A 72,089-nucleotide genomic window follows, 5' to 3' on the forward strand; every position below is an offset into this window, starting at 1 on the left:
CCAGTCTGAGTATGAAGGCCATATCCCGAAAGAATCCACTCCCATCAGGACCGAAATATTTCACCAACAGATAAAGGTCATCTTTGTACTGATTTACAATTACCCTTCCTTTAACTGACCCAAACCAAGCATTTCTTTAAATGTATCTGCCAATCGTATATTCCTAAAGGTCTAATGTGTATTGGAATTTGTCCAGATCACTTAATGAATCATAATAAATCATTTCAAAGATGCTATAAATGCGGTGAGTCACCCTGTCTTACACAATCTTGCACAGCTACTCTTATTTAAATCAATTCCTTCACTCCGTCATACAACAGTCATTGCTTTTCTGTCACATAATATCATTTCAGCGTGAAATATCAACAATGGGGGGAAAAAACGGATGTATTTGCACAAAACCAGGATTTAGAAAGTTTATTTCTATAGTGTTTCTCACAGGGATGAAATCGATTCACAGTAAAACGCAGCGAAAACATGTTAAAATAGAATAAAATCATAATAGAAACAGTGATATAAATATATATAATAATCTCCGCAGAAGTCCTGCTTAAACAGGAAAGTTTTCAACTACTTTTTGAAGGACTCCACAGAGTCAGCTAAACGTAGATGAAGTGGCGTATGTTCCAGAGTTTTGGTGCCGCAGACTGAAAGGCTGTCAGCCCTGGTCTTTAATCTTGTACGAGGAAGAGCTAATAAATTTAAAACCTGCGAATGAAGACTGCAAGCAGCAGAGAGTTTATACAGCAGTTGAGATAAATAATCTGTCTGTGAAGGGCTCTGTAGGTAATTTAATTATTTAATCTATTATTATTATTTTTTACTTTCATCAGAATCAGAATCAGAATACTTTATTGATCCCTGGGGGAAATTATTTTTTGTTACAGTGCTCCATTTTAAACCAACATTAAGACAAGACAGACAATACGCTAACTAAGAATAGTACAATATATACATATATATATATACATACATACATACATACATACATACATACATACATACATACATACATACATACATACATACATAAGTCACTTATAAATAAATATTTGGAAAAGAAACATGTGTAGCTGTAGCAGCAAACAGTGTGTTAAGTGGATGCGTTGTACAGGGAGATGGCCACAGGCAGGAATGATTTCCTGTGTCGTTCAGTGGTGCTTTTCGGTAATCTCAGTCTCTCACTGAACGAGCTCCTGTGACTGACCAACATGTCATGGAGTGGGTGGTTCATTTAAAGGGAACTGCAGATGTAAAGAGCATAAACCAGGAGTAATGTAATGTTACGTACTGGAACATGGTGGATCTGCTGTGGAGGCCCAGTAGAGAAAGAATTTCAGTTTTTATTGTGAGCACCGGCGTTACTTTGTACAATGAGCTGACCCACGCTGCTTCACTTCTAAAGTTCATGGCTCAGCACACCAACATACCATTCCTGGCTTTGGATTGAAGGAGAAGGAGAAAAAAAATTCATAAATATTAAAGCTTGATTAAAATTTAGGACCTCTGACTCCTGCTGCTGTCTAACAAATGATTAACCCTAAAACACTGACTCAGTTGAGATGACTCAGTTGCACAAAGCAGATTGTATTATCAGCTTCTTATTCCTCTCTTTCTGTCAGCAAAAACTCACAGCTCCGAATGAGTAATGAGGATACAGTTTCTGTGTGTAACTGTGCGCCACCTTCTTCCTTTGGGCACGAGCATGTGGATCCTATGAAGCTGAAGGGAACAGAACCGCAGCTCCTCTTAATGTTTGTTCCACCCAGGAATAGCCAACATTAACCTGAGTGTCACACAGACGGGTGAGACAGGCTTCCTCATGCCGCCGGCAACTCAAGCACATGAAATCACAGAAAACAACCAATGATCAAGAAAAATTAACTTGATTAACATTATTATGTATCAAACTACCCATCAGATTTATTTATCTATAAACTGAAGGTCCCAGGAACGCTACTCTGGATCGTTACAGTTAGCCTGTAGCAACACGATGCTAGAAAAGCAAGCAAAACGATTGGTGTCCAGGACAGCTATTTAGCTCAGACATTTCTCAAACGTAGGGATCAGACGTCCACACTAAAACTTTATTCTGCAGTGCTTAGTATCAAACGCATTACAAGACCAGCTCTAAATCATTTGTATGTTTCTGTGTTCATCTCCCAATGCTAGCTCATTACAGCAAGAAGGAAAAGAGCCACCACGTCGTGGTTATGATCAGTTTACAGGTTAATTAGTGTCAGCATGTTGAATTCTCAGGGTGGCAGACCACTAAGTTAGGAACTGTGAAACAGACAACAATATTATACTGTAGCATATTAGTGCAGTCATCCAAACACATCAGGGCTGCACATCCTTGTAGCTTTATCAGGTAATCTTTTGACCCTTTTACATCCTCCAACCTTTTGGCTCGTGCACAAAACTTTGTGTTCAAAAAGACGTTCAAATGAGACACGGTTCTTTAACTTTTGTCTAAAATGATATATTAACTCAATCTCACATCACATCTAGTCTGCAGGCCTGCAGGTGGAAATGCCCTCAGATGACTGATCAAATGAATGAGATAAAGCCCATCTAAATGGGCCGTTTAAGAGAATTAGGCACGTCATGATCACAAGCACTACATGGAACGGGCAATTAATTCCTCATATGTCAGTGCAAAGTAAAAGAACAAACTAAGTTAATTAGTAAAACATTGAATTAGCTGATCAATTAACAGCTCGTACTGTTTAAAATTTCACTAAAAGTTAATGACACAGCAAGCCCGAAGTCCAATTCTAAGCCACATGGCAGCGCTGCCCTCTGCTGGATCATGCTGCTCATTGCAAGTATAGACAAGCTTCATGTATCAGCGCCACATGATGGTGCATTTTAAAGAGAGGACAGCAGTAATCTAATGAAACCAGGGAGTAGGTGCAGCCTTTGCTAAGTAGAAACAGCCCCGAAGAGCCGTCTTCATAGCTGAGGAGCTCTCCATCGAGCGTAATTGTGTTAATGTGTGAGCTCGTGTTCAGATCAATGGCCACATAGTGGCACTTGTCTTTCCAAAAGAGCGCACGAAGCGAAGCAGACACAAATGTAATATCAGGCCGGTTTAATGGAAGCAGCAGCATCAGATTGCAGCGACACCCCTCTGACGCTGTGGTCCCCTACACACCCGAGGTGCGAAATCTCAGAAGCTCAATAAGAAGACGACAAAGGAAAATCCCAAATTTGACCAAATTTCTAAACGATTTCCTTTACTTTCACAGGGTTAATTTTACTACACAGATCTCATGACCAGTGAACAACTTGCAGATAATTGCTCCAGGGTACTTAGAGATCAATACTGTACCAACATAACCGTCCGTATTGGAAAGCTTGCTGCATCAATCTGCCTATAACAGAGAGCCATTTCCTGCCCCTACTCTTCTTTGTATGGAAAGAGTTCAGGCTAGTAAGGCAGATATTTTCCTCTCATTGTCCTGTCCTGGAAAATTTGAGGCTTTTTTTTTCTGAAAAAACAAAAAAAAGGCTGTACTGGAGCTGTTTATTGAAGTTTTTGTGAAATCGTTTTAGAGCCCAATGGAGCCGTGAGTCTGAGTGGTTTGGGGGGAGTCTATGGATATCCTCTGGGGAAAGAAAGCCAAGCACCTCGCTCTGCATGTAATATCAGGACAAACCGCCTGCGATGGTAGAAGATGGTAAGGGGATGGTGGTCACAGGGTTCTCTTGAGTAGGTGGAGATAATGTAGGAGGGTGGGTAGATGTTTGCTAAATCTGTATGGCTGTATTTTACTGGGTTCTCTGATCAGACGGTGGGCAGAGATTTTGTCGGCTTCTCCTTCAGGATTTGTGATTTTTCAATGTAACTTATTGTCAGTTCTTCAAAAATACAGACTAAGAGACTTGATCCAGAATTCGAAGGTAGGTGTTTGTTGACTTGTTTGCTCCTTTCCTGGGTGTGGACTCGTTTCCAGTGGGCAAAGAAGCTGTTTGTATTTTCTTTAGAATTTCTGATTGCAGCATAAACGTCCTCATTGTACTTTTGTGGATTTGTTGTGACACACAGAGTGTTTTGCTTATTGCAGTATCTTGTAAATGTTCTACAATATCCTTAGTAATGTTCGTGTATAGGAAAAAGACACATCCTCCCTTCCAGATTGATTTTTATTCCACATTGCTTCCATACAGTCAGCCAGGAAGTCATGCCAGGGAGCCCAGAGAACATCCCCCTGGGGGAGTGCACGCTGTCCCAGTCCAGGGACCAGCTCACGCCCCCGAGCCGCACGGAGAGCACCGTGTTCAGCCTGTCCCGCACCGAGTCAGTTTGGACTACGGAGAATTCCCCCAAGAAGTCTGAAGTCTTTTGGTTCCCCATCCACCTCATGTCTACCGGGGGCAGCTTCCTGGCATGTGGCATCATCATCAGTGGCCTTTACTTCGCTGGCCACTGCCGGAAAGTCACCAACATCCTGGGACCAGCCCTGCTGTCCATTGGATTGATGGTTTTTGTGGTGGGCGTGGTCCTGATTCCTATTACCAAAGAGAACAGGAAGCGGTCGAAAATGAAGAAGCCCCTGAGTTATTACAGGCCTCCGGTGTTTAACCTGTGAGGGCTGTGATGTTTTTCAGCACAACTATGTTTGGATGTAATTTCAGGAGAAACGTGGAGAACACTCTGAACTGAGGTTAATATTTTCAGCTCTGTGGAAAATGATTAATAGAAGACTGTTTGACAACAATTATGTTTATCTCTCTGGATTGACGACACTATTGAAGTTTCTAGTGTGCATGATGTAATTTCATTAATAACAGCGGCTGTTGAAAATAGGATGAGAGCGCATGGACAGGAATGCGCTGCAGAAAATGCAATTATTTACACCTGCACAAACAATTTAGCAAGAAGATACAAGGCAGTAAAGTGTCCTTATGAATATTTGCAAAGAATAAAATAAAAATTATGCAAAGACTGACCGTGTCAGTCGAAGTCACGACATCTTCTTATTGTCACTTTGTGTTTTACTGTGTCCAGCTGCGTGTGGCTGTGAGTGTTTGTTGAAAGAACCACAAGGAAGGATGCTTTGAATCTAAATGTATTCATCCTTGAATTATGTAAATAGTGATGATTTGACTGGTGTGACCTGAAAGCACATTTACATACGATTTCAATATTAGGTAGCAGCCAATTTAAAGTAACCCCTTCACAGCCAGATTCCACTGTAATGTGCATTAAATATTAATTCCTTCTATCCACTGAAAATGCACTCTTTGGGCTAGCAGTGCAGATCATATTTAAAGTAACGATAATCAATATTTGTATATTTGCAAAGAATCGTATGACTGCTACAGAAAGGAATCACTCTTTGTAATGAATGAACAACGATTATCACCAAACTCCACGGTTCCCCTCGGCTCCCAGAAGCATTTTAGCCTCTTTAACTCCTTTGTTTGGTTTACTGTGTTGGTTCACCGACTGAGCTCTCATTTGTGATGACGGCAGGCAGCTTCAGAGGAAAAAGCTCCAAAGACCTGTGTGAACCCTTCCAGCGCAGCATTGTTCACCACAGAGAGTCAGACACAAGCTGAGCGAACACAATAAAGTGTTTTGCAGCCATGAGGCAGGTTTCTAATGAGAGCAAAGCCAGAGGTAATGGAAGAGGAAATATTAGATAGAGACACGTGTGCAAATATCTGGTAACTCACTCAAATTTGTTCAGAATTAAAGTATTTAATTTATATGTATCATTACATTAAATTCTAATGCCTGCTCAGCTTAAATATTTTTATTTAATATAACGACCACAGCAGATGTCAAATAATCAGAAGATGAAAATGTTAGAGAAACTCTGAATATTTAATTAGCAAAGACATTTAAGTTTGCAATCTTTGCTTTATTTAATCAGGATTATTTCTATTTCAATACCGATACTTCTACTCTGTGTGTTGAATTTGAAACAATGCAATATCTGTAATTATTGATCCAATGTTTTCATGTGTCAGTCTGCTTGTGAATTAATCTTTGAGCAATTATTTATACATTTTGTCATACAGGTTGCCAGGTAACACACAAGACCAGGAACATATACAACATATGACATCTAAAAATAAATGTTGAACTAAAGAAATACTGATTTACACAAGTTGAAGTTACTGCAGTAGTGATTACTGCACCTTCAGTCATCAACATAAATCAAGTCTAAATGTATAAAATAACAGTGAAGCAGTGAAGTGGTTATTGGTGTGTTGCTACAGGTTTATATTGAGATATATTTAAGATTTATAGACATTTAGAAATGATCCTCTGATGTAATCAGAGTTTTATTTGCAATAAAAAGATTATTACAATAATTTTTTAATCCAAAGTTCATGGTCTTCACATTTGCCTTGGATATAACAATACAAACCTTTTGGTTTTAGACAACAAAATAGCTTTTTGAATATTTCACCCTTTTATAGAAACAAACGGATTAATTCATGCTGAAAATAATCATTATTCACAGGCCAGTAGGATGCATTCATAATGTCAGAAGCACTGTATATGCAAAGTCTTTTCAATTAGTGCCGTTATAACTTGAACTTTAGTCTTTGAAGCTTGTTAAATTTTTTGATTATATTTTATTATTAATGCTTTTGACCTTTGTGTTGAGGAGTTGTTCATCCTTTATTTTTTAAATATAATGCAGAAGACTCCTGCAAGTTAAGTGCAAAGACTCAAATCAAATGTAATAGTTTAGCTGAAAATCAAAGGTGACAGTGTTTTAATCATTATTTCAGTTATGATGCTTTTACATTTTGATTTTTGTGAAGAAGCGGTTTCAGGTTTTTATTTATTTAGCTGTCGTTACTCAGTTACGACCACGTCTGTCAGTGTTCATGTAACTGCAGTGTTTGGGGCGCCACAAGTTCCACTACTCAAGTTCTGATCACAACACTACTTAACTTTAACTTGAATGAAAAAAACACCCGAAGAAGTTCTAATCCAACATCAGCACAACAAATAAATACACCTGCTTCTTCCTGATATTCACAACATACACGATGCATACATCTGTATAATTTGACAGCCAAATATTATGCTAAGGAGTCTTGTGAGTCCTGCATTATTTGCATTGCCCAGACCAGCCTGCGAGATTCTGGACTCTAACTACAATTTTGAATCCTTTATTAAATATCAATAAATATCAAAAACGAAACCTGCCTGCTGTATCTGCTTCCTCTGTCCCCTCACCACGTGGCAGATGTCTGCTCCACCTGGCTGAGCGCTTCCTCATAAGGGGTCTTTCTAATATTTCACAGCGCGCCTACAGTGAAAAGTTCCCTGAAATGACTGTTGTTGTTGTGAACTGGAGAATTCAGGATGTTTGACTTTTCAGTGTGAAAAACGAGCAAAAAGGAAGTGTGCATACGTGTGTGTTTGTTTTGTGTGTACACGGAATGCACCTGCGTGAACACATTGTTTATTTCTACTTTTAAGGCGGGGCGTCTCTCTCCACAGGTGCGCAGCCTCGGCTCAGGTATAAAGGATGAAGCAGCTTGCCGTTATACAAGCTTGAAGCGGCTGTGATCTGTCTAGGATGGATGCGATCAAGTGCATCGGAAACTGCTTTCTTATGTTTCTCATCGCCGTCGTGTTTGACGTGCTCGGCGTGATCCTGCTTTTAATCGGGATCTTCGCCAACTTGCGCATCAACGGACTCTTTTATGGCGACTTCTTGATCTACACCGGCTCCCTGATCATTTTCATCAGCCTGGCCTGCTGGCTCATGTGGTACGTGGGCAACGTCCAGGTGTCGGTGGATGACGGCTGTAAGAAGAGGAACAGCATCGTGCAGCTGGCCAGGAAACTATCCGAGAGGTTAACCATGAAGCTGAAGGGAGGGGAGGAAAGCATGAAGTGCGTGGAGGATGAGGAGAGCAGCCATGGGGGATCCTCTCCACACAAAGCCAGCAGGGTGACGTGGGGCAGATCCACCGCCTACTCCAACGAAGGCTACGATACCTCATCGGACATCCCTGACGTGGAGAGCAAAATGGGCAAAAATGACACGACCTGATGTCATGATGAGTACCTCCATGTTAAAATGCGCATCTGGCCGCTTTATTGTGCCTCTTTCTGGAGCCTTCTGTACAGTATGCAGAGAAAGAGGGATGATACTACTGCAAGTTATATTTTCCAGGCTTCTCAGTCAAACCTAGATGGGCATTATGTCTGGACCTGTTCTGTCAAACATGTTTAAATAGGCTGTAAATCACAATGTTAGAAATACTGAGGCACAAGGCCCTTTATACTCTGTTCTTTCTCACTGAGCTTATACTTTGCTTTTCTGGTCTGCAATTTCATATTAATGACTTTGTACATTTCCTGGAAAGAATTCGCAACCATTTGCAGGGAAATAAGAAAGAGAGTTCACTCGAGGCATTCTCAGCGAATCAATTCAAAATGAATTGTGAGTCCTTTTCAGTCGCAGCACAGCGGGGCACTTTAACTTGAAAATGTGTTAAAGCAGAACTTTCTTTGTTTTTTCCAGAAAACTTTTAAAAGGAATGATTAGGAACGGTGGATCTATAGAAGATAAAACACGACCTGTTGTGCTGTAGCTGCTTCAGGCCCCAGAACCTCACTGGCCCCGGACTCTTTAGAGTCTTCCAACTAATAGTTTGCAGTAACTCTTTTTATGAATCACCTATTGTGACCCACTCTCTCCCATTTTGTTGAGGCTTTTATCTATTGGAGCTTATTTTCTGCTTGTGTTGCAAATTTAATATATAAAATTGTGCAATAAAAAGGAAAGAATTGGGGGAAACAGTGAGGACATCAGGGGCCCTGAGCAGACGGACAGCCTTGCAGCTAGAAATACAATTCTGGATGCTCAATGTTTATTTATTTATTTTTGCTTGTATAAAAAAATGAACATTAACATTCATTTTAACAATTGTTACAGATTTAGAGTCTACGAAAATCAGACTTTATATTATTTGTATTTTTTCTGTACCTGATTGTAGATTTAATATAAGCTGGATAAGCAGAGAATGCGCAGATATACCTCTGAGCCACAGCTACAATTACAAGGTGAAAGGACTGATTATTGATAGCCTTCCATTACTTCATTTTTTCCACTTTTCCACTGATAACTAGACACAGTAAAGATAGGTCATGTTTGCTGTTTGCTTTGCTGTCAGTTCAAAACAAACACTGGTCAGACTGGTTTGACTCAGCAGAACGGTGATGGCAAAGCAAAGCCAGACAAGGCATAACTTTACTTTATAGCATTTTCCATACGCAGATATGATATGGATTTGTTTGGGAGAGTACATTTCTGATTGTACGTTTATATTTATAGATATGTTTGGGAGCAGCAGCCTCTGTTTGATCCGGAGGTTCAAGTTCCACTGACGGCACACCTTATGCAAACGCGGCCTCTGCAGGGTTCAGTTGATCAAGCACTGAAATGGCTTCTGACAAACAGAGTCAGTGTGACTGACAGCTCAGCTCGCTTTAATCAGAGCCGCGGCGTTACAGTAAATAAAGCTGAATCCGTCTCCGCTGTGCACACTTCCTCTAACAGTAGAGAGGACAGCGAGTCAAAGCCGGAGACAAAAAGACAAATAGTGGCAGCATGACTGGTCAAACAAGGTACTCAGAGAAGTTTCCATTACGTGCATTTCCTCTTTGCGGCTGCACTTTATAATACGTGTCACTATTGTCGAGCTGCACGAACCGTGAAATATCAAATAGTTGGAAATGCTTTAATGCAGTGTATCCACCCTGCAGAGCTGCTCCCAAGACAAATACAAAAGGTAACTAGAGTATATCTCCAGGGATAAATCTCTAGTCAGTGAGACTGAAGCGACGAGGAGGCTCTGAGCGATCTGATAAAAGATGCGACGCCTCGAATCGCTTTGGTTTCATTAGCTGAACAGAAAGATCCGGGGTCCCTGAATAATTACTGCAAGCTTATCACCGTGTAAACACAAGCTCGGTGGCAGCTGATTATGAAATATATGTGCATAAATCTGTCACACTGGTTTGAGACAATGGGTTGAGGTGTTGCAGTAATGACACGTGGAAGGTGCAAAACAAGTCAGCCCTTCAGAGGAATGAAGGCGTGCTGTGGGGTTTTAAAGATCTGTTAATGAGCAAAACCTGTTGTTTTGGTTTTTAGACCAGTTTTTCCACAAAGCTCTGCTATGAAAGAAATGTAGAGGTGTGCTGGATAAAAAAAAAAGAATGTTCCCCAAGACAGGAAGCACAGACTTTTCAGTCTCATCAGGCCTTCAGACAACGTCCATCTGCCCGTCTCATCCGGCCCGGCTATGGAGCCAAATAAGTGCAGCAGCACATTCCTGGCGCTGGCTTTGATTTTTGACATCGCCGGCCTGATCCTCTTCTTCATCGGGATCTTCGCCCCGTTGAGCTTCTGGGACTTTTTTGTGATATCTGGACCTTTGCTGATCTTCCTGAGTCTGATCTTCTGGATATTCTGGTACATGGGGGACCTGACTGTGTCTGAGGAGGAGCTCAACTTACCCAAACATGACATCCTGTAACTACAGTGTGAGTGAAACTGGACTGAGTCGTGTCTGGGTGAGCTTCTGATCACTTTCCAGCTGATCGCACGAGCAGGTCAAACTGAGCTGACTCTGTGGTTCTCTGGAACTCACTGAGGTTTTGTGCTTTACATCCAAATCCGGCAAAGACCAGGAGCACATCTGACTACTCCCAGGACAGAAAGAAAACTCCACCATTTGTCTTCAGGCTAAAAACAAGTTTCCGGCGCACTGGACAGCAGCGATCCCCACACTTTGATGGAAATATATTTGACAGCACTTTCATGCATTTGAAAACTTGTGCCAAGTTGATGCATTGTGCCTTATTTATGTCACTGTTATATCTGTCTATATATTGTGAGTTTATATTTATATTTCAACCTGACTTTGCACATTCATGTAAGTCTTTGAAACTAGTAACTAAATATGCTCTGGGATGACTGACGTGTGATCTTTGTGTGGTAGCTCCTCAAACTGGCCAAACTGGAACTGTGGGTTTTGGGTTGGGGTTATTTTTAGTTAGATCCACCCAGTCTAAACGCTCTCACACAAAGAAATGTAAGTAGAGAGGTCAGAAACGTGTTCACTCGCGAAACAGCGGCACACCAGCAGCTCATTTAAAGTAGTTTACCTTAAAAAGAAACAAAAATGCGCAACCTGAATGCTGGATTCAGTTTACGCACCGTAACAGTCACTAAAGGGAGTGAAACGGATACTCTTTCTCCGCACCCAATTCTTCCCAGCCTTAATCAGCACTCAAGGCGCCATTAGCTCCCTCAGACATGCGAACTGTTATTAATGTGTCCATTTGGTTTCTGCCCCTGAGAGAGGAAATGGAGAAGAGGTGTAATGGGTCTCTCTCTCTTTGGAAAGAGATGGAAACCCCTCCTGCTCAGCTGCTCCTCTCCCCCCGAGGACACCACCTTCTCTATTATGCTAAAATACCAAAGTTGCCTACATGGTATATGTTGTTGCAATCTTAATCACAGCCACACGTAACACAATCAATACTTGCACTTCCCATGTGACACGCTGTTTATGAGGGGGTAGAATGAGGCCATGAGACTCAAATTTCAATCCTGGGTGGTTAGCACAATATGGTAAAGCATACACCGCGTCAGAGAAGCGCCTGTGGTTTTAAAGAGCTTTGTCCAATATTTTCTAGCCATTAGTGGACGCCACTCTTCCTGGATTGTAGCGAAAACTGGCCTGACTGTCACTACGGAAAGTATGACGAGCATAAAGATCAGGAAGAATAAATTTGTCTTTCATTTTTCTGCCGTGGTTTCTGCTAGGCGTCAATGAATCATTTTGAGTCCATAAATCATGAATTGTAACCTAATGTTTGAGAACTATCAATTACTGAAAATCTCTGTTGTGTATTAATGTATTATCAGATAAACATCAGCCCATTAGGAAGCTTTTTTTGATAAGCTGCACTCTTTGAATGTTGTTATTAAAAACAGATGAATGTCTGTGTTGGCGGTAGGCAGATAAATCTTTCTTTTGGCAGGCGATGAAGTGATCATAATGTGTTTATTATTTCTACTTCTCCAGCCTAACAGCTTAAAATGGCTGTTGGCTTCATGATGTCATCGTTTCAGCACCAGGGAAGGTGTATGTCTCCCCCCAGTGGTCAGTAAGGTTTATGTCCCTGGTTGGAATATTGTTGACACTACTGCAGAACGGAAAAGGAAGAAGAAATGAAACCACATGACCTCGTTTTTGGAGAGAAAGTGACCCTGTATTTATTTAGATTCTACTTACAGTTGAGTGCAGTGAACTGGCCAAACTATTCTCTCTATTAAATCTGTGGAAATAATATTTGTGTTTATGAGGTGAAATACAGCCTATAAATAAAACTGTTTGAGTTATTACACTTAAAAGGTGGAAATTTACATTAACTATACTGTAAAATTACAGCTGATTATGTCTTTAATCAATATATAGTTAAATAAAAATAAAAATAGTTTGTGTTTGCGTCATTGCATTTGTACAAAATTATCTCAGTAAAACCATTTTATAAAATTAATTTTACATCTGATTTTACTGTTACGTACACCCTGCTAGCTCTGGGTTGGACCCCATTTTTACTTTACTCTCTGGATTGCTTTGATTCTTCGTGGCATAGATTCAACCACCATCACACTGTTCCTGCAGATTTGACAGCTGCAATCTCTGATGTGAGTCTCCCGTTCCATCGCATCCCTACAGCGCTCTGTTTCATCGAGATCTGGTGAGCATGGAGGCTGTTTGAGTACAGTGAACTCATCGTCATGTTCAAGAAACCAGTTTGACTTAAGCTTTGTGACCTGGTGTGTTGTCCTGCTGGAAGGAGCCATCAGCGTGGTTATGAAGTAAGTAAAGGGGCCCAAGATGTACCATGAAAATACCCCCGATGCATCACAACAACAACCACCTGAACAAATGACACAAGGCAGAATGGACCCATGCTGTCATGCTGTTTACGCCAAATTATGAACTTACTATTTAAATCTCACAGCTGAAATTGAGATTTACATTTTCCAGTACGCTTTTCTGTAAACTTTGGTGGTAACTAGTGATTATTTCAGTTACTGTTGAGCTTCATATCAGCTCAAAGCAGACATTTTCCTCAGACATCTGGCATCAGCAAGGCATTTTTCTCAAAGAACTGCCACTCATTGGATATTTCCACAAACCATTAAATATTCAACAGTTTCTAAACTACTCAGACCAGTCTGTCTGACACCATAAACCATGCCACGCCCTAACAAAGTGGCAGGTGCGTATGTATAACGTGTACACTGGAATAAACCAACAGGTGAGCCTTTATTTATTTTTGAGGTTTATTCAAAACGGTTGCTTTTCTTTGTTTTGGACATTTAAAAACAAGAAGGAACTGACCCTGAGTAACTTTCAGTCAAGGCAAATGCATTACCCTTCCAAGTGTACAAAAGCATAGTATTTTATGTGGATATCAATCTCCAACCTGTTGGAAATAACCAGTGAGAACCTCTAAAGTATATGTTTTCAACAAACCTCCCGTTCCTGTTTAAATATCTTTATATCTGTCCTGTACATTTTAGAATTTCACCAGAGCCATTTAGATGTTTCCAGAGGTATCGGTGTTTAAAACCAAATTAAAGCCATCCCCGTTTACTCTTTCATTTGTCTAGTTCCTGCATGGTCTAAATGGTCCTTTTTATTTATTTATTTTTATCTTTTTTATGTCTACTTAATCTTTACTATTATTTCATTTTATTTCTACTCCTTTTACCTCTTTTAAGCAAGCGGCAACAAAAAACTGCAGTTCCTCTTTTGGCCACGTGAGGCTGCTATAGCAGTGAGTCAGACCCCTCAGACTTCCATATTAAAATGTTCAGCTTTACAGCACAAATATGTTTACAGAATGATACAAAATACCTGTCCTTTATGGATAGGTTGCTCTTGATCAACACTATAAGGAAGATTATTTTTTATAACTCAAATGTGGATGATGAAGCTAAGCCTTGATGGTATTTTCCATAAATCTGTTACAAGTCACAATGACTACATCAGTTTTTATTTGGCCATTGTGTCTCTAGCAGTTTCTCTCCATGTCCAAACCTGAGTATAATTAAAGTTTTATATTTTTTTGAAATCTTCGTGAAGTTAGCCATCTGGGCACATGTAGCTGGTGCATCGTAATGTAAGGATGTTTGCACAACTGTGGAGTTCGAATGTGCATATGTGTCAGTTTGGGATAATGTGAGATACGGTAAGGTACTATAGATGTGTAAAGTTCTGTACAGTCTAGCAACTAGCTGTGAAATTAACAGAAATTCTCAGTTTTCTCCAATAGTCCAGAAGACAACACCTTCAAATTCAAATTCAAATTCAAATTTTATTTGTCACGTACACAGTCATACACAGTACGATATGTAGTGAAATGCTTGGACAACTGCTCGTGACCTAAAGAAAACAAAAAAGGAAAAGGCTATGAATAAGATAGGAAATAAATATGAAAAATTAAAAAGGGTAAATTTAACTAGGAAGGAATAGAATATAAATTAAGGTTAAAAATGAAATAACTGTACAACACAAATTAGAATGAAGGGTAAATTTAACTGGGAAGAATAAGATAAAATATATAAATTAAAGTTGAAAATAAAATAACTGTACAACAAAATACACAATACACAATATAGAACTATATAAGAATGTATGAAGAAATCTAAATCTAAATAAATATATACACAATAACAGCAGCTGTACAAGTATTAACCGGAAATGAAGAATATAGTGACCAGTGTTGTGCAAAACCAAAGTCCAGAAAGTCCAGTGTGTGTGTAAGAACCATATGTGTGGGTCAGTACTGTGTGGTGGTGTGATTGAGAGACCGTATCGCCTGCGGGAAGAAGCTCCTCCTCAGTCTCTCTGTGTTGGTCTTCAGGGAGCGGAATCGCTTTCCTGACCTCAACAGAGAGAACAGTCTGTTGTTGGGATGGCTGAGGTCCTTCACGATCTTCCTGGCCTTGGTCCAGCACCGCCTGCTGTAGATTGAGTGCAGGTCAGGGAGCTCGGAGCGGATGGTGCGCTCAGCTGACCGCACAACCCTCTGTAGAGCTCGTCTGTCCTGCATGGTGCTGTTCCCGAACCAGGTTAAGATGTTTCCCGTCAGGATGCTCTCTATGGTGCACGAGTAAAAGTTCCTGAGCACCTTGGAGGGCAGTTGGAAGTCTCTCAAGCGTCTGAGGTGGTAGAGACGCTGTCGGGCCTTTTTCACCACGGTGTTGATGTGACAGGACCATGACAGGTCCTGCGTGATGTGAACTCCGAGGTATTTGAAGCTGTCCACTCTCTCCACTGGGCACTCGTTGATGACGGGGGTCTGGTAGTTCCTCTCCTGCTTAGTGCTGAAGTCCACTATCAGCTCCTTTGTCTTACTGACGTTTAGAAGGAGGTTGTTCCTCTGGCACCAGTTCTCCAGATTCCTAATCTCCTTCAGGTAGGCCGTCTCGTTGTTATCAGAGATCAGGCCCACCACGACGGTGTCGTCAGCAAACTTGATGATGGTGGTGGAGCTGGTAGTGGCCACACAGTCATATGTGTACAAAGAGTACAGCAGGGGGCTCAGAACACACCCTGGGGGGCTCCAGTGCTGAGAGTGGTGGAGGCTGAGACCTTCTTCCTGTTTTTACTTTTGTTACTCCTGTCCCAGACACATCTGGCCAATCAGCAGACTGAATACTCAAATGTGGTCTGCGGTGATGCATGTTGGTTCACTTGGAGTTCAATTCCATTTTTCTCTGTGTGAAAACAAACCACACCACAGGGGGGAAAAAGCTACAAATTAAAAAGAAATCATCGACTGATTTGGACCAGAGTAAACAAACTATAGGTGTGAAAACACCCAAAGGCTCAGTCACAAAAAACAGGAAGGCATGCAAACATCTACACGGGCCCTCTCACTCACAGTCCAGTGATGAAAATGATGTTAAACAGACCCTTGCATACTCACAGGTGTGACAGGTGTCCCCATGCTTGGCCCATTGACAGTCTGAAAGATGGATGTAGCCACTTGGATGTCACCCACTGGTTTGTGGAGGAACCCTGTTGCTGAGCACTTTTGCTGTTGCTGTGTTGGTGTTTTTGAAACTGGAAGTGAGGCGTGACAGCTGGATCTGATTCTGACTGACTGCTACTGATTTTCTTCTACAATTTTCTTTCTGAAAGACAGCGGGTCAGGTTGTAATTGTCTGGGGGCCGGTGCAGGACTTATTTTACGTAGCATTGGTGGCTGCAACTTTAGTGCTGCGATTCATACTGGTTTCAGTGTTGCTTTAGTTTTTTTTTTTCATTGATATATAACAAATCTATCAAACCTCATAAAGGGAGAAATTATGATGAGCATCCAGGCAAGAGGAAAAGATCACAGAGGAGATTCGTGGAGTGAAGGAGAGGGCTGATGTGACAGAGGAGGATGGTGTGAATAGGGTGAGATGGAGGCAGATGATCTGCTGTGAGAACCCCTAAAGAACACAGCCGAAAGAAGAGCAAGAACATAGAAGGTTTTAACGTACAAGTACAGATTACATTGCAAAATAAACAACAACAACAAAGGGAAAAAAAACATAATTGATGCAACTGATGTTGGCATTTGGTGCTATATTTCAATTTTTAAAAAAAATAGACAAAGCATTGGGAGAACGAAGGGTGGACCCAAGCGTACAGCACCACATAAGCCAACAGCTGTAATTTTGTCTCAAGCAACCCTCAAAGTGAGCGACCCAAAGTTTACTTTAGCCTCTTGATGTTCTGTGATATGCCATCCGGGACTAAAGGCTATATTATCAAGTCCACAAAATAAAACTGAATCTTTATTACTGCATAAATGTGGATTTCCAAGCTTTTTCTCCTTCATTCTTGATCATCTGTTTGCTTAAACTGCTGCAGATTCCAGCATTTTCCTTTTGTTAAACTTTCCCAACACTCTGACCAACTGTGTATTCAAACCATTGATATGTTAACTAACCTTGGCTTTACCTCGTGGATGCACCCACAGGCTGTTAACACCTAATTATCACTTTGCACCCGATCAGATGTCTGACAGAGACATTGACTAGTCTCGTGCGAGCCTGTGCCAGCCACTGTTTACAAACAAGTGGCATGCAGATGGAGGGGTCATTCACCTGCAAACCGTTACAGCGCGGGGCTACAAAGCTGCAGCAAACCAAAATGAGGTCTGCCTGTCTGTGATGGCCGCCAGATGTGTGTACTGATTACAAAGCGTAACTATAATCACTTAAAAATATATCTAACCTCATATTACAAAGTAACAAGATGCTGCAAAGGAAGCGTTGCGCAAAACCAGGCGTGGATTCTGTAGTGGAGGAGGAAGAGAAACGGCGCATGGTGGCTTTGCGCTGATACCCCTCGCAGACCGTGCCGAGCTAAATCCTTCAAACTCCCACAATATAAGCGTCAGATTCTCGCCCTGGATCCTCGATTAATCGATTATATCGACGCACACTCGCAGATTATAGATCATCGGTAGAGGGGGTGATTGCTGCGACTGATTGCACGTGTAGACCCATCGATCCGCTCCTTTGCTCGTTTTTCGTCCCCCCGCAGCTTGCAGCTCTCCACCCAGCCATATGGGCCCCTCAACCGACCTTGAATCTGTCCTCGGATTAATTCTCGCGTGTGATTGGTCGGAGACGCGGAACCGCACCAGCTTCCCTGCTCGTGATTGGCTTTTAGCGCTGTCAGTAAAGCCATATCCTCCCCTTGCTCGATTTGGTAGCTAGCCTTTCTCTCGGCGGTGGGTCGGAGCCGCTGTCCCTGGCCTCGCATGTTCCCCTTTAGATTCCTGTTTTGAATTTGATGCCCCTCTTGTAGTTTTGCTTTATTTACACGCGCCTCTGAAGGACCACAGTCGGGCGTCCGTACTCCAGTGCTTTAGTTTCCCCCTGGTATTTTTGGCGTTTAGAGACTTTAACCCGAACATGGCTGTGGTGAGCGGATCGTCTGGGCCGGTTGCCCGGCTCGAGGGCCGTGAATTCGAATACATGATGAAAAAGCGCTCTGTGACCATCGGCCGGAACTCGTCGCAGGGCTCCGTGGACGTGAGCATGGGCCACTCCAGCTTCATCTCGCGGAGGCATCTGGAGATATTCACCGACGACAGCACCGGAGATTTTTACCTGAAATGTCTGGGTAAAAACGGGGTGTTTGTAGACGGAGTGTTCCTCAGACGGGGCGCCCCTCCTCTGCAGCTACCACGAATGTAAGTTACCCCTCTCAGTGAACATGTGGGCTCCCATCTGCAGCAGCCAGGCGGCTAAAGTTAACAACATTGGGTTTATGTAGGCTAGCAGTGGAGTCGACAGCACCACGTGTTTTAGCATGTTAGCAAGAACCCCGCATCCTGTTCCCAATGCCATTTTTCTTTGTTGACATTTTTGTTAGCAGCAGTGTTATTTAGCCGCCTGCCTAACTGCCACATTTCAGCCATAGTTAGCTAGTTAACCTAGTTAGCTAAAAATAATCAACTTAACTCGTAGCTACGGGGACGCTGTTGTTGACATTGAATGGTAGTGGTTTTTTCTCTTTCTGTCACGTGGGCACCCTTAAGCGAGAAATGCATTCTCGTGATACTGTAAACATTCGTCATTTCGGCCATGTCAACACGTTAGTTAGCGGTTAGCTGTAGCCTCCCTGTACTTGTGAATGGAGCTTCTGTTTGACCCCTAAACGTAAACAAACCTGGCGTCCCCGCCCTGTCTGCTCACAGCAGCTCAACCTGCAGGACCTTTGACCTCGGTCCGCACATATGGAGGTCATGACAGCTGTGTGTGCCATCCAACTGTTAAACACGATATTCACGTCTTTTCTGACATACATTGATGTCCTGAGAGGCTGGTTTCCGAGTTGCAGGTTGTAGCCTGCTTCTCGCCATTGTTTAACTATTAGGCTTGATGACGTTGTTTTCTTGTGAAATACTCTATCAGCCAGACCGGGGACAGGTCTGATTGGTACTTCAGTTTGGTTTCTTTGTTCCAGTAAATCCCTGTATGAATGTAGCCCATGTTGTTTATACAGACACACTTACAGGTAATATTTTTTAAGGCATTATTTTTTGGGGGTACTGATTTGGCATTTTCAGAACTGGTGAATTGGCTATGAATTATTAGTAATTATGGAAACTGATAACTGGTATAAGGACTCGATACACATTTCCAGTTAAACCATTCCTCAAAAAAAAATTATATAAAAGTAATATAGCAAGCTTAAAAATAATATTGCCTACAGTCTACTAATATAGAAATGGTAGGATAGGCTAGCCTCCAAATCATAGGTGGAGCCCAGCCTTCACCAAATGTTACTGCAGGAAAGTTCATTATTCTGGATTTCAGTGTAATGGGGAAGCTGTTCAAAAGGAGCGGGGTTGTGGAGCTGCATGGTCACATTGTGATGTTTATTGCAACTTCATTGATAACCGCTACCTTACCTTTAAACACAGCTCTGCTGAATGTGCTATTCTGTGCTCTGGGCTTTTTACCCCTGACATGTACTCATTCTGGCAGATTTGTAGGAGCTACACGGCTGACCAGCCCAGAGTGGGGACAACTGTCTGTTTTTTTGTTTTTGTTTTTTTTTTTCCCTTTCTTTTTTTAAATGCCAAATATTGAAATATATATGCCAAAAACCAGCCCTAGCCAGGAAATAGCCATACCAGTAAATCAATGTTTTAAATGCTCAGTTATGGTTAAAAAAAAAAAAAGTCATTTATTGTTTAATTTAATTGGCCAGTTCCCAAAATGTGCTAGTTTTAACGATCATTCCTTCATTTGTACTGATTCGGTTTTCATAATGGTGTCACTTTATTTTGTCATGTGATTATTTACTTTATTTACATTTTTTTTTCTACTGATGAATGAAATCTAAAATATATATGAATTTTAGAAATGAAGTATTTGAAGACATCACCTCGAAACGTTTCTGATCTGTGAAGAGACCCAACAATTAAAATAAGTAATATTTTAATTACTATCCGAAACTCACCTTCAACATAAATATTTGTTGCTGGACACCCTTTTTAAAATTTCTATACAATAATATATGTAAATCTCTGAAACAATTTGGTAAACTTTGAAAAATATATGTAGAGTATTAATTTTTAATTTTAAAAATTGCAAGTTTGTGAAATGTCTTAAAAATGTGCTGTTTTTAGTGTATTGTATTCAACCCAGATTTTTCCAAACCTTACCTGTGCTGAATACCATCCATACTATAGTCAGTAAAAAACATAATTAGATAAAATTACAACCAAAACTAAAACAAATCAGTTTTAAACAATAAAAACTAGACTGAATTGAGTAAACCCAGTCTGGAAAGCAACTGAAACTAAAGCGAATTTAAAACAAAATGTCAAAATGAAATGATCAGAAAATACAAGACTAAAGAACTTTTAGTGTGATTTTATTTTGGGTGTAATTTCAGCCTTGTAAGAAGAAGAGAGGGAAAACAACGATACATATTTTTCCTTGAACAGAAAGTATTCAGTCAGCCTTTTGCGTGTGATTCGGTTTAAAGAAAGAAAAAAAAACCTCCTGGTTTCCATTTTGCCAAAGCAGTTATCTGGGATTTAAGCGTGCCAGAAAGTGTTTAGTTTATTCACTGCAGTGCCCGGCAATGTCGACAAGCCTGCAAACTTCTGCCAGCTCTGGTCAGACTTTGCACACTGCTCTCAGCTATTGTGCAATATCTCAATATGAAAACACGTTTTACACAACACGGACTTGTTTTGACTTGAAGCAATTTCCAAATTGTCCCTTTGCAGAAAAATCTTTTCTGCAGGCATGTGCTTGAAAGCTGAATACATTTCTGCACTGCTCTTTTTCGGCAGCATACAAATAGGGCTGCCACGATTTGTCGACTATCAAAATCGTCGACGACTAATTTAATAGTCGACGCGTCGTTTGAAACTTTGTACGATCACAAAAGACGCAGGAATAAGTGGCAGGATTTAAGAGTGTAATAACGGACTGAAACAGAAGATGGCAGCATTGCATGTACAAGGATGTCAGCTACCGTTAAACCCCGAAGAAGAAGAAGAAGCAGCTGTGTCCCAGAATTCATAGCGCGGCCCAGCGCAGTTTCCAACAATGGCGGCAGCTAGTTAGTTTTAATGTTACTCTTATTATTCTTTCTGGGTCACAAAATAAACGTTTAACATATTTTCATGGAGAATGTAGCTGTGTAAACCTCAAATATCTGCTCAGTTTATCAGGACACCACATATTTTCAAAAGCGCTCCGACGTTTTCGGAGACATCTGTTACCCACTAGCTCGTTAGCGAGTCGGGGGCTAGGCTCACTAGCGCCGTGAGAACACCGGACTCCCCGCAAATCGTTTTCAAACCCACCGCCGTCTTTCGCTACTCAGGTTAAATATATATGAGTCACTTAGATAACTTAAAATGTTATTGTTTGGCTTTTTTTTTTAGTATTTTATTTGTTCCTGAGTAAATCAGTTTGTCTGAGATTAAAGTTATAGTTTTTACACAGCTGAATAAACGTCAAGCAGACAGCTGATTATCAGAAGTGTGAGATGCTCCAGAATATACTCCGGTGTCCTGTTATATTTTAGATAGCAAGGAGTTTATTAAACTTCACCGAAACAATCTGCAAATTTCATTAAAATGTAATAAACTATCATCTTGTCTTTATTTTTAGTTAGCACAGACCTTAAACACTTAAAGCTGTAAGCTAATGATAGTTATATAAGAGCAGATGCTGCTGGTGCAATAAGCTGTAGTTTTACGTCCAATGGATGATGATCTGATTAGTCGACTAATCGCAAAAATAATCGGTGACTAGTCGACTATCAAAATAATCGTTTGTGGCAGCCCTACATACAAACATCAGTGCATTCCCAAATGTAAAAGGCCTACAAGGATCAAGGAAGGAACAGCAGGGGTGTCAAATTCTCATATTGATCAGGCCAACTGTGAGCTTATAATCGCGGTTAATACGACTTCCATGAATGGAACACCACCCAGCTCGTGCTCACGTGTTTTAAAAGTAACCTTCATGTCACAGAAGACCCTTAAAAGAGCCTCGCTGCCCACGATAAGACGGGTGTAGCTGAGGAAGCAGATTGACAGCATGAGAGAACTCGTAGAGCCGCGGCTCAGGGGACAGGTCGGTTGTATTCCAGGGATTCCTTTTTGGTGATGTAAACGGAGTGAACAAAAAAGCAACAGCCTTCCCTTTCCCATCCTCCCTCCCCCTTCCCTGTCCTCTCCCACACCCCAAAATTCACTCCAAGTTGGTGCTCTTCCTGTCTTCTTTTGTTTACATTCTCTTGTGCAGGCTGGGTGGGGGTGAACATCAAGCGAAAGTCTTCAGCGAAACCAGCTTTGTTTGTTGCCGTCCTCACAGCTTAGCAGCGTAGCAACTGAGCATTTGGAGTTGAAGCCTCATTATTCACACAGAGGAAAATGAGGAAAAAAAGGCTTCTGTGATTGCATGTTAGAAGGGGGGTGTTGGATACCGTAAACAGCTTTCCCCTCTCTGAGCCTCATTCAGACTGTGAAAATGGATATTAGAGTAGCCGAGGTGATTAGCACTTGTTACTTTGTGTCTTGCAAACAATGTCATTTTGTTACCTCTGAAATTAGGCCACCTCTGATCATTTCAAACAACACAGAAATGTTTGATATTTTTCTAATCTGTTTATTTAGTCATGAGCAGAAATGACAGATTGATTCTGATTGGATGTTAACGTTTTTGTTCATTACCTAAAATTCTTCGGAACATATTTGAAACTTACCTGCTGGTCCTTAAAGTTTATGTCACTACTGTGTCTGTGACTGGCAGCAGTTTGTCTGGTAAATGTGACGATGTGTTAAATCCTCTCAGCATAGTGTTTGTGGCCTGCGTTCATCCTTTTTTGAAACTCTGTAATTTTACTTGTGAATCAAGAGTGAAGTAGCCCCTGTCATCACAGTCCATACCTTGTACAGCGTCTGGGTTCATTCAGTGCACTTCAGAATCTTAACTGCACGTCGCTGGAAGCTGATGATAAATGCGTCTGTCGAATGCTAATTGGTTGACATGTGGGCAGGAAGGGAATGGGAGGACTGTGGGGCGGAAGTTTCCGAGATCAAAAAATACAGAATGAAAAGCACAGACAGTGGCTGCAGTGAACATTTGAAATTCAGCTCTTTTATTTTTTTTATACAGTAGCTTCGCTCTTCTCCACGGCTGGCTGATGGACCAACAACAGCACAAGTACGAGAGGCCCACCGACTGGTTGTTCCACATACTTTGCTCGCTGCTTCCATCTCTGCAGGTACACGGCCCATCCCCCGACTGCTAACAGATAGCAAACGCAGTAACCCTGCTGAACTTAAATTCCTCGTAAGCCAACTTTCATCAGATTGGTTACCCTTAGCAAGCAAAAAATATGAACAGCAGGTAGGTGGGGGTTTCGATTCGGGCAGCCAGAGCTGTCATCATATTAGTGATAACCCTCACTAACATCATACAGAGCTAAAAGTAGGACAAAAGTTCATTTTTGGCTCCAACAAATAGTAAGCACATTGACATTGGCGGCAATTTCTGTTAGCATCCACAACTGGAGCAGTCTCAATGTATGACAGGGGGAAAAAAACATTAATGGTTCCATTAATGTATAAATGCTGTTATAGCGCCATGGAAACCTGTTGTTATGTGGTCAATGTTAGTGCTGTGGAACTAGGTCAAAGTTCAGAGTCCGGCTGGATTTACACTTCTGCGGGAAATCTGTCCCAACTTGTTGTTGTTACCAGGTCCTCGTAACCTTACATCACAACTGTTAAGTTATTGTTGCGTGGAAATTACAGCGTAGGGTTAAAAGGAGTTTCGGGCTACAACTTAGATTCCTTGCTGCTGCATAAATTATGTGACTGACAAACTTTCCCGACACGTGCCATGTACGCTAGCTGCGTGTTGCTAGTTTTTCTACTGCTACACTTTTAAAGTTGTGCACCGCGATTATTAACAACAAACACTGGTTGCTTGGTTAGAGGCTTCAAGACCTCCTTAACATGTTTGCTTAACTTCACCCCCCAACTGGTCGCGGGAGATGACCGCCCCTCCCTGAGTCTCGCTGTGCCAGATGATTCTTCCTGTTAAACGGGAGTTTTGCCTTCCCACTGTCGCATAGTGCTTGCTCATAGGGAGTCATTTGATTGTTGGGGTTTTCTCTGTGTTATTGAAGGGTCTTTACCTTACAATATAACCCACTGAGCTGATGTTGTTGGAATTTTGTGCTGTAAATATCATCAAATTGAATTGAACTTTGGTCAAACAGTACCTTAAAAATACTCCCACTGTAAATTAAGACATTTGTTAAATTATCAAAATGGTTTCCTTCTATACTACTGCTACTTTCTGACCGTTGATTAACCAGCTGATTAATGGCCTACCTGTGCAGTATAGAAAGCAGAATAAGTATCATATATATTTCAAAATGCAGCAGTGTTCATTGACAGCAGGATGGTGTGCAGCGAAGACAAAGCAACCAAATTATTTTTAAGATTTTATGATTTACTGATATATTTAGATTTCATTGTTCCCACCCTGTCAGTTGCTACTCGCTGAAAGTGTCTGATGTTTATTTAAGGATCTTCTATATCTTTAACAGATCTACAGGGAAGGCACAACCCTTCCTGGAAAGGGTGCATGAATAATCAAAGCGTCCCCCCTCACCTCACCAGCCAGGCTCCAAAAAGTGTTTCAGTCTCCTCCTGTTAGCGACAAAGCTAATTTGAGATGTAGGTGTCGAGGATAGAGTTCTCTCAGCAGATGCCAGCTCAGTGAGGGCCTGGCAGAAAAAACCCTGCTGTGCCTGGCAGACTTCAGCTAAGTAAAATGTGTCCCTGCACGGTCTCCAGGGCGTCAGGCAGCCATTTAGAAGAGTTCTTTCTAATCAGACTGTGACTGCTGCGAGACCTCCTCCTCGACTCTTTCCCTTCATCTCCTCTCGTGTACGGCAGCCGTGAAGCTGCTGTCAAATCCAGAATCGTTTCATTAAAAACATCCACTTGAAATCTTAGTTTCTAAGATTTTTTTTTTTTTTTTTTTTTTTTTTTTGCACGAACTTGAGCGTCAGTCATAACTTCACGTTCATAGATTGGATTAATAGTAACTGCAAGGTTTTATATTTGTCTGTCTTTTCCTTGCTTAGGTGGTTGCATTGTTTTCAGTCAGAACGCAGCTTAATGGTGTATTTATTTCCTGACCGAGTGTTGGACCGCTTCCCATCCAGTGTGTTCTTAGTCTTACTTCCCTTATTTTCCAATTTCTGTGTCAGTGAAATTGTCTTTTCTTCTTCTTTCGTCCTTCATAGCTGCTACAAATCACAAATGAAAAATTTTCAATGCAGGTGTTAGGCAACAGCCAGCCGGTTGGTGAAACTGAGGTAATCCTGGGCCTCGGTGAGGCCTGCGGTTCATCCGCCGACTGAAACGGCTTGTTTTAGCTCCTCTTTTTAATCACTCGCTTGTGATTAAGCTGCCCCTCGAAAAAAGATTTGAACAGTGGGTGAGTGGGGCTTCTGTGCTCACAGAGCTGTCTGACAGGGAGCCGTTTGGGTCTCATTGGGATTTCTTGTACATATGTTGAGACTTGGTAATGTCCAGTTGGTGCATCTGGTCGCTTGAGTTCAGAACCAACTTTTAAGAATCAATAACAGAGTTGAGCAACACAGTGGCCTTACCTATAGAGATTTCCCTCATGTATCGAAGACGTGCCTATTAGGCGACTGGTGAGGCTGTTGGCCATTGATGTAAGTTAATGTATGGTTTAAATGTGACTTGTAATCTTAAGCACTAAATACATCTGAATACATTACTCTTGTTGCATTAACCAGGCAGGTGTGTGTTTGTGATGGGCTGAAATGAATTGGACAAAATTTAATACGTTATTATAAAAAATGGGATCTACTGCAGGTGCCACTCCTGAACTAGATAAAGACTGAATGAACCAACAGCAAGAGAGCCTAACTGTGATACCACAGTTTCAATAATAAAACTTCAGTCTTTTGTTGAACACTGAACGGTTTCCCAAAACGCCTGATTACTCCTCGGATGATGTTCAGCAGTATAGGGACGGATGTTGAAAAGATTGTATTGATGCCATGTCTTTATCAGTTCTGGATAACTGGTGTAACTGTTTGTATTTTTATTAGTTTTTTGAGGTGCGTAAAAGCCCCGCTGCCACGATCAAAGGAATTGGCAGCCTTTGATTCCCATGGACTGGACCATCAGCAAAAGCAACGTTGTTATTATATATGTATTTTTGTAATAATGAAAAGAGCAGCGACAACCTCGTTCACTAAGAGAAAAACGGAACATGTAGCAGATCTAACCTAGAATCGAAGAGACCACAGTCGATTGAACACTTCCTCATTTGACGATGCACCAACAACAATTTCTGCATTTCCTGCAGCGAGTTGGAAGGCAATCTGGGAAAATAAATGAAGGCTGCAAGGAAGCTGGATAAAACAGATGAGTGAATTAAGTCCCACACTGTTTGCATATTACATGTGGCTGATGTGACGGTCTTAAATAACTTCCTGAGCTATAACTGCTGGGATTTTAATTAATAATTACCCGTCCAATATTTAGTTTTGTTTTATGAAGCAGGCTTTCGTGTGTGCTGTGCAAACTGTGATTTTCATGATAGTCACTGTATGGCTGTATAAGGCGTATCCTCAGAGTTCTCGGAGGATCTCAGCCCATTCATTGTTGTCAACTCTTACACTCACAACTTCTTTTTTTTCCCCCCCAGACAGTTTGAGGGTCAATGACATGCTCATTCCTTTCCTGTTCCAGCAGCACTCTATAACATTAGTCCCTCTTGTTCTTCATATGCAGTTTTGTATACGTTGTGTAACTGTTTATGTAAACCAACACTCAGTATTTCTGTTTATCCTGTAGTTTAAAATAAAAAATCTGAAAATGAGTAAACAGCTGTGAGATCCACAGCTGTTGGGATTTCTTTAGATCTCCTATATCCGCCAGTCTAAAATTCACAACCTCTGGACCACACCTGTCTGAATCTTTGAACTCCTGCTGCTGCATCATGTATACAATCACACACTCAGCTGTGCAGTCTGCCTGTACAAACCTTTGTGAAAGACGGGGTCACGCTAAAGAGTTTGCTGAATTTGAGTGTGGTACTGCAATAGGATGCTGCTGTTGCAACAAGTCTGTTAAATTTCTTCACTCTTAAATTTTTTCTCTTTGCAACAATAAAGCTCAGAGTTGATCGTGGAATGTCTGAGGACCAACGCAACTCCACCAGCACTCTGACTCTATAAGCGCAGAGCTCCAATCCTCCGCCGGCATCGGCACAAAAACTGTGCTGGGAGCTTCATGGCTTCATGGCGTGTGGCTGTTCGTGCTGCATCAAAGTCATTGAGCAACAGATGAATTGTTAAATGACAAAGTTTCTTCTTTTTTTTTCCACTTATTTCTTACAAGTTAAGGAATCGCATTGACAGATTTCTTTCATTTGCTACAGCAACATTTCCCAATCATGTTTGTAAAAGAATTTGAAAATATTGAAGACTTACTGTTGTAATTGTGCTTCTTCTTATGTTGTGATCTCTGCGATTCAATGTGCAGTTAAAACTTCTGTTCATTGACAGACGTTGGCGTGCTTTATGTGTAAATGAGTTTGAGCGCTGAATAATACCTCACAAACCTCTAAACCAAGAATGTCAGAGGTTCATGTCACCTGTGAATTACAGTTTTCATTGACAGCTGCTGAGTTTTTAAAATTCTGTGGGTTCCCTGTTTTGCAGGTGCACGTTCAGGTTCCCCAGCACAAACATCAAGATCGCATTTACAGCCCTGTCCAGCGGGAAGAAAGTGAAGCGAGAGGCGCCCGAGTCCCCCGTGAAGCCAGTGCAGCCCCAGATCTCCCCGCTGACCATCAACATTCCAGAAAACATTGCTCACCTAATGAGTCCTCTGCCATCGCCTACTGGCACCATTAGGTATTCATTACTGGAAATGATGTATTCAGCAGTAGATGTGGGATTGAAGTCTGAATTTATTTTTTTTTAAATGGCTTAAATATGCAAATTCTAATGTGCCTCACAGGTGAATGCTGGGTATTTAACCAGAGTGCATATTGCATAGATTTATGCAGGAGAGAGGCGTGTTAATAAGAGAACCCTGAATTTAAATGTGGGAGAATTCAAAAAAATGTGTTTTTAAAAAAAACTATGAGTTGACCCGACACAGGCAACGATGGAAAAGAGTTAAAACTGGGACAAACTCTCTTACGTGTAAACAAACTTGTATGTTTGTATGTACTAGAATTATTTTAATAAGCAAAAATCAATATTCAGTCAATTTAACTGAAGATTACATTAGTGGCTGATCCTGGATCAGTGCACAGGGTTATAGAACGCTCTCCCACGCTGCCTTAGTTTACCTTAAGGTGTCAGCTGACCTCGACATGTTCACTGTATATTGATCAGCTTAAGCTTAGTCCTCCAGCCACAGGGCTCGGAGAGGAAAGCGGATCCATCTCTCACACTCAGATCCTCTCAGCCAGATGGCTGCTTTCTTCTGACATGTACGCCATCTGTAAAATGTAAACATCAGTGTTCTGCTGTTAAGAAACAAACATTTAGACCGACGCTCGAGGCAGCAGGTGCTGTATATGCAGGGGTCGTGAGGCAGTGCATTTTTGTTTGGTGCACCCGCATCTCCAGAGCCAGACATGAAATATGCAAATCATCCTTTACATTAGGCCTGTTCGCCCCCTGGTTTTTCACACTGTTCACCAGATAATTAGACTTGATTAAGGTTTTAAAGCTGCGCTGCTTTAGGCCTGATTGTGGTGATTGCAGTGTTCCCGTGCGATCTGGGTGGTAGAGCGATTTGCATAGATGTCGTCGGAAAGCGTGTCACTGCAGCAAAGACTGCGGATGAGCAGAGCCAGCGAATGTAGTGACACCATTTCTGAAAAATACCAGGCGCTTATGTTGAGGTTTAATCCAAACATAATGTTGGCTGTTTATGCTTCAGCATAAAATCTCCTGGCAGCTGACTGTCCTCTTTTGTTTTGTTGCTGCAGTGCTGCTAATTCCTGCCCCTCCAGCCCTCGGGGTGCGGGCTCCTCAGGCTACAGGATGGGTGGTCGCATGGTCAGCTCTGCAGAACTGCAGCTCATAAACGACAACTCCCAGCCTGAGAACGATAAAGAGGCCTCTGGAGGGGACAGTCCCAAGGTGAGAATTCCCAGCCCGCTCCAAACTTCAGCCTTGCTCCAACATTTAATCACTTATTTCACTTTCCTGCGTCACACTTCACTTCAGACTATGTAACTCATTCCTTGCTAGATATCTTTTATGGATAACATGCAATAGGGCATGAATATGATTCTTGAAATATAAAATTATAATCCTTTAACTCAAAATGCAAATTATTATTGATGTTCACTGACTTGTGTATGTGTGATGTGTGGTGATTTATAGTGAAACAGCTTGAAACAACCTTTTTATTAACCTGATGGCATCTGAATGCCTCCTGGTTCGACCCTGAATTAGTATGCGAGTGTATAACCTGCGATGCACAGTTCGTGCTGGCCTGCAGGCTCTCTGCGGATGCCCCCACGGGATCAACCGTTAGACTTGAAGCCAACAACCAACTGTTGCATGCCTCTGAAAGCAGATGGTGAGAGTGATAAAGGCAGCTGCTGGCAGCCATTAACAGTCCTTCTACAGGTTCACCTATTAACACCTGATGAGTTTAACTTCTGACCAAAGATTCTCTTTTGGTCATCTCAGCTGCACTAAATGGTGACGAGCTTTTAATTTACAGCTTTTAAAGCCGCTGCTGTAAAAGAAGCAAACATGAATGTAAAGGTGGAAACTAAGATGAAGACGCTGTGACGGTCAGATTAATGAGATTGAAGCATTTGTCTCCTTTTCTCCTCCTCCTTCTTTTTCTTCTCCTCCTCCTCCCTCTCTCTCCTTCTCCTCCTTCTCCTTGTCCTCCTCGGGGCTTTTGTCAAACATTACCAGCAGCTGAGGTTATTTTGCAGCCTGCAGCTGTCTCTAGTCTAGTTTCTTGCATACCTTCAGCATCGGAGCTGAAATCTATCACGACGCTCCGTCGCTGTGGGAAAAGTGACGCATGTCTGAATGACAGTCACTTTAGGAGAACCAGCAGTGTTATGTATTCATGTCTGTTGAAAGCTTGCTTCATGTGCGCTGCACAGGTAATTTGCTCTGGTGTCTAAATCTGCGTCCTGTCCCTTCCCCACAGGACGACTCCAAACCTCCGTACTCCTATGCACAGCTGATAGTCCAGGCCATAACGCTGGCTCCGGACAAGCAGCTCACACTAAATGGAATTTACAATCACATCACAAAGAACTATCCTTACTACAGGACGGCAGATAAGGGCTGGCAGGTGCGTTTCTTTGCCTCAGTGTACAGATTCCTCAGAGACGGTCACACACGTGACCTCAGTCATCAATAAGTAACTCGAGACTGTTCTCTGTTGCAGAACTCGATCCGTCACAATCTGTCTCTGAACCGTTATTTTATCAAAGTGGCACGGTCGCAGGAGGAGCCCGGCAAAGGTTCATTCTGGAGGATAGACCCGTCCTCGGAGGCCAAGCTCATCGAGCAGGCCTTCAGGAAACGAAGGCCGCGGGGCGTCCCCTGCTTCAGGACCCCACATGGACCCCTCTCTTCCAGGTTTGGCTGCATCCTCCCGTGACAAATTTAATGGTACATTTTAGCGGACGTGGTGTGATTTTTCTCATTCCAACAACTCCTTCTGACTCTCAGGAGTGCCCCGGCATCTCCCAATCACTCAGGGGTGCTCTCTGCGCACTCCAGCGGTGTCCAGACCCCTGACAGCCTTTCCCGAGAGGGCTCCCCAGTTCCCCTGGAGCTGGAGACTTCCTCTGCTCCCACCCCAGTGTCCACCACAGCAGTCCAGCCCAAACTGGCAGTGATCAAGGAAGCACGCTTTGCACAAAACACACCAGGTGTGAGACGACGCTTTGCGCCACACATACTGACTGCGCGACTCTTTTCTGTTTCTTGTTCGATGTGTTAAAACTTCTGTGCACCTCGATTTTTTTTGCTGTGCCAGGCTCGCCTGTTAACAACCAGCCGGTACTCATAGCAGTCCAGCGTCAGTTACCTCAAACCATCAAGCCAGTGACTTACACCATGGCCTCCCCAGTGAGCACCAGCACCTCCCAGCCCACTGTCCAGACTGTCCACGTCCTGCAGCAGATCCCCGCAGGGTCGCTCAGCCCCGCCACTGTCATCGCCCAGCCAGCCACCATCATCAAGAGCGAGACGCAGGAGAATGGAGAGCACACAGAGGTCAAAGGTGAGCCAGCAGCTAGGGCATTAAATTCTCTACAAGGAGTGTTTTGGCTTTGAATTTTGTCAGAGTGAAATGTTTGGCTTCTAACCCTGCTTCAATTCTTCACCATATTACCTTAATCCAAGACTTGGGGATGGTTTCCCGAAGAGAGATTTTCCTTCTAACCATGTAAAATAAAGATTTCCTTCATCAGTATTAATAACTGTTGTTAATTTATTACTAATTTAAAGAAGATTTTGGCGAAATATTGACCTATAATGAAAAGATGAGCAGCGAAGGAGGTGCCAGACTTCAAACAAGACATGGGCGCCATTTTTACTAGCTTGTAGCATTCCTACAACAAGGGACACCCCACTGTGCTCTGTGGGCCCGAAGATGCCGAGGGTCACCGTGATTAGCCACATTGAATCTTTTTAACTAATTAATAGGCTGGATAATTTAGTGGCTTTGCTCTTAAACTTTTATTCTTCCACAACTCAGAAACAAAGTCATGATTAAAAATATGATGGACTAATATAAGCGACCAATATTTAGACGGTTCATGAAGTTGTGTTTAATTTGAGACCCTTTAATCTGCAGGGTTATCTCATTATCAACAGCTAAAGGCTCTGATTTCATGTTGATCCAGTTCCAGCAGTTTCTAACACGCGCTTTCATTTTTAGCTCATCCAGTCAAAGGATTGAGCTCATGTCATGGCAAAGTGTCCATCTGTTTGTTCATTTTGGCTAGTTGTGCAACACAGTCAGTCAATGACAAGAGAATCTAAAGTAAAGGAAGATTTGCATTAACCTGCGATGGAAGGAGGTAAAGTTTAAGTCTCTACACAGACTTGTACTGTGCAACAAAATGAGTAATCATAATAAAATGACATGAAATTAAAGGAGTTAGTAGCAGAACCAAGTTTAAAAGACTAACTCTTTCCACAGGAAGACATTTGAGCCCCGCTGTAGCCTTAATAACGAGTTTTGATACCTCAGTAGTTTCTGGGTTTTTCCATGGTTAGCTGCAGAGACCACCATCACTGACCTCTGATGCAAACACACTCGCGTTGTTCTATAAGCACGTCTGATATGTGACAAACTCAACTTCAAGGGTTACTCCCAGTCTGCTTCCAAGAGCTAAAGAGTTTAGCATCTCAACCAGAAGCTTGGAAATTCGACAATCTTGTATTTATTTTCTGTGACAATATTTCTTGAACCAGACTTCACGTCTTCCAAAGTTTCACTTGGTTAAAAGAAGCAGCTTTTAAAACAGTCATTCAGCTGCTGCTGCCATTCATGGTCGCAGTATTTTTGAATGCATCAACTTTGTGATCCAATTAGAAAATTTCTCAAAAATGTGACAGTCTAATCTGAGATTCTGCCTTTTTTTAAACTTTGACAGTTGTTTGAAGTCACATGATCAAACGTGTCATGTTAAGAAAGGTTGGGGGGGGAAGCCCCAGGATTTGGCACAGCTTCATGAAAGTCACCTCGGTGTTGTTCTGAAAACATTTCGCTGTTTGCTGTACCCCAAACACCGAGCGCCTCAGCAGATCTGATCGCTTGCACTCGGTGTTTGTTTGGTGTCACACAACTGACTGAGCCCTGCTCATACCTCATTCTAACACTTGTGATGAGTTTCCACCACTAAAGCCGGTGTTTGTGTTTGTGTTCCTCATCCTCAGTCAAAGTAGAGACGGTTCCTACCATCACCTCTATAGGTCCCTCCAGTCGGATCATCCAGAGCTCCCAAGCAGCCACCCCCCTGCAGACTGTTACCATAGTTCAGCAGGCCCCCATGGGTCAACACCAGCTGCCTGTTAAGGCCATCACACAGAATGGCACCCATAGCATCACCACTGCCATCCAGGGACCCTCCAGCTCAGGTGAGACACAGGAACACTTAGCAGGGACATCAAGGCTGGTTCAAGTCGAGATGTTTTAGATGCTTAGATGGAACTGAGACATTATTGCTTTTACGTCTGGTGGTGTATGGGGTATGAAGCTTAGAAACAAGCATGCTCTCTTGTTGCTTTTGGTGTAATGTGCCAGAATAGCCACTAAACATTTAAGCAACTATTCTTTTCCTTCTGGATTTTGACATCTGGATGTTAGAGGACAAAATAAAAAAATAAACTAACGCTTATTTTACTGAAACCTGTTAAATCATCTTTATAAACACGACCACAGCATCTAGAGGGAGAGATCCCTAGTGAGGCCTCCAATCAGAATAAAGCATGCTACAGGGGAGGGGGAAGTGGGCTGGCTTTCACAAAGGCTAATAAATGAGAACTATTTTGAACAAACCACACAAATTGAAGTTAAACACGAGATCCAGCAGCAGCGTCGCCACAGAGAATTTTTCTGCCTCCTCTGGATCTGAAAAGGTTTTTGGTGTGCTCACTTGCGGCAGCTGATCCAAACCACACATCCCACAGGCCTTCTGCTTCTAGATGTTATTGAACCACAGCTCAACAGTGAAGTGTTTCCTCTTTTAACCCTCGTCTTCCTGCTTGTTTCCCCCAAACAGCCTCAGCTGTGGCAAGCCCCCTCCACTTGCTGGCGGCCCACGCCTCCGCCTCGGCCTCCCTCCCCACCAAGCGGCAGAACGGGGACCAGCCTGCCGAGCAGCCGGAAGCCAAGCGCAGCAAGTCTGAAGAAGAGCCTGCCCCGGCCGGCGCACCAGATTCAGTCTCGTCGGCAGCTAACGACCAAGGCAGCCAACCCAACTAGTTCGTTTCCACACGCAGCGCGCCACCACCACCACTCGCTCCCCCTCCTAATCCACAGTTTCTCTCTCTCTCTCTCGTCCTCGTTGTTAGTTTTGTTTCTCCTCCTCCTCCTACCACAGCCGCCCGAGGTGCCAAACGGAGAAGATTCTGTTCCTTTTCATTTTGGATAATCTTGTTTTACACCATCAAAGATTAACTAAAAAAAATTGTCTGCCCCTTTAAAGACTGGAATGTGGGTTGAGAAGAAAATATAGGAATGGGACAAAGGTGAACTTGTAGGTGTCCCACCCCCCTGAGCCCCTGAAACTGGAGAGTGACTGAAGCGAGACCACAGGAAGCCTTAACAACAATTAACACTTAAGAGCTGACCTTTGACCTCAAGTGATCCCACTAGGAGAGGCCCTGACTCGGCTCAGGCTGGATGCTGCCTTTCTGCCGCGTCTACCTCAGAGCGGATCGGAGACTCCAGCAGCCAACAGAGAACATCTCTCCCCACTGACCCGTCGGGAAGCGTGACGTGACCAACCAAGCGGCGAGCGCGATGAGCATTCAGTGGTTAGATTTAAAAAATGAATTTAAATTAGACTTTCAGAAAGGGATCAACTCGGAGCCAATATTCCTGAAACTCTGGCAGCTAGCCTCTCATGATACTGACCTTCCTTAATTGCAGCTGTACGTAGATATGCAGTATTTTGTTGTTCAAAATGTGGAGCGTAGGGTCTTTGTTTTTGTTTTGTTTTTTTAAACTGTGTTTTCACTTACCTAGAAGAGAAATAATTTAATTAAAGGAAGCGTACAAAACGGTGAGGTCGGTGACATTTCGGTAACCAAGATAGAAATCTCACTTTCGGTTTTGTTCTTTTTTTTTTTAATTTTTAATTTTTTTTTTTTTTTCCTGTTCAGTGAAACAGTAACTTTTTTTCATAAACTTTATTTCCCTCGTTCTGACATATCCGTATGAAATTGCTTCATTACGCCTACATATTTTAATACGTGCACAGATAACCGATATAAGCATATGAAATCTCCTTGTGTAGTTCCAGATGTTGACCTTGCATGTGTCCGACAACAGATGTTGTTAAATGTAAATTGAAGAGGAAAAAAAAAAGACTGCTTTGTCCCAACCAGACCTGCACTTAATTGAATGTTTGTGTTTTATTTTCCCTTTTGTTTTTTGTTTTCTGTTTCTCCTCACACCCGCCGCCGCCTCCTCCTCCTCCTCCTCCTGGTCCTTCCCGGCTGTGTTGACGTTGTGGTGTTGGCTAACCCCGCCCAACCCCCCCTTTTGCTTAATTAACTTTTGCTCTGTTCTGGTGAACCAGCGAGTCTTTTTCCTTTTTATTTTTTATTTTTATTTTTTTTCTTCCTGATTGTACATGTTTCAACCAACAGTAAAAGGAAACAAAAATGTTTGTTCTGCTTCAGTGGAGAAATGCTTTTTTTTTTTTTTTTTTTTTTTTTTTTAAATAAATTAATTTAACGTCCTTTTTTTTTCCCCCCCTTATCTTTTGCTTCCGTGGTGCATCTATATAGTGTGTGTGGTTCTTTTCCCCTTTCAGTAAATGGTAAACAATGTGGTTATAGTTCCACTCCTCCACCAGGGGGCAGCATTGGAACATCTTTAAATATGTCAGCTGGTGAGAAAAGCATGTTTATCATGTTCTCTAACATATTAGTGCTCAGTTGGTGACCTCATAAGTCTTGAGCCACTCCTCCTTTTTTGTTGTTTTTATGTTAAGAAAACGGGGAAATAGGTTCTAACATCCATTGAAAAACAATATAAGACAAAAATCAAGTTGTTCATTTGACCAAATTAATTCTCCACAGCACCACAACTCTTTCAGACAGCTTCCTTGTAATTTAAGTACTCATAAGGAATAGCTCTCCAGGCTTCACTGACATTCAGCCTCTTTGGATGTCGGCTGCCTTTTGTTCCGTTCTAAGGATGATCCCACACTGCTTCAGTAATGGAGGTCCAGGCTCTGGAAGACAATCAATGACTGATGGCGTTCTACTATGCTTTTGTTTTCCTTTTTTCTCTATCCAAGTACACTTTCACTGCATTTTCAGTGGGTTTGGGGTCATTGGGGCAGCTCTATTTTTAAGCCTAAAAATGCGGATGAAAGTCTGACAGATCTCTGGGTTCATAATTCCATCAGTTTTGACAAATCTCCAACACCACTGACTGAAATATAGTCCCAAACCATGACAGAGCCTCCATGTTTTACAGACAGCTGTCAGGAGAGCTAGAACAAACACTGACTTTTGCACCTCTCCTGACTTCATCATCTCTCTAGACCTATTAATTCTTCTTCAGTCTTCCACTTGTCCCGTTTCCTCAATTTTCTATCTTTAAGGACGTGCTATACACAGATGTCAGAGTATGCTGTTTGCTGTGGACTTCAGAAATCACATTGTTGGTGAAAATACTATTTTATGTCTATCAAACCCAAAAGGTTTGGGGGGGATGTTGACTTTTGTCTCAATCCCTTAGTCCTTGAATGATTCATAGATTACTGTTAAGTGGCTTAACAGGACAACTCCTGAAAATGATCAGGTACAAGGACTGGACTGAAGATGAGTGAAAAGTAGCCAAAGAAAATCTTTGAAAGATCTTCAGAAAGCCTGAAGAACTATTACGGAAGACCACTCAAAACAAAAAAATTAAAAGAAATTAGACGTTAGACTTCATTCGAAAACTGTTCCTTGGAAGCAAAATCTACAGAAACGAAAAAATCCATCAGAAAACGTTGGTTCAGGTTACTTTATTTGGGGGTATTTGGTTTACAGTATGTGTCTGAGCCATCCTCATATGCACATTTTCCAAAGGAACAAACTGGTAAGGTTAGTATAACAGTGGAAAACCAAATTATGCACACAACATCGTATTAGAAAAGCTTTTACGTCACCAGAACTCTCTTATAAAGCAGTCTTCTGCACTCTAGGACTGAAATCCTCTGGAAGGAAACAACTGACACTTGTGCCAAAAAAGTGTTCAGGTAACCGCGGCCCAGCTACTGATGTTTTTGCCTCGTGTACAGAGATGTTGGGTCAGGCTGTGGCACACCAATCAAACCCCGATAAGAAACAGAAACTGCAAAACTGAATGCACCGTGACACTAAATGAGGTTCTGAAGGGTACTGTATTACAGAGAGCTAATAATATGATGTTGGTCAGAAATTGATATGCTTCACATGTTTTAGCATGCAACCTTAACCTTATCAAAAAGTATTTGATAAGGTTAAAGTTATTTAAACCACTCCAACTTGAATTATACAGTGCCCAGTCTGGACAGTGGTATCCTTAAAATGCTTCAATAATTAAAGACCAAGTTGGTTCTTTCAGCAAACACATGGCAACAGTGGAGAGGAAGAACATCCTGAACAGAACTATTCTCAGAGAAAGACTGCCAACTACTGAAGACTGAAGGGATAACTCCAACCAGGATTTAAAATCTGGGACTCTTCACCGTTTGGTCTTAGAACTGAAGAAGCTTCTCAGATGAAACATCTTCAAGAAACTTAAAGATGTCCAGTCGCTTTTCTTTCCAAGCTCCTTAAAATACTGAAAACAGAAGATAAAAGTTACTGGAATACACTCGGGACAAGGAGAATAACTAAAGGATGGTTCAGTGTAACCTGAACTCTAAGCTTTAATCATGAAGGAAAGTTGGAGATGAACCAAAGAAAAGTATTTTTGTTGTAGGATGGTGGATGCTGTAGCCTTTTCCAAGATATAGGAGCCCGGATGGTAAAAAGATAAACAAAAGGGCAGGAGGGGGGGAGATTAAATCATGTTGCACAACCAAACAAAAATTTTGTGACAATATTTTGTCTAAGTTTCTGTTGCCAAGGATAAAATTTTATAACATAATTTAGTGCAGCTGAGTCAACCTTTGGGTTAGTTTGTTTCCAAACGATATTAAAAACTAGGGACTCAGTACACCTGATGTACAATACGTGACGTTTCCAAGAACAAAGACCACATTTGAGCCATCGCACACATACTGTAGGTGTTTTAGGTGAAACCGAATCACCGACCAAGGAATAAAAATTCCTGGTTTATTAGACTAAGAAGCAGCAGAGCTTATAAAACATCTGCTCGCTGATGGTTTGTTTCTGTGTCGATGTTGTTCTGACGCCCAGGCAGCGGTGAAACAATTATCCTGTCTGCGCCCTGCAGAGTTCCCACATTCCTCCTTTGTGATGAGGAGCTAAATTAAGCCGCTTTGTCGAAGGTGTTTCCTCACTTGGGCTGCCTTGTACTGTCTGGTGTAGACAATGCTGTGCAAAAACACTTTGTATCCTCCTCCACGGTGCCCTTAACTAAACTTAACTGTATTAGAGAGAAATTGGGTTTCTAGCAAGACACTGATGCAAATATTTGACCACAGTCACTCTGGGATTACATCAAAATAAAGACGGGTTTCTGAACAGGATATATGCACTTTTAAAGACACAAAAACACTGAACAAAGTTGAACACTTGAGGCTGGTTCCTAAATCAAGTCAATCCCCACAATGTGGTTTTGCTGTCATGTGACTGATAACCATCTAAGATTAAACAAATAATCAATTTTAGAGGTTTGACAATCGAAGTGATGATGTAGGGTCTGGTGAATAAAACCCTACAGACGCAGACGTAGAGACCAGTCGGTGACAGCACTATCAGCCCTACTGGCTGGCATTTGGTTCCTCGAAGTTGCTGCCTGTCATTCTCAAACAGGATCAAACACCAAAAGCATCCATACGACTGTTTTGGTCGTAGCAGATTGCCAGATTCAGATTCAGCAACATAATACAGTTGGTGGTTATATCATGTCAGATATGGCAGACAGCTCTCAAGCAATAGGTGCATAACATCATATGAGACGTTTTGAGCTTATTATCAGCTCATGTTATGATTTTTCAATAGCAGATTTGTTCAGGGGAAGTTATTGGTAGAAAAATCCTATCTGAATGCAAATGCTAGTTGGGTGTTTCATCAGCTAATACAAGCATACTAGCTTATGGGCAGAACTACTCATTTTAGCCAATAAATCAGTCATAGCCAACACATATTCAAATCTGTTGCTCAATCCACAAATGCATTTTCCTCACAGTTACAGCTACAGTTGCCTGGATCGTCACATCTGTCAATCGAAGCAGCCTAACTTTACACCTTACCAGCATTCAAAAGGATACACTCACACACTCTGCAACTCATAGAAGCCAAAACGTTTTTTATACAAGACTGTAAACATGTTTTGGACCCTCAACAATAGTTTAGGTCTCTTTGCGTTAGCTTTGGTTTTAGCTCAGGATATTGCTGTTTGGCATAAGCGCTTCTCTCTTAGGATTTGTGACATAGTGTACATGCAACAGTGCAACATGAGAGTGCAGGACAGACTGACTGCAGGTCACTGTGTGTGTCATCAGTTATGTGGAGGTTGTATTTTTTAAATTTTTAATGTCCTTTTTTATGACTTGCTGGCTCTCTTTCATAAGGATGGAAATTTATAAGAATTTAACGATTCAGATTCCAGGAAGCAGTTCTCTATTCCCATTCCTGCTCTTTCACGGTGTCTTTTGTCGTGTCTCCCTCCCCTCAACCCGAACCGGTTGCAGATGGCCAGCCCTCCTTGAGCCTGGCTCCGCAGGAGGTTTCTTCCTGTTAAAGGGGAGTTTTTTGTTCCCACTGTCGACCATGCTTGCTCATAAGTGAGTCATCTGATTGTTGGGGTTTTCTTTACATTATTGAAGGGTCTTTATTTTACATATAAAGCGCCTTGAGGTGACTGTTACTGTGATTTGGCGCTGTATAAATAAAACTGGATTAATAAAAGCATCTCTGTGCAGTTTGACCTGTAAACAAACACATAAAGAAACAAAAACTCTGAACTCCGGAAGGTTTCAACTCCAGAAGACGATACGCATTACTTCTCAGACTTCAGAATAACAGAGTTATGTAACGACTGCAGCAGCTAACGAGTCTGCTGAGCTGATGATGAGGCTCTGACCTGTGGCTTCAGACAGGAAAAACTGTACAGCAGAGTCTCTGCGGAGCCCAAAGAGCCTGCTGGCAGACACCATGTGGAGAGTAAGAAACAGCAGCATTTAATACACTGGAAGGAGATGGCGGGTGGGGGAAGATTGGCATCATGAACACATTTGTGTTGCCTCCACTGCTGGCTGTGTAGGTGGCGTCTCCATAGAAACCAGAGCTTGTTACGGCTGCCTGTATCGAGTGTTGATACTCTGGAAGCTGGAGGAGCTTAGAGAGATGATGAAGAGGGAACCATCTGCCCAAAAACAACCCAAACCACCAACACTCTGGATGGTTTGTCTCAATGAAAGTTGTTTTCCAAAGTATCACATGTAACACATCAGTTTCCTAAAGACATAACTGTTAACAGGCACTCAAACCTAAGGAGGTAAGGAGGACACTTCGTATTCTGAGAGAAAAAAAAACATTTTCCTGGTCTCTAATCCTCTGGTTGTATCTGGTTTCTAGCTTTTTAAAGCTGCTGTTTCCATAAGGACGTCTCCAGACAACAGTGGAGGATGCGAGGGCCAGCAGAAAGTGGATATGGCTCTTTCTAGCATGTCAACATAGGAAAAAGTATACGAAATCAGAAACAGACACGTCAAGAACTGACGCTCAGTCCTGGTTACACAAAAATCCCTTTCCACGTGGATTTCCTCTTGTGATCCTTCTATTTTAAGAAGCCAAATCTAATTATTTGGTAATTATTTCAATCCCTGTTTTGTCATCACAGAGAAAAACAAGCCTCTCAGTCAGCTGAGCAGAATCAGTTTTTATCCACTGGGAGCTGTGGTTACTGAAACCAGAGCTTGCTCTGATTTACTCGTGCTGTTTCAGTTGTTACTTATCTCTGTGGTGTGTTGTTCTAAATTGAAGATAATTAACAACGAGGCACATGTTTTATTACTAATTTTTATAAAATTTACACTCTTAATGTTCCAAATCATAGTTTATGTCCTCTTATCAGCCTCTTAAAATAAGTTCTTTGTGGACAATGCGTTTATTGTAATATCATTTAAGCTAATGAAGCTAAAACTTCACAGCAGAAATATTCAGCAAGAGTCACTTTTCCTATCATGTCATATTATTGCTGCTTATACAGAATTCTTTTGTTATAAACGTTAATTTAAGAGTTGTTTGATATGCTACCTGTCATATGCAGCAACAACATAAAGACAAAGCAGAAGAAAAATGCAGTGTCTTTTGTAGCCACTTGACCTTGGCTCCCAACGTGAATTTGGGGAAGACTGATGTTAAACTTACATGGCAGTACCACTGAAATAAACATATTTACAGGCTGGTGCTAAAAATGGTTTAGAGTTGCCCAAATATACATGTATACCTGAGTATAATGATAGAGGTTTGCTGTGGATCTAATAAAACACCTGGCTGACCAGCTCTGCGCTAACCTATCACTGTAGCTAGCAGCACTCATTTTCTTTGTGCTAATAATTGATTAATTATGTAAAATAAATATTGTTTTACACCTTAAATAAGTTAGTTCTTTGATCACACAAGTCTACAAGCATTACCATTTAGAATGATTTTGCTATCAGTAACATTAACAGGGAACAAAGCTACAATTAGCAAGCTAGCTATAGCTTACATAGCGAATGTACCATTGTAGCATTAGCTACATGTTGCTGGTATCCTGAGCAGTTTTTATGGTAAGTTCCTCCCTGATTGATTAAATAAAACGAATTACTGAACAGCCATACATGCATACGTTACGATCATTATAGTAAGATGAGGTCTACTGTTTTGAAAGTGAGCTAACATTTTTGTAAAATGCCACGAAGACTGCATTGGATGAAAACTGTGCTCAGTGCATCAACCATTTAATCATTAGTTACTTTTCCTCCTCACCCCCAAGTGGTCACAGCCCTCCCTGAGCCTGGTTCTGCTAGAGGTGTCTTTCCGTTAAAGGGGAGTTTTTCCTCCCCGCTGTTGCCAACTATTTGCTCATGGGGGTTCTCTGATTGTTGGGGTTTTCTCTGTATTACTGTAGGGTCTTTACCCTACAATGTAAAACACCCTGGAGTGACTTTGTTTGTTTGTTTGTTTGTTTGTTTTTGTTTTTTAATTGAATTGAGTTGAACGAAACGATTTCCGTGTTCTGTTGGGACCAAATTTTCAGCTGTCACAAAAAAGATGTGGAGAAACTGACTATTAAGGAATAAACACATTTAATTCAATCAAGACAATTTGTCCCTCACATCTTAATCAGAAAAAAATGACACAAACTAACTGCATGTGAACAAACAGCCAAGATTTAAGTGAGAAACTGAGCTCTTATTTATGCTCTTACTGACCACATGATGGCAGTGCAGAGCAAAGCATGCCAACTAGCACTCTTGGTCCACACACACACACACACACACACACACACACACACAACAAGTGCTGGACCAAACAGCAGTGGTCACAACACCGCACAGCAGAAGTGCCTCCTTTGGTGAATGTAATTTTTTTTTTCACTCTCTCAGCCTCTCAACTGCCCTGACATCTGATGGCTGATGCTGAGCAGCAGCCATTTCCGTAAGCAGTGAGTGAGGAGAATGGGGATAGAGGGATGAGAGCTTGATGGAGACAGAGTGGGAGAGTTAAAAAAAAACACAGTGAAAGGGAGCGAAAGAGAGAGATAGAGAGATGTGGGTGGTTTTGAGCAGAGAGGAAAGATGCTCTGCTCTGGAAGGCTGTGTGGGCGTTCGTTGCCGGCGAGGAGCTCGGGGATGAGCCGAGCCGCCTGTGACCCTCTGTGGAGATTTTAACCCCTGGATAACAGCTGCTCCGCACCTGGCCTGGACCAGATCCCAGAGCCCCAAACATGCAGGACTCCCACAAATCTCAGTGTTTTAAAAACCTCTTTCACAGCAATAGCAGGAGCAAATAGATGCTAAGAGCACTCAGAGGTATTTCACTGAGAAGCCTGACACACACAGTGCTCTGATGATGTTTACATGCAAATGAAATGCTAAATAATATCGCCATAATACATATGAGGTGCTTCGGCTTTGTGTCAGCTTCACGAGGACCATCCTTTTGCTTTTCTTTGACCTCATCTCTCTCTGTGCAGTGTTTTATCTCTCCATCTCTGGTGGATTGTGTACTGGGTGACCGTTCGCTCTGGGTGTCAGAGGCCCCGGATGAAGAGGTGCCTACAGATCATCGAGTGGTCTTGAAAGCATCACATGAGATCCTCTTGGATGCACATCAGAGGCAGCTCTTGTGGTGAATTTTATACCAGAACATTGCTTCGAAAAACAGATTGTTCCAGTTGTAAAGCAAGAACATAGAGACACTGAGCAAACTGTGTTGACTCTTCAGCCTTTTTTTAAATTATCAGTGCGTGTTACAAGGTGCATGTGTGCAAAATGTGTAGATGCACAAGTGTTCATGGCTTGTATCCTGTCATATAAATCATGTTTATATTAGAGAGTTGACAGAAGAAATGTGGTGATTGAAGCAACTCTTAAATCACCCAGTCTGAGAAATCTGAAAATCTTTGTGGAGACTTTTGTTCTATAATTTTAAAGATTGTATGTACATATTTTTAACTCATATTTTTGTCACTGAAATTGTGTTAAGGGAAGAAGCTTAAATAATTTGTTTCATACCTTTTGCGTTACTTTGTAACACAAGTCTGAGGTCATGGTTCTCAGCCCCGAATCGGGGAAGTGATCACTCATTTTTGTATCTCCTGCACAAACTAAAGTCAGCATTAAATAAATAAATGAATCAAATAAAAATCAGAATGTGCAATACCAGAGAGATGCTCCTCTTGTCATGAGGTTCATATGAGAGCTGGACCCAAAAGCAGACGCCATGCACTCACTGAGAACTATGTACAAGACTTTATTTACGAGGATAAGAAGAGTGAAGCAGAAGCTGGAGGTAACGGGACAGCTTATGAGGAGGGCTGTCCCGAGATAACCAGGGAGAAACAGTTACTGGCAGGTGAGTAAGGAGAATCTGACAAAGGTGCTGTTGGCTTACATGCAGGGCCAGGCTGAAGAGCTGTGGGGAGGGTTTCCGTGGGACAGGGGCAGTACAGGGGGAGGAATGGTTCCCTGAGTTGCCAAGAGCGTGAGGGCTGGCAGGATGACAGGCAGGTGAAGTGACTGGATGATGATTTCCTTAGTGAGAGCTGACGACGGAGGTGGAACGAGGAAACCAGCGCTGGAGGAAGTGAACAATAGCCGGTGAGTCCAGGGCGAGATGGTACGGAGACCTGTGCACGAGGAAGTGGAGTTAAATACGAAGACAGGACGAGGGAAGAGCGGAGCCTAGACGAGGCCCAGTTACCAAAGTAGGTGACTGAACAAACTGGCAATGAGTAGCTTAAATAGTCTTCCTGTAACTGACCACAGAGCGATCAGCAAAAACTCCTCAGCTGCTCCCACGGACCATGACACCTCTACGAGGAAGCGATTGGCGAAGGAGGGAAAGAAGAAACACTTCCAGGCTCAGTACGGGGGAGTTATCTGCCTCGGCTGATTGGCAGAAGAAGGGAAAGACAAAAGAGAACTGAATGACTTATACAAAGAAAATAATCTAGTGAAACAGTGACGTCACTCATCTGCAAGCATTTTAAACCCTGAGGTTTTTCATCTTGGTCAGGACCTTCTGATTATTTTGGAGCCAGAAGTGACCATATTTGGATAAGCCAATGAATTTTTCTGAAAATATAATTTTTCTTTCATTCATTCAGTAAATTTGTCTTGTCACGAGCTGAGCAGGTGTACTGTGGGTTGTTGTGTGGATGTGGTCTCAACTCAATAGTCACCACCAGCAGTGCATAACATGAGGAGTGTGCTTTTTCCATGCCGCCATTTGGGCTGCGTGTGCGTGTGGTGTATTTTATCTATATCTTTGACAAGCACACAAGCAGCAGTTTAGGGTCTTTGACTACAACACATGTTCAGCAAATCAAGATATCTTTTCCTTGTCTGGGTTCAGTTACCCTACATTCAGCAGCCAGGCTATAGGCGGTCACATGATGATGGTCATTAACTTGATGAGAGTGGAATATTTTATGTTACAAAAACACAGAGGCTGAAATGAAGGCGGCCACTGCAGCCAGTGCAGCAGCGTGCATGTATGATAGCTGAAGGTATCATACATGCACGTATTAGTATGGTGTTAAACAGCGCTATATCATTGTGCACTTAGTTTATATGATTTTACAAAAGTAAAATCAGGCCTGTTTTGAGCCAGGAGGGACAGCCGGTAAAAACTGTGAGTGTTAAAAGACGGGAAGACCTGAGTCTAATTACAACTGCATAATTTATTAAGTTAATGCGCCGGCTTGTTTAAATATGTGTTTAATGTTTAATGGCGTCATAAGTTATCGATCATTAAATAGCATACGTCAGACATAACCACAGGTTAGGTGTGCTGCATAAAATGCCATAGTTGCTCCATAACAGCTTCTTATAAAGTATGAATGAATAAAACGGCCTGTATTTGTATAGCGCTTTACTAGTACCTAAGGACTCCAAAGTGCTTTACACTACAGTCATCCACCCATTCACACACTGGTGATGGCAGCTACATTGTAACCACAGCCACCCTGGGGCGCACTGACAGAGGCGAGGCTGCCGAACACTGGCGCCACCGGGCCCTCTGACCACCACCAGTAGGCAACAGGTGAAGTGTCTCGCCCAAGGACACAACGACCAAGACTGTCCAAGCCGGGGCTCGAACTGGCAACCTTCCAATTACAAGGCGAACTCCCAACTCTTGAGCCACGATCGCCCCCTAGGTGATAGAATAGGTACTGGGTCTGAAACGTGAGGTCAGTGCAGTGAGGAGGCGACCTTTGTGGTTAACAAAATACTTTCACTTCTGTCTGTGGGAAAGTACTTTGTACTCCAGTCAGAGATGTCATCAGATGATGGTGACAAAATGGTGATAACATTCTATAAAGAACATAAAAAAGCAATAAAATGTAACAATGTTGCAAGTAAGAGATTAATGCTGGAGAAAGATGTTCATCTTGGGATTTAGTGGTGAAAGTTATTTTTGCTTAACTTTATTGTAACATCAAGTTTTCTCTTAGTGCTTAAGCTCATGGCTACACAGTACAGCTTTTAAACTTTAAACTGGATCCATTTAAAGATGAAAGGTTAAAGATGACAGGTCCTCTGTGCTTGATCCGTCGTCTAGTAGTCGCAGTTCCAGCAGTGTTAGAGACGTAGCTGCAGATCTGAATACTTTGCAAATATAAAACATATTCGTAACTAACCCACCACTCACCTGAACTCAGAAAACACTTCCCTCGTGAGTTTATAGGCTCGGTCACATGTTTCAGGGCACGCCGAATAAAATTTTTTTAGGGATTTTGACTAGCCAATAAGCATGTGGCTTCACAGTCGGATCCCTCCCTCCTTCGTTAAATCCAGTTTTAACCATCCAGGATGGCGACGCTCAGCTCGAGGCCTCTCAACACAAGCCAGTATGTGGTGTCAGCGTGGCTACGTCCATTTTTATACCGTTTGTGGTTAAACCTGGAATTACCTTGCTAAGCTCCTAATCCTGTCTGACCCACTTGAGTTCAACTTGGGCTCTGTGTGGCCCTGAAACTAGAACACGTTTGAAACCTGTGTTCGGGGGAAGGTCTGTTTTCTGCATGTCTCACCATCTACAGTACAATCCCCGAAAGCACATTAAAATATTTTCACAGGAGCTGTAAAGGATCACTCTGCTGCTGCGTTCAAAGGTCTCAATAGAGTTTATTTACTCAGACTTCAAGGAAGAATCTGCATCATAATAGCCGCTGCTGTGACCCGTGAACTGCTTGGTTTTATGATTATATTGGCCTGCCTAGTACACTTATCTCACGGTGGATTTGCTCTACATCTGCTGCCTCTTGATTTTCACTGATTGCAGAAATTTAGAAAGCCCGATGACCCCTCGTGTTCAGGAGACATTTTCATTGATTCACTGTTTATATTTAGAGGCCTGTGTGTGCTTCTTTAATTACCAAAGTGTGCAGAAAACATGATAACAGCAGCTTTGAATTACGCTGAATGTGTGAATGTCAGAGCATTTGGCTTTTGAAATCATCATGTTAATTGCCATCAGCAGTTAAATGTGTTGACAAGGAGCAACTGCTGGTGGAGACTGATTAAGGGAGGCAGACATTTATTTCGTAACACTGAACAGACGACAACACGAGATCTCATGTCTGCTTGGCCTGGTAACAAGATCCCCATGCACCAGAACACACTGAGGACTGTGCGACATCGGATATTAACCTCGGAGAGAGATGGTTCGCCTACAAAAAAACCCCGAAAACCCCAAATTTGCCTCCTCTGCCCCCTGGAAATGTTGTAGAGATCCACTCAGCCCTGTGTGGAGTTTGTTTAACAGTCAAGTCATTAATTCAAGCTGCTGTGCAAGAAATACAGCAATGATTATTTTCATCTGCAGAGAGGTTCTTATTCTGTCTTCGGTTAGATGCAATGCTCCTGATATTTTATTTATCATCACAAAGGATATTCACAGTATCTACAAGCGCTGTCATTTGAAATCAAGTACAACTAGACGGGGACGCTATAATCTTTCCTTTATTGCCAAAAGTAGTTTCACAAAAACAGATAATGGCCTACTTTTTACACACACAAATATATAATCAGCCAATCACATGGCAGTGATTCGGTTTATTCACATTAATCTGCTGAAGTCCAAAGGAGAAAGGTGATTTCAAGGGGCTAAAAAAATATATTAAGATATCCAGTGAATAGAAGTTCTCTGTAAGGAAAAGCCTTGCAGATGTCAGAGGTGAACAGTGGGCAGTCAGAGGGCAACAGTAACTCAAATAACCACTCGTCAGAATAAGCAGAAGATCATCTCTGAATGCATAATGTGTTAAGAAGAGGAAAAAGGTCGTCTAGCCTGATGAATCTTAATTTCTGCTCTGATATTTAAACTGCAGGGTCAGAGTTTGATGTTCACAACATGAAAGCAGGGCTGGTAATCACACAACACTCCCCTGTTCACTGTGATTTACCTTCAGATTTGAGTGTTTAAATGATCTTAAAGAAACTCAAATCATATTAGTATGCACCAAAATCTATTTGTGTGCCTCTTTTAACTAAATACAAGCTAAAAGGTCCACTTAGAGTAATAGATTTTGAGTGCTGCATCAAACAAAATATTCCTATGCCACTAGTGCCAATTAAGAAGGAGAACATTTTAGGAGGAACTGTAGCGGATTGAAACATTTTAATGCATAAAGTCCAGAGCTTTAATCATTTTCCGAGCTGTTTTCTTCCTGCTTTTTAATTACAATCTTCACTAGTGCGACTCTGAAGGCTCTTGAAGATAATTTACCAAGGCCACGTGAGAGGCACTGCGCCGCCGGCTCTCTAACCTCCTAATTGGTCGGTGTCACTCTCTCACAGCACTCAACTCAAAGATGGAAAGCCTCCTTTTAGTTCCCAAGGAAACAACGAGGCCGCTTTTCACACTGCAGCAGGCTCTTTTTCAGCTCCCGCCAGCATAGAGTTGTGGGCTTCCACACAGCCAACACAGACAGACAGAATGTTTTTCAATCAGAGATTTTTCTTTGAGTCATTTAGCTTTTTTCACTGAGATGAATAAACTCCAAGTTCTTAGTAAACAATCTCATCCTGCACGTAAGACTTCCTGTTGCTGAATGATCACATCTCCCTCTACGTTTCCATTTTATAATACTTACTTCATGCTTGCTTGTTGCATCATGTCTCCAGGACTTTCTGATGGTGGCAGCTTTTGTAACCTGTTATGAATGTTATGAATAATGTGTTGTCATGAGGAAAATGCACCTGCACACCTGTGGCTGGCTGTGAACTCTGCAGATGTGCAGGCAAGTCACTGTAGCTGGAATTTAAAAACTTTAAGACAAGATCAAATCTTAGCCTTGGTTATGAAGAGTTTTCCTATTTAACCTGGGTGTGAGGAGAATGAAGCCATGTTTGGTTTAAGATAGGGTACCTAAGTTATTCTTCTACAAAAACAAATATCCAATTTCAATCTAAATATATGCAGATATATCAGAAAATTCAACATCATGTGCATTTTCATCCAAAACATACACAGATATTATCATTAGGTTTAATGGAGGTATTAATTCTACATTAAAGTAACCATTAACCAGCAGCAGGATCCATATGAGCATCCCCCAAAGCAAAAGTTGTGCAAATTGTGATGGTTTTTCATTCAGTTATCTTCAAGAACTTGAAGCACTTACAATTTAACACCACACATGATTTTGTCTGCTTTTTTTAAATGAATGTGAGGAAGGTTACAGTGTCCTCATCATCTAATAATTTAAGCTCTTCACAGGGAACTTGAAAAGCAGCTGAATCCAGCGTGTGCTCTGTGATTTGGTTAGCTCTTTTAAACACAACCACTAAATAAAGAGGTTTCAAAGGTTTTTTGTTGGTGCAAAAAAGTATCTAAGATTACTTCAGTTATTTAATTAATTATCTAATTAATTCAGAGCCAAAGCTGATTAAATGACTAATGATTAAATGTAGGGTGGTGTATGAACATGGAGAATGAAAACAGATGAGTGAAGGTCACATGATCTGTCACTTCTCACAGCCGCTGTAGGTCAGGGTCGGAACGTAGATCAACACTTTCACATTTAGCTCTCTCCACCACAGCAGACCGGTGCTGCGTCTGCATCACTGCTGACACCACATCAGCCCATCTGTCAGTCTCTCAGTCCACTCTCCTCTGAGTCATCAACGAAACCCAGAGATACTTAAACTCGTCCACCTCAGGGCAGCAGCTGGGCATCCCTTTTAACCAAGAACCATGGCCTCGGACACTGACAAGCTAATTCTGAACTGCCCCTGTGTGAGCTGTAGGTTGAAGCCAAAAGAACCCCATCGCCTGAAAAAAATTACATTTTGCTGTTTCTTCAATTTCATGTTCTTTTATTTAACATTTTCTTTTTCTTTTGTATTCACTCGCTGTACCCACGTCCTCATTTTAGGTTTGACAGAGTTTTAGTAGATAAAGGTGAATGGCTTGGACAGGAATTGATTTGCAGTTTGGGGAAGGCCAAACACGGGGGCTGGCAGATCCCCGTGTACTAAATAAAAGCAAAGAGGTTAAAGAATTGAAAAGGAGAGGGAGGGTGGGGCACATAAACAAGAACGAACAGCTTGTAGAACTGGGGGAACATATATAGATGAGAACCTATACAGAAGGAGAGTGTTTGGAGGCGTGGTCCCGCTCCTGAAATTCAGATACTTTATCTCCAATAGTTTTATTAATTTGTCTTCTCTGGGATGTGTCACCAATAATGATGAGTCTGTCTACAGGCAGGAGGTAAAAAGCGTGGAGAGATAGTTCAGTGGTAACTGTATCTGCACACGCAGTTCAAAGTTTGCATGATCCGCTGCACGCAAATCTGTACGCTCGGAAACTAACTGTTCATTTCTTATATTTCCAATTTTCCTATTTATGCTGCATTTTAAATATGTTTCATGTAAATGCATGCACTGGAATGACAACACAAAGTATTTGTAACTCCTTTCTGCAAAATAAACAACACTGTATATCTCTTGCTTTGGATACTTAAGGATCTGTGGGACCAAAATCCAGATAGACAGAAACAATCGTATTGAAATGTGTAATTGAATTTTTAGAGTTTTATGTTCTGCCTATAACAGAACAGGTACTGTGACAGCAAAGCAACAGTTACGATTCTGAGACGATTAGAGATTTTTATTCTACAGGGTGGGCCATTTATATGGATACATTTTATTACAATGTATCCATATAAATGGCCCACCCTGTATTTTCAGGACTTACATGGCTGACCTGCTCATGTTCACATGCAGAGTAGTTGAAGGTGACTTACATAACCACCTACAAGCCGTCATTTAACAGCAATAAACCCGTGAGGTCACAGCGACTGCTCGTAATGATTAGTGGACTCTCCGGAGAGGCTCCAATCAATACACTTCACTCTATTTTGTAATGATTGAATAAGACTGATTAAAAAGCACTGAATGTTTCCTTCAGAGTCTCAGGCCCCCTTTGTTGAGACCTGAACTAACTGGAGGTTTTCATCATGGTCTTTGTCACTTGAATGAAACCAACATTTATTTTCAGCTCTCAGTCTTGATTCAGTCTTCGTGTTACCATTATTAATCTGGATGAAAGGCACTATCAAATTAGTATCCATTTAATTGTGAAAAGGGGGAGTTTCTTTGCTTTTTTCATCCTACAGGCTAAATAATAATAATTTTCAAATGATGTTAGCGCAGCTGCAACCTCTTTATTAAAGAAGCAATCAATTTGTCTAGCAGAGAGCTTCTGTGACTTCAAATTTGTTTTTTAAAATGGCCAAAAGAGAAAACAGTTCCCGTAAAACCTGTAAAGTTAACCAGTATGTTTGTGAAGGTTCTCAGTCATCCAGGTCATCGTAGTCTAAAGAACTTAGAAAGAAAAGCGTCTGGACTTCTTTTAGTTTCCTTTAAGACGTTTCACCTCTCATCCAAGAAGCTTCTCAGTTCTACAAGCAGCTGGTGGAGAGTCCCAGATTTAAGCACTATGGGAGTCTCCCCAAGAGGACCCCTTTTTGATCCTCCACCTAATCACACGAGCTAAGTTGTGAAAATGGGTGTAGGTCACAATCAGCCAGGGTTTCGGGTGAACCCATTGTGAAGCCTAGCCCACTCTATCATGTGATTTCCTGAGGCCAAATAGCCCTGGATGTGAGTGGGCGTTAAGGCGTCTGGAAGGGGATCTCAAAACTGGATTATAGATGGCAGAGAGTTGGTGTCCAGTTGGTAACCAGTGCAACCAGTGCTCCAACCACAATCGAACGAGACGTGAAAGATACAGCCCACAACTAAACAAAATGATAAGTGCATCAGTCTCTAGTCTGTATTTTGCAATTATTACTACAAAATGCAGACAAATTACTCGTAAGTATTTTGTACCAGATGATGGGTGGACACCATCTCTCATGTTTGGTGGAGGAAAGTAAAGGTTTTCGGTGCACTAGTGGTGATAAAGTAAAAGTGTGATGATTCTGATGTCGACTTCACTTTTTCACTGGTTTTTTTAGAATGAATATTTTGGAAAAACACAACAGATTCAGTGTGTATATATGTTACAAGTTTGGATTTGGTAAATTTGGAATTTTGTGTCATTTTTTTAACAACGCACTCGGGCTGTGATGGACGTTTGAGTGAAAAAGTGAGGGAAAAGGAAGATATGTTTTAGGGTGTGCCCTGCTGATACAAATAAGGATTATATGAGCAATGAGCATGTGAAGTGTTCATAGCTTTTCAGTGAATATTTGTATTCTTCCAGATGTTTTTACTTTACAGAAAGGATTATTTCCACCAGACTGTAAATGATTCCGTTAAATTGTGTCATTGTTTTCATTGTGTTTCCCTACGGTTCACTGGTATGGTCTCTGACCAAACTGGTTATACAATTTCTGGTCAGATCTCGAACGCATTCTGGCCTCATCTGGGCTCGCCACACCTCTGGCGCTGGCAAATGTTGTGTGGGCCCAAATACCAGAACACACTCGACATTGGGCCAATATGAGATGAACCTTGGCCTGAGCCGAGACAGCCTCACTCACCCAGTCAATGGTGTCGGTCAGGGTCAAACGCAGATCAAAGAGAACTGCAAAGAGTTGGTCACATTTAGGCTGAAAAATTGATACTATATATGTATAGAGTTACTTTGAATGGAGGAGATCACTTCAACAGCCTCTGGATACTAATTCATTCATTTTTGGCATCAGAGACTTACTGACATCAATTCAATGACGTCATGCTGAAGAAATTGGAAAGTGTTTAGGCTTTTGATGCCGTTTCATATTTGTTTGGTCTAATGTTTGAGCTTTTGTCCGTAGCAGCAGCTACACAGAATAAGCTACCTCCCTCATGGACATGGAAAGGGGATGCTTGCCTTTGTGCTTAGTTCCTTGATGTGAATCACCTGTTAATAAGTTCTGTTTTAAGAAAGCATATAAATACAGGCAGGGTTTGCTGGTCTGTTGTTTTTATTTCATTAAAAATAATGAGGTTAAAAGGATACGTTGGAAACACTAAGGAGGTACATAGCTCTCCACTCTCTGACAGATGTATAGGCCTAATAGCCTTAATCTGTAGTATGTAGTCTTACATGCAACACCCAAAGGCAAATGCCATTTATTTGATAAATGGTCTGATTTAGTCAGTACTTAACATCATGGACTCATACTTCCACAGTCACTGTGCTTAATCCATTAGTCTGTCAGTGCACCCCAGGGTGACTGTGGCTACAATGTAGCTTGCCATTGCCAGTGTGTGAATGTGTGTGTGAATGGGTGGATGACTGGATGTGTAAAGCGCTTTGGGGTCCGTAGGGGCTAGTAAAGCGCTATACAAATACAGGCCATTTACCGTTAGTCATCATGACATCTACCTTAGTTTGAAATCAAAAAGCAAATTGAAGGTCAAGCCAACCCAGGCTTTTGACAGCGGGCAGTGACAAGCTGGTAACCCTGGGACGCCGGTCACACGGAACCTCAGCCAACTGTTTACTGATCTATTTTTAGCCAACCTTGCGTACGCTCACATGCATATATATCGCTGTTAGATGCAAATTGCTGATGAAGTGTCCTACATTTCCCTCTCAGACATACATATTACAGCGTCTCCGAGCTGTGCTACGTGACTGATTCTGTGTCACTGCAAGAGGAGCAGCAGAGGAAACACCGACTGTCACATAAAAGAGTTGTGCAACACCTTTGTCTGAAACATTTCACATCCTGTATATGGGTTAATGTGTGACCTATTTTGAGCCTTGGCCACTAGAGGATAATTTGAGAACAGCTCCTGCAGCACTGGGCTCACACTGTCAAGACATAATTGGCACATTTTCATGAGGACATCATAGTAATATAATAGTGTTATTTACACTAATCCACACATATCTGTGCAAGTTGTTTTATCAACGAGGGCATAGTTACAATATTTGCAGCACTAGCTTAACTCCGTTACTAAGAATATAGCAAGTTCACAAAGTCTAAGCTCCTGTGTTGTGCCTGTCTGTAAATCTTTAGTTTCTTTAGCTGTTTATGCTCCAGCAGAGGAGGTCAAATCAAAGCTAATGGTACAACACAGCTAAGTGACCATGACAGCACCCCCCATTTTGGACTCGGCTCTTAAGCATCGCTGAAAAAGTTCATCACCAGTAGTTTGCATGCTAGACGCCAACTCTCAAACTATTCTCCAAGAATCAGAATCAGAATCAGAATCAGAAAGGGGTTTATTGCCAAATGTTGAGCAGGTTTACAACATTAGGAAATTGCTGCGGTGCTTCAGTGCAAACATGCTGTCATAAATAGCACTTAAATAGACATGGAAAAAAATAAAAGTAGGGATAAGAATTAAGAGTGCTACGTGGAAAGATATATACATGAGTGCAGGTGGTGATCAGTGCCAAACATGGAATGATGCAGTGACACAGCGTAGGGTCATGTGTTAGTGGCGGGTACAGTCATATGGTTATTGTTCATGTGTCCAACAGCAGAGGGGAAGAAACTGTTCTTATGGCGAGAGGTTCTGGTGCGAATGGACCGGAGCCTCCTGCCTGAGGGGAGCAGGTCAAACAGACTGTGTCCAGGGTGAGAAGGGTCAGCTGAGATCCGAGCTGCACGCCCCAGTGTCCTGGAGGTGTACAGGTCCTGCAAAGATGGGAGTCTGCAGCCAATCACCTTCTCAGCAGAGCGCACAGCACGCTGCAGTCTCTGTTTGTCCCTGATAGTGGCTCCAGCGTACCACACGGTGATGGAGGAGGTGAGGATGGACTCGATGATTGCAGTGTAGAACTGCATCATCGTCCGTGTTGGCAGGTTGAATTTCTTCAGCTGCCTCAGGAAGTACATCCTCTGCTGGGCTTTCTTAATGACGGAGGTGATGGTGGGCTCCCACTTCAGGTCCTGGGTGATGGTGGTACCCAGGAAGCGGAATGAGTCCACAGAGGTGATGGGGGTGTCAGTCAGGATGATGGGGGAGTGGGGCTGTGTCCTTCCTGAAGTCCACAATAATCTCCACTGTCTTCTGGGCATTCAGCACCAGGTTGTTGTGGCTGCACCAGGACACCAGACGTTCAACCTCCCTCCTGTAGGCAGACTCGTCCCCGTCCGAGATGAGTCCAATAACGGTGGTGTCATCTGCAAACTTGATTAGCTTGACAGACTGGTGGGTGGAGGTGCAGCAGTTGGTGTACAGGGAGAAGAGCAGAGGAGAAAGAACACAGCCCTGAGGGGAGCCGGTGCTGATGGTCCAGGAGTCCGAGACATTCTTTCCCAGCCTCACATGCTGCTTCCTGTCCTACAGGAAGTCAGTGATCCACCGGCAGATGGGATCAGGCACATTCATCTGGGAAAGCTTGCCTCGGAGATGGTCTGGAAGGATGGTGTTGAAGGCAGAGCTGAAGTCCACAAACAGGATCCTGGCGTAGGTTCCTGGGGAGTCCAGATGCTGCAGGATGAAGTGTAGGGCCATGTTGATGGCGTCGTCTACAGACCTGTTGGCTCTGTATGCAAACTGCAGGGGGTCCAGGAGGGGGGCCGTGAGGGTCCTGAGATGGGAGAGAACTAGGCGCTCAAAAGACTTCATGACCACAGATGTCAGAGCCACGGGTCTGTAGTCATTTAGTCCAGTGATCCTAGGTTTCTTGGGGACAGGGATTATGGTGGAGGACTTGAAGCAGGCAGGCACATGACATGCCTGCAGTGAGGAGTTGAAAATGCCAGAAAACACTGGGGCCAGCTCGTTTGCACAGTGTCTGAGGGTGGCAGGAGACACACCGTCTGGGCCGGGAGCTTTCCGAGCATTCAGGTTCTTAAACTGCTTCCTCACATCTGCTTCATGAATATGAAGAGTTGTGGTGGGAGGAGGTGGTGTGAAATCCTCTTTTGTGTGGGGTGAGGGGGCGGGTGTTGTAGGTGAACGGTTTGAAGGTGGTGATGGCTCTATGTAGGGGGGAGAGGTGGGGGAATTAGTGTCCAAAGTGTCTCTATTGTTGGGGCCGTTGGAGGTGTGAAGGCTACTTGATGGCTCGTCAAAACGGCAGTAAAAGTCGTTAAGGGTGTTGGCTAAGAGCAAGTCATCAGTGGAGTGGGGGGTTTTAGGCTTGTAGTTTGTGATATTCCTAAAACCTTTCCACACAGAGGCCGAGTCATTCTCTGAGATCTGCTGCTGCATCTTCTCAGAGTGCTGATGTTTAGCAATGTCCACTTCTTTAGTGAACCTGTACTTGGCCTCTCTGTAGCAGTCCCTGTCTCCGCTTCTGAACGCCTTTCTCTTTTCCAGCCACAGCTTTTTGAGTTTAGGAGTAAACCAGGGTTTGTCATTGTTATAACTCACCCTGGTGCGTGATGGCACAATGCTGTCCTCACAGAAGTGGATATAGGAGGTGACAGTGTCCGTAAACTCGTCCAAGCTGGTAGAAGCAGCCTTCATTGTGTCCCAGTCTGTAGACTCCAAACACGTGCGAAGCTCCTCCACAGCCTCGTTGCTCCACAGTTTTTTAGTCCTCACGACAGGTTTGGAGAGCTTCAGCCTCTGTCTGTACGCGGGGATTATGTGGATCATGACGTGGTCAGAAAGTCCGAGTGAAGCGCGGGGCACCGCGCGATAGGCCCCGCTGATCGTGCTGTAACAGTGGTCTAATGTCCTCTCCTCTCTGGTCGGGCATTTAATATACTGCTTATAAGAGACAGTGAATATGTGAACAATTCAAATTAATTCAATTCCATTTTCTCCGTATAACATTAAATCACAACAAGTTACTTCAAGGGCACTTTTTATTGTAATACAGAGAAAACCCCAGCATTCAGACGACCCCCTGCTGAGCAAGCACTTGGCTGACAGTGGGAGGACAAACCTTTTATAACAGGAAGAAACCTCAGGCAAAAACAGGCTGCTGGTGGCCTTTTTAATTCTGTTGGCTGCAGCGGTAAGGTACAACATTCTGTTTCCAGTTTGCACCAGCCTTTTGCAAGACAGCTCAGGGGGTAAATAGTGAGTTTTGGCAGAGAAGTTGGCATCTTTCATGCAAACCATGGGCAGTCACAAGGTTTTTGGTATCTACGTTGCAATCGATTTTTCAAAGCAAAAGACACTCACCACCCAGACAGGGAATACACATTTTTCCCTGGCAACTGGAGGCTGCTGGGGGTCATCAACCAGTCTGTATGTCAGTGTGGCTGAGGGCTAAGTTACCAGCTTTCTTAACCGCAATCTGTTTAGGAACTTAGCTTGATAGCCATCTCAAAGCTAGTTGATTTGTTCCAACAAGGGTGACTTGTTTTATATAAAATCCTAATAATTAAAGGAAAATTTGGTCAGTTTATTTTACAAATTTTGTCCAACCAAAGATTCTAGTAAGAATCTGGGGTCCAAAATGTACAAATGAAGAAACTGTTTATTTTAAAAACACTAACCCACATCTGTGTTTGTCTGGCGTCCACGTTGGGCAACTTGTTGCATGTTTTGGCTCCATGTGCCAGGGGAAAGGTAAAGGTCTGACAAACCTGAACTTCATTACTTTCTTTGTCAGCCTTACACTGCAGAAGTGGTTTGTTACCTGTATGTGTAAAGCAGCAGAAAGAGAAGAAAACATTTTTAATGTTTATGACACAATGCAACTTTATTTGTCACCTCGTGCACACGGAGCAGCCAAACATCAAAATGCCCCAGAGTGAAATTCCTGTTTCTACCTTATTTACTAATTTATACTGTGGGCAGCTTTTTGCAGAATGAAGCACAGAAACATCTTTCAGTCAGTGATGAACTTCTTCTCATTCAAACTCGGCATTTATGTCTTTGGGGAACAAACTGATTAAAAGTGCATATTTATTGGAAATCGCATTAATTATCTTTAATACAAAACATAATTTATGGCTCTAGTTAACCACTGAATTAACATGTGAGGCATGTTTAATGTCACTGTACTAATAAATGACGCCAATACAATACTTACAAGTTTTTGTTTTGGGGGGAAAACTTTTGGGGACATTTGTCTTAATTTGCAGTATGGTTGCTGTTTGTTTTCTCCGTCCTGCGTGCGGTTTTCTGTCTTGATGACAATGACGGGGAAGAAGAAAACGCCCTTAGCAACAAGTGCAACATTACAGCGTACCTGCAATAAACACAACATAAACAAAAGGTAGAAAAATAGCTGGAATGCAGAAGGGCGGGTACTCGGTCAAGGAGTGTACTCTGCCCAGATTGATGGTGTGACACATGTGTGAGGCCCTGTTTCTGTGAACTGCATTCCTTGTGCAGGGAGGCCTCCAGGATAGGGGCTTGCTGCAGTATTCTTGTGCCTGCCTGTTTAATCACATTTACAGGGGGATACAAGCAGCGGATTGGGATCGGCAGGCTTCCTGGACCGAACTCGGAGCTCACATGGCAGGCCATGCTTGCTGCTGGCATCTTAACCACAAAGGCACGCCTCTTTTCTCCTAAATGCTGACTCAAACCAATGCTTAAACATGTCCATCACTGCTCCACCCACCTCCCGATGTCACTCCACCCCTCCCACAGTCCACTTCCTTGCAGGATTCCACTCCAAGTCTTTCCTCTAGCTTGTTCCCTACATTGAAAGTAGGTCACTGTTTGCTTTGTATTATTCAGCAACTGGAATGATTGTGCGGTGAGGGCTCTTGACTGTGATCTGGGTGACATGCAGCCAGCCAGTGGTGTGCAGGGCAAGCGAGAGAGATAGAAGGACCCAGCAAGCAATAACAACATACCCCAACTGATGAATATGTTTTGCAGTGGGAAGCAAAGTGAAACTTTCCCATCAGGTTTGTTTTCTCATGCTAAAACTGCAAGCTCAGTACGAGACCTCTCCACCCACATCAGGTTGTAAATTTCATGCCACTGAGGAAACAGATGGATCCTTAATGAGCAGTCGTGAGGAGGACGATGAATAAATAGTAGCTGAAGCTTTAAGCTGAAGAGCGGGGAGGTCACAGCGGCAGGGGTCACGAAATGTTTTAACGTTAAAGAGCATGTGAAACGAAGTGAGACCTCTGCAGAAATGCACACTCATGTGGACAGGATGAACTCGCGTCGAGTTCATTGCCTCTTCGCAACACGCCTGGCGCAGCTTGCAGTACATTCATAAAACCTGGCAGGAGTTTGGTCTGAGCGTGTGCAGGTACATGAGGCATATCTGTGCCCACTCGGTATGAAATATTGTCCGTTTTCTGGCACAAAATAAGCCCCGTCCGCAGAGGCTTTAGTCTCGGCTGGGATCCTACCTGGAATGCAGGACTGTTACATAACCAGGAGGACTTTGGATGCTCTGTGATTGATATACTTTTGTGGCATGTTATTTAGGACTGGCTCCAGCAGTGACACGGAGAAAGCAAAAGCACACATTAAAAAAAATGACGAGCGGCACTGTAAAGCTCTGTGGTAATATTTTTATTTATATTGTCTCTGTATTTATATATATATGTGTGTGTGTGTATTATATATATATATATATAATATTCTGTAACTCTGTAACTTCTGTCGGTGCTGTGCTTTTTTGGAAATCGAATTTCCCAGAGGAACCCACCCGAGGGATTAATAAAGTTCTATCTAATCTAATCTAATCTAATATTAAGAAATCGTGTTATCGAGTGCTGAATCACTGCTGATCTCAGGCTTGGGGGTATGCAAAAATGACCCAGGTACAAAAGAGCAAAAGAGGAAAAGGTTTATGTGATTTCTTATCTGCTTGTTATGCAAAACATTTTTATTTGATGTCCGTCTTCCCTTGGAGCAGCACAGAGCTACCGCCTGCTGGTTCATTAAGCCCCTGACTGTAGTAATAACCATTCAGTTAGTAGCTCTTGGCTCAGGACAAGAATGGCTGGTGGATTTGGGAAACATGTTTGGTTTTCCATCATTTCTAACAAGATTAAAATAGTATTGGCATTTAAATACAATGTGGGCCATTTAAATGAATTCATAAAGGACCCAACTCATTAAAACAGTACATTCACAACACTGAAAACTAAAGAATTTAGCATCATCTTTTAGGATTTATAAAGCATCACTGGGTAAAAGTATGAACCTTACATCATATCCACAGTTTTCTCCAGGATCATAAAAATGCTCTCTTGGACCGGCCCCTTCTTCTTCGTCGTCTTTTTTAATGGTAGCCACAGATTATCTCTCTCTACCTCACCCTACCCCTAGCATCTTCCTCTGTCACATGTCGCATGTCCTCCCTCACAACATCCATGAGTTTTCTCTGTGGTCTTTACCTTCTGCCTGTCGATTCTATATTCAACGTCCGCTGTCCAACATACCCACTATCTGCCCTCTGCACAGGTCTAAACCATTGCAGCAGTTAAAAAGCAACTTTAACTCCGGACTAAACTCTCCCTCTGATGTACCATCTGTCCATCCTGGTCCCTCCCAACTTCTTCTTAACACCTCCAGCCCTGTGTCCTGCCTTTTTCTTAGTGTCACCATCTTCACAGCACACATCATAGCAGGTCTCACGTCCATCTTGGAATACCACAATAGTACTTACAGTTTCTCTTCCTGTTTACGCCATGGTATAACAGTTTGAGCCCACCTTCAGTGCTGCTGGCCTTGCTTCCCTTCTACACTCATCTCCCACCTTCCTTCTATAAGCTATCGCTCTTCTTTAACGGATCATCCCTACATTTAAACTTCCGACTGTCACCTCCTGACCTCTACGTTTCCTTCTCTCTCACTGCCTCCTAACACACCTTCCCCCTCTCTCCTTCAGCCAACAGCAGCACCGTGTTGACCATCAGCACCGGAGGCGTTTGTTGTTAATACCTGAGCTCCGATCGATCAGATATTGAATTCTCGATTCTTGATTCTAATGTTTGACTTGGTAAAGAATTTACACTGGATGTCCTTCCTAATGTAACCCTTCCCATTTAGATGGCTTTAAAACTGGCACTAGGAGTGCAGGGGTCTGTCCCCCTCTACCCCCTTCTTATGCACTGCTGCTTTTCATGTGAATATTAGTGCACACGGCTGTACACGAGTCTCCTCAAAACCACGCTCAGTGTTTCCTTTACAGTTTTCTTCTGCACTGCGTAGCTCCTATTTATTTCTGATTAAATATTCTGATATTCCCCCTGACAGCTGGGAAAGGCTCCAGCACCACTGTTTCTGTGAAACATATAAGAGGAAGTGAATGGATTGATATAGTTTTAACATCTGCTCATTAAAAAAAAATCGGTTAGTAAATAATTAATAAAGTTTTTAAAATAGGTTTTAAATATTTATTCATATTCAAATGATATCTAGAGCATTGTTATTCTTACAATGGCCAACATCACTGGATGAGATCATAATCAGGACCATAGGCTGAATGTAATGTAGAAGTACAAGTACTTTATTGTTCTACATTACATTCAGCCTATGGTCCTGATTATGATCTCATCCAGTGATGTTGGCCATTGTAAGAATAACAATGCTCTAGAGCTCTATAATTAAAAGCTGTTATTTTCATCTGCATGATGTGGAGCTACTGTGGGACGGCCTAAACCAGGCTCACAGTATGCAGGGATATAGGATATACCAGGATATACCGACTCCACGAAGGGTATCAGCAGAGCTTTTCTGGGACGTAATGCCATGATTTTATGTCTTTGAGTTTGTTTCCTTGAGTCAAAGCATAAAAAAAAGCCAGCTGTCCGCATAATTCTAATAAATTCTCTTACTTTCTTTATTTCTTGATGCGGCTTGTTCCCATTTTCCTCAGGCTGAATAAATAACTGCCACTCATGCTGGCTCTCCTTGCATTCATGATGTACGCTGCCACAGTGTTGATGCCATTGATGAAAAGCCCAAATACGTCCCAGCACTGAGCCGTAGGTGTCAAATTGAACCGCTGACCAGAAAAAAGACAGCATATGAGCAGGAATAAATGATCTGTTATATTCTTGCTGCATTTCTGATCCTTTTTTCTTTTCCTTATTAACAGCTGGAGATTACTGATGTTTTTTGGAAATCTGTCACACTTCCTTCTTAGCCTGATAGAAACGCTTCGAGTTTGTGGCTCCTGCATTCATCTTTGTAATTAATCTTAATCCATTAAACCTAAAAGTATGAGTATGAGTGTGACTTCCTGCAAGAACATTTATCTGGTACTTTCCTTAAGTGGTTTCTTAAATACGGGAATTCTTTGTTTGTGTTTTATGAATGATTATGAGGAAAAATGTCTAACCAAACTGGTCTGTATGTGTGGGTGAGATGACAGGTGTGTTATGTAAGAAAACCAGACAATGCCGTGATTTGTTAGAGTTGTTAGACTCCGCCATCCCACTTCGCATCCCTTTTATTTAACGCTATTAAAGTAGAAAATGAGGAGAATTTAAGTGTAAATTCTGGCTTTCAGCTTTGATCCCATACTTCAGGTTTCAGATTCTCATTGATGTCAGTACATGAGACTGCTGGTCAAATTTTTCACTCACAAAAATTAGATGAAATATTTTCAAATGAGCTGCCTCTGTGGCCGAAGTAACACGTCTGAAAAAGTGGACAATGGTAAAACAAGGAAGAGGAACAAATAACTTTGCTCTTTGTTTATCGTAAGTTATACTATGCAGTTAATCCTACTCACATTCCAGAACTGTCTGAATGTGTTTGTCACCTATTCAAACTCTGACTGCACAGCAAAACACTAAAGAATGAATTTATACTCAGTCCTTCAGAACTGCCTTAGCTATTCTTGCTATAGCTTCACCAAGGTGCCTCAAACATTCAAGATTTTAGTCTATGTTGACATGAAAACGTCACACAGTTGCTGCGCATCAATAACGCAATCTTTCTCTTCCATCACATTCCAAAGTTGCTGTACTGGTTTGAAATCCGGTGACAGCTGAAGCCATTTGAGGACGGTGAACTCATTGTCATGTTCAGGAAAACCGTTTGAGATTATTTTAACTTTGTGGCTTGGTGTGGTTAGGTACACAGTGGATGCAGTTGGCAACAATCCTGAGGGAGGTTGTGATGTTTAAACGATGGTCAGTTGGTCCTAAGGGGCCCAAAAGTGTGCCAAGAAAATATTGCCACACCTTTACACCACCAGCAGCCACCTGAACCAATACAAGCAGGTTGAACCCATGCTTTCATGTTGTGTGTGAAAAATCTGGATCCTAGCATCCACAGAAGAAACTGAGACTTACCAGATAAACCAATGTTTCAATCTTATGTTGCCTAATTTTGGTGAGGCCATGCCAACTGTTGCCTCAGTCTGCTGTGCTTAGTTGAAGTGGTACCTGGTGTGGTCTTCTGCGGCTGTATCTAATCCTCTTCAAGGTTCAGAGATGCTCTTCTGCATATCTTGGGTGAAATGATTGATTATTTGATACACTGTTTCCTTCCTATCGGCCAGTGTAGCCATCTTAGTGAGTTTGTCACTATATTTAGCGAGTTTTCAGACCCCCTTAGCGCCTTTTTTTCTAAAAAGCGACTAGCAACAAATCTGGCGACTTATTGGAGACTTATGATGACTTTTTGACATGAAAGCAAGTATTGCTCTTACTCTCAACAAGCAGCAGGTGCTGCCGTGGGCACCTCGCTCGTTCCAAAGCACTCACAGGCAGCAGATAGTCCTCACACAGCTGTCCCCCCCAGCTGCTATCAGAGTTCACCCCTATGCGTCCAAACTGCAAATGAATCGTGCATTAGCAAAGCCACTGCTCCCGCGCTGATTGTAACGCAGGGCGGGAGCAGCAATAAATGTATATTTTTCTTTGTCTAAAATAAATCAATGCACTAAAATACATAATTCTAATCATTGCAAACTTAGAAATCAGATGTCCTTGCAGAGCCTTAACTCCATCTTGTATATCCAATTTCGACTAAAGCCGTTCTGGTGAGGCTTGCTATGTCCATCTTGATTGTTAATGTAGTTTGTTAAAAACGTTATGGTTAAAAATAGTCTTCTTTCACTGTTACTTTTTGTGGATCACAAGTTTAAAACTACTTAAAAAGACACACAAAAAGTAACTCTGCCAGAGTGCCTATTTCGGGTCACCAATTATCCATTGTCCTGTGACCACTAGCATCAATGAGGCATGTCCTGCCAAGAACAGCCGCTCACTGGATAGTTTCTCTTCTTCTCTTTAAACCCTGAAGATGGTCACGTGGGAAAATCCCAGTAGATCAACAGTTTCTGAAATACTCTGCGCGCGTCTTGTTGAAATTCACTTTCTACCCCATTCTGATGCTCAATTTGAACTTATTTTTAGTGCCATAGCTGCTGATGGAAGCCATTTTAATTGTGCTCTAAGGGGTGACCTGTTTAGTTCTTAAGTTAAGTACATTTGTTTCAAATCTGTATAATTTTATATTGCAAATAATCACAGACGTACCAAACCAGCTCGCTAACCAGGGAACTAGCTAGCTAACCAGAGCTAGCTAGTTTGTTACAGCTAGTGTTAGCTTCACAGCTTCACACCCTCATATCCAAACTGAAATGCATGCATCTAAAAACATTGTTTAGTAATTAAGGTTGATTTGTAGGATGTGTAGATTGAAAAGGCTTTGTGCACTTTTTGGGTCCAAATGAGTTTAGTAGGAACGTGAGCGTTTTTTGTTTTGTTTTTGGTTGAGCTGGATTTTTGTCCATTAATAGAAACTGAATTGAGAGAAAAATGATTTTTAAAACTCATCAACTGATTTGGACCAGAGGAGATCAGCTTTAGGTATAGAAGTGTCATATCTTCTTGAACACCAAACACTTGTGATTTTCTGAGTGTTAAAGGGCTTTGATGTCAGCAAAAAATGGAAAATTTGCATCATTTCTTTATCTAAATGTTACAGCTTTGTTACCATTTAAAAAACATTTGTCACCGAGAAGAGAAAAAATTGGTGATATTCATTATACTTACGATAATGTTGGTATGATAATGTTAGAGCTTAAAACCTTTCCATTCAGCAGCAAAATTGAGCGCACCAGGCCAACATGGTTTCAGTGGGAAGATGCAGCCCACACAGCTGCCTGGTTGCTTCATTGGGTCTCTGTTGTCTGGCTCAGTGGTGGGTTTGTAAATGGTATTGTTATCTGCCTCATCCTCCACAGAGAACAACAGAAAATCAGCAATGTCTTGCAGAGCCAGAGATTGAAGACATTGTCTATTTAAAATAAGCTCTGTGCGGAGGTGATAAATATTCTCCTTTAGCGTAAAGACTGCTCGATTGAAACGCTTTCTTTTGTGAGGACGCTTTGTTTTTGTTTCCTTTCACACATAAGCAAGGTCTGTGGCAGTTCTGGATGATGTTTACACTTTCCTCCTTCCACAAAGTGATGAAAATTACCACATTTGAACCCCCTTGTCTCAGATGAAAATTGACCGAGGTAGCTGGTGAAATGTTATTCTTTAGCCCTGATCAGCCCAAACATGGGTGGAGAAAAACAACAGCATCCACACATTTTGACCGACAAACTGAACAATGCTGGTAGCAGAAAGCTTCATAATTCAAACTATGTCAGCTCCTTTTAAGATACTAGTATCATAACAAAGTAACAGTTCCTTACTTTGTCATAAGTGTGCCCACACACCACAACACAAGTGGTGGCTCCTTCCCTTTTCTGTCATGTACAGGAGCACTTGCTTGCCAGCACAGGGATGCACAGGAGCCCAATGTGTCCTACAGCAAGATTCAATTCATCTTGTAGAAGAAAACAAGATTTTAAAAAAATCCACAGTGAGTTTAAAAAATGCAATCTTCCTGTATTTCTCCAAAGAACTGAAAATGTGAGGAAACAGGAGGTTATGAGAAGAAACATTTTCTGCGTTACTCATAAACATTTTATCAGTTTGCTGCTGATGGCATCAGAACGAATGAGCAGATAAAGTTCCCATCTCACTGTTTAGTGTTTCTTCTTTAAATCAGTTATCATATATGCAGTAAAGACTTGTTAAGCAGCGATTAAGCCTGCGGGTGAGTCAGTAATGTTCAGCGTCTACCTGTTCTGTTGTTCCAGATACACCTTGTCATTTATTCATAGATGGAGACTGCTGAGACAAAGGGTCAAAGTAAGACTGGTGCGTAACCTGCACAAGCCATCTGCTGTGTGGCCTGAGCTTGGCCATTAAATAGATGCAAATCAGGACAGCATTACCCGTACAACCCCAAAGCGCCGCTTTTATGCATGCTCACAAACTTACTAACCCCCTCCCTGCTTTGAGAGTCGAGGAGATAAAACATCAGTTTGTACAGGCTGCAATGAATCATCGCTTATTCACAAAGCTACAGCAGATTTCATATTCATTTTTACTTATAAAACCTCCTTTTTAAAAATATAAAGACCGAAGTTTCATTACAAATTGCATAAAATATTGCAGTTTGTTAATTTAGTGCACACTGGCTACAGTTTAACCCGTTTGGGGAACCTTCAGTTGACTTGTCTCTGGGGGAAACAGCTAATTTGTAACCAGCGAGTGTCTGGCCAAACTTTTGGTTTCGGTCCAGCAGTTATCATGTCATGGTCCTGAGTCTGGTGACTTCATTAATATTATCTTATGTTTCAGTGTAATTGTTGGATATGTTTCTGGAGAATTTCTAGTTCTTAGGTTTTTGTTCCCATGCTTCCTCTGTGTCTCTCTACCTGCCGTGTGCTCCTTGTTTTATTTTGAAATTCCCTTTTCTGCATTCAGTCTCTCTTCTCATGTTTTCTCAGTGCCTGTCCAGGTCCCACATCTCCCGTGTTTTTCCTGTTTTACTTTGAAAGTCTGTGTCTTATGTCAGAGTATTCAGTTTTGCTTCCCTTGTCTCGTCCTGCCCAATTAGTCGCAGCTGTGTTTCCCTTCTGTATCCCGTTTCCTGATTACACCACCGTGTATTTTAGTCCCCTGCCATCTCCTCTGTTGACTCTCTTTGTGCTGTGTTTTCTCGTGGCATGTTCCGAGCCTGTGTTTCCTAGTGTCAATTTAGCTTAGGTTTCACGTTTGAGGTTTTGGTTTGTTTTGCGAGTTGTTTTTCCCGGCGAATAAAGCTGTGCCTGAAGTTAAGCTTCCATCTTGAATCCTGCACTTGGGTGCTTCTTCCTGCCTGCCGCGCAGCACTCGTCAAGACATATTGTTAATGAACACAGATGCATTTCCAAAAAAGTCTAATGAAAGATAAATTGTTGTCCGATAAAGACTGTACAAGGGTTTTCAGCACAGGTTGCTCTCCACGTGGACTGTTTACCTGCAACCAAAGCCTGGTTGAGAGTCAGCAGAAGATGGACTACATTCAAATGCCTGCAATTTTTTTTTTTTTTTTTTTTTTTTTTTTTACAGAGGTTAGATTGTGAATAGTTTTAATTGTTTTTCAAATAACAAATTAAGAGGGACATTGAGTTTTCATGAGAAACTGTTCCTCGTTATCCAAACAAACAGCCTGCTGCCTTGGGGTCACAGATCCCGTGAAGGTTGCTGGCTATGATATTTTTCAAACTACAAACCGACGCAAATTGAATTTTATGGAAGCACATTAGTTCTTGTATCTCTCGACCTCACGCGAACTTGGAAGTGACAGCAGACTGCAACACGACTTTATAGGAAAACCGACCTGGAGGTTGGTTTTATCTGTTGATTAATTCTTTTATCAGGTTTGGAATGCTGTTCACTCACATGCAACGACCAACTCCTCAGTTTGTTCACAACTGTGAGCCAGAGCGTCCTGCAGACCCTGTCGTATCAACACAGGCTGTCAACTGAGGATCATTAAACTCACTAGAAATATCTTATGATTAGATTCATGTCAAAAGAAGTTAATCTAACTATGAGCGAAATATTACAGTAATGCTGCCTTCAATGACCCGGACTTTTGCCCTCAAAATCTCTGCACCAGTCACATGATTAAAAACTATGAATAATTACCTAATTTAGTGTTTTGTTTGCTGATTTATAGTATGCACAATGTGTACTTTATCCTAGTTTTGCATGTGCATATTTCTAATGGTACCAATCTTTCTTTTCTTGCATCTTTAGCAAATTCTGCTTTTTAAAGAGGAAATGGAAGCGCTTGATCATATTTAGAAATGTTCAGTGAAATAAACTTCATCTAAAAATACAATAACACTGGAGCAGAAAAACAAAATGTTTCAACAGGATTCGAAATGCTGCTCAGCTTTTAGCTTTTCACAAATCATCAGAAACCATAAAAGCTCCATTGAAAGAGAATGATAAAATACATTAGCAGCTTGTGGTGAGACATGTTTTATTTCAGACTTACACTCCTCCATTTGCTATTGAGGATCATCCTCCCACACTGTGCTCTGAATATTGTATTGGTCAGACATCTGAAAATGACCAAAATAGCAGTGTTATTAAAGTGCAGGTGGAGGTGGAGGAGCACAGAGGTTAAAGTGAGTGTTCACAGCTGCAGGCTGAAACTGCTGCTGCTGCTAATTCATCCCAGCGAGCAGAAGATGCAAGTAAAAACAAATAGCCAGAGTAAGTAAGCCATCATCTAATTAAAAGGTCACTGGTTCAAGTATAGCGTGCAAGTGTATATGTGAAACTAGGTCGTGTTAACCAGCAGATGTAAGAGCGACAGCGTAAACTCTCCTCCGATCCTTTGAACTCGCCACAGTCGATAGAGATGATGTTGCCTGGAAACAGAAACTGCTTATTCCTCACTTCTCCAAGATTTCACATGGTTATTGTAGCGACACCTCATCACAGACTCAGTCTGGAGGCTGATTCTGATGTTTGGAGGATACAGGCTGGGATAGAAAAAAGGTGCTGTTTGAACTTCCTTCTAAACATTTACATTAGGTCATTGAAGGAGTTGCTTTTTCTGTCTGAGTCACATGTTTCTTCCGTGGTTTTCTTCTTAATGAGGTGACATAAGTACGGGTTGCGGGAACAAGAACTAAGCCTTTATCATTTGCTGCCTATTTGTAGCTTTGGATCTAAACATAAAGACCCGCAGTCACTCTGTAGGGAAACTAAACATAACCAAATTATATCTGACAGCATATTTGAGTTTCTATTTGCTCCTATTTCTGTGGAACCGCAATGATCCAAAGTGCCCTCTGACACATTCAGGCGGCTGGTTAAGATTTCCAGGACACCGGGGGATTTACTTAGTAATCCCCCCATCAGCTGGTCAAAGCTAGCGGTCAACTATTTTGCTCTGCTGATACCACACAGCAGGCTCCTGCTCCAAAGCACCTCAGCAGGATTACAAACAGAGTGGATTACGAGTTATTGTAGTCAACTCCTTTAAACTCTGAACATCGTCCATTTCACCGGTGACCTGTGTAGTGTTACAGACAGGATCGTGCACACATCCACCTCTGTACATGGACCTTTCACCTACATGGCATACCATATGGAAATCCTATAACGCATGTACTGTAACGTTGTCACAATAAGACTTTGTTGCTGTGCTGTGCAGAGAATTGTTGCCACTACGCTGTTTTTTGTCAGAGTTCCTTCTGTAATCTCCATAAACGGCTTTTTACTGTTAAAGTGTATTAAAGTATTGGAGATTTGTATTTCTAAAAATACCAATCGTCATCTAAGCCCAGATCTCAGTCTGGATGTCCTCGTCCCAGTACCTTGAATTCAGCTTAGCTTTGCTGGACTGTGGCATGACGTTAGGATTTGTTGCTATTCACCTGTTGCAGGGACGCTTCTGAAGCTGAACGCTGGCCTGAAGTGAGGTGAAAAAACTCAAAGAAACAACAAATATTTTGTGATGACATTAAGCCAACATGCTGTAAATTCATGCTTCTAAATTCAGTTCAATTCAATTTATATAGCACCAAATCACAACAACAGTCACCTCAAGGTACTTTTTATTGTAAGGTAGAATACATACAGAGAAAAACCCAACAATCAAATGACCCCGTATGAGCAAGCACTTTGGCGACAGTGGGAAGGAAAAACTTCCTTTTAACAGGAAGAAACCTTCGGCAGAATCAGGCTCAGGGAGGGGCGGAGCCATCTGCTGCGACTGGTTGGGGTGAGAGAAGGAAGACGGGATAGAGACAAAAGAAATGCTGTGGAGGTTTCTACAATGGGACGCTTTGCTGCTGGTCTATTATAGAGCTACGTAAATTAAAAGCAGATTGTGAAAGCCACCTTTCACCGTCTTCTCTGCTTTTTAACTAAACTGACCTTGATTTATCTGTTACCTTCAGCTGGTACGCTGAACCTTTCGTCTGTTCACAAGTCAGAGTCATCAGAAACGCCTTTTTGTCCTCACAAAGGTCACGAGAAATTAATAGTGACAGCACTGTCCTGCAATCTTTGCAGTGTTATGGCCCGTTCACACTACAGTATAAACAGGATCGCACTCTCCTTGCAACTAGGAAAAAAAAATTGGTGATAGGCCAGTGACTGCATTGAGTTTTTCACCTCCTGACTAGCTGGTCACCCAGAGGATGAGTGTGCAACACACGGCATCTCTGGGGGCCCGCTTCTATCACAAGGTGATTGGTCAGGTGGTCTGGTGGGAGTCAACCTCTCTGTATATGTAGACAGCAAAAGATTTTGTCTATTTATCAGATTGCATGTAACTGCCAACTTGACCACACTCAGTTGACTCCATGTTTTTGACCATCTCAGCGCACCAAAGTCAGTTTGAGTACAGAAGCTGACTGCAGGTAGTCACAGACCTGGTCCGTGTTTTTGAAGCAACCATTCAAAGGCAACAAGCACACCATGTCAAGATATGCCATGTTTGTTTCTAACAGCTCTTTGGGAATCACTTTGTTGGTGCAAAAATCGTATTTTATGGCTGTCAAACTGTCTTATCGCTGGTATTTTTCATAAATTCAGCAAAACAAATGGGAACAAATTATGTTGTTTTCATGGTAACAAAGTTCCAAAAGATGCCATTTAAAACCAGTTCTTTGCACACACAACGCTTGTTCATGCCTTGAGCTGCTTTTTTATGCTTGCATGATTCATAAGTCATTTACCAAACATTCATCTGAAAATGGTAAAAGGGCTGGAAAACGGGTAGAAAGCAATCGTTGTCTGGTAAGACTGGCGCGTTACTGGTACAGACGTGCTTGTAAATGTTTTTGTATATTAAAACTTAAATTACAAACGGTGTAAATTCAAAGAGTTCAACGCATAAGATTCTGTGTTTCTGTTCTTCGTGACTTTCTATCGCACTCTTCCTCCAACTCAATGCGTGTTAGTTGTTAGCGCCATAACTGTAGCGACTGGATGAATCATCTAGCCCGAAGGCAGGCTGGAAAGTGTCCAAAGGGCTTCCGTGACAATACCAGACAGCCAGAGGACAAACACACATGCTCGTACACTCACACAACTCCTTCCCTCCCTCCTCTGCTCCTCTGCTCCAAAGCCAATGCTCTGCAGATGCTGGCCTGGCACCGCTCTGATCTCCAGAAGGCAGGAAGGGGATACAGCAGCTGCTGTGCCATACCGACACTGGTACACCAGAAACAACAGACCTAAAAGATGCGAAGCATGTTCATCCAGTCAGCTAAATGAGAGGGCGCATCGTTCACCACACTTCCTCTGATAAAATTCTCTTCTTAACCCGTTCACCCCAGACGAACTCAGATCCTCGTAGACACGAGTAAACATATCCAATTATGAGAAGACACAGTTAAGACACTTGGCTCGTTTCCATATTAAAGCAGGACGGAAACTTCTTTCACCGTCCAGCCCAAGGAGGCCTTAAACTGAAGTTCTGCCAGTGGAAGGATGTCTGAGTGCAAGCAATCCGTTCACTGTTTATTTCCAACATTTAAGTTAACATTTAATAAGCCTCCTCTAAGTAAGAGCAGCTAAGAGTTGTAGCTACGGTGTAAACGTTAGCTCGGATCATGATTACGTAACCCGAGTTAATCGGTCCAATCAGAACCATAAAAGGCAAACGAAGCCACGTTCTGACGGATTATCGCCCTATGCAAGAAAAAAATCAATATTTGCAGCTTTCACT

The 72,089-nt window shown here is 42.1% G+C and overlaps 2 protein-coding genes across 3 annotated transcripts; both read left to right on the top strand.

Annotated features, from left to right (window-relative positions):
• The first annotated feature begins 3,448 nt into the window (after positions 1 to 3,448).
• On the top strand, positions 3,449 to 4,970 carry pirt (phosphoinositide interacting regulator of transient receptor potential channels). 2 transcript variants are annotated; one of them, XM_076883603.1, is made up of 2 exons: positions 3,449 to 3,906; positions 4,174 to 4,970. In XM_076883603.1, exon 2 carries the CDS (start codon positions 4,188 to 4,190, stop codon positions 4,593 to 4,595), a length of 408 nt encoding a protein of 135 aa, XP_076739718.1. In that variant the 5' UTR covers positions 3,449 to 3,906; positions 4,174 to 4,187; the 3' UTR covers positions 4,596 to 4,970. The 2 variants fall into 2 exon arrangements, with proteins under 2 accessions (XP_076739718.1, XP_076739717.1); XM_076883602.1 differs by having other exon boundaries at positions 3,449 to 3,683.
• A 12,832-nt stretch (positions 4,971 to 17,802) lies between these two features.
• foxk2b (forkhead box K2b) lies at positions 17,803 to 35,541 on the top strand. Its single transcript, XM_004556379.6, has 9 exons — positions 17,803 to 18,280; positions 27,853 to 28,047; positions 29,139 to 29,292; positions 30,332 to 30,478; positions 30,575 to 30,768; positions 30,862 to 31,064; positions 31,172 to 31,417; positions 33,082 to 33,282; positions 33,927 to 35,541. The coding sequence occupies exons 1-9, from the start codon at positions 18,000 to 18,002 to the stop codon at positions 34,127 to 34,129; spliced, it is 1,824 nt and encodes a 607-aa protein (XP_004556436.1). The 5' UTR covers positions 17,803 to 17,999; the 3' UTR covers positions 34,130 to 35,541.
• Positions 35,542 to 72,089: the final 36,548 nt, after the last annotated feature.

This window comes from Maylandia zebra, linkage group LG4 (assembly GCF_041146795.1).
Source record: "Maylandia zebra isolate NMK-2024a linkage group LG4, Mzebra_GT3a, whole genome shotgun sequence".
Classification (NCBI taxonomy): Eukaryota; Metazoa; Chordata; class Actinopteri; order Cichliformes; family Cichlidae; genus Maylandia; species Maylandia zebra.

Coding starts and splice junctions, on each gene's coding strand:
- foxk2b (XM_004556379.6), top strand. CDS start 18,000: ATGGCTGTGGTGAGCGGATCGTCTGGGCCGGTTGCCCGGCTCGAGGGC. Junction 31,065..31,171: donor CTTTGCACAAAACACACCAG/GTGTGAGACGAC, acceptor TTGCTGTGCCAG/GCTCGCCTGTTAACAACCAG. Junction 33,283..33,926: donor CCAGGGACCCTCCAGCTCAG/GTGAGACACAGG, acceptor TCCCCCAAACAG/CCTCAGCTGTGGCAAGCCCC.